The sequence below is a fragment of the Taurulus bubalis genome, assembly GCF_910589615.1.
Source record: "Taurulus bubalis genome assembly, chromosome: 16".
NCBI lineage: Eukaryota > Metazoa > Chordata > Actinopteri > Perciformes > Cottidae > Taurulus > Taurulus bubalis.
In genome coordinates, this window is record NC_136604.1 from 8236029 (window position 1) to 8306537 (window position 70509).

The window sequence follows — 70509 nt, forward strand, 5'->3', positions numbered from 1 at the left end:
ATGTATAGATGATGACTAATCGTCTCGGGCGGTGGTGCAATGGACCAAGGATAAAAGGGGGGAAAAAAAAAAAAACACACAGTTTTTCAAACTCAGATTTTTATTAGTCAGTACAAGTAAAATGAAACTGAAGACGAGTATCTTCATCCCCTCCAAAAATGCACTTCGTCTGCGTCGGTGTGTTGGAGGCAGAAAAAAAATGACTCTTACACCTCTCGTGCCGCTCTCCTTCGAGGAACTTAACGAGACGTAAAAATATCGCCGCAGGGATCTCACGCGCTGGCTGAGAAAGCATCGCTTCACAAATATACAACATTCGGAGTTGGAACAATGTAATATAATTTCCCTGAATATGCTAACGAGTATTGTGGACGAAACATAATTTATATCACATACACTCAGTTTGTCATACCCAAAGTGATTTGATTTAAATTGATGTTTTACCAAAAAGCTACTGGGGAAACTGCTGATATGAAGAGAAGCAGTCAAAACTGCTCACTGAAAAAACTAAATAACAGCGGAAACATTGCACCAACTACATTCTTTTGTTACTCTCTTTCGCAGAAATAACTATCCCGGTTTTCTTCTGCGACTACTTAACTTACACTTGAGCACATGCACACGCTTACCATGCACACGCTCTGACCTTTACCGAACTCACGCTCAAGATGACATAGATAATGCAACGCTTCCTACTGGGGAAAACAACACAAAAAGTGAATTATATGTTTATATATCCACCTCTTATTTGCTTTAATCTTCTCTTCGGTCTTCCCTCTTCAGCTCAGCAGCCTTCTCAGAGCCTCCGATTTCTTTCGCATCTCCTGTTGTCTCTTGATCTCCTCAACATCCTTTATTCTTGGCCATTCACACGTTTCTTCTGGTAGCTGCTGAGTGGATCCTTCAGTATAGCTTTGTCACCAGATGCCCATCTCAGTGTCGACACTTTGATTCCACCCAAACTTTTACAGGTTTCTCATGGCAGCGTGTATACTTCAACACTGAGTGCCTAGCAAGTTACTGAACAGTCTTAAAAAGCCCTGCCCCAGCCCTCATGACATCCACGGTGATTTGAAGAGCTCAAAGCTACATGTCCAGTCAGTACCGTGGGTGTGGAAAGGGTCTTTTCGGGGGGAACATTGGACCAGGGTTTCCACCTCCTCTCGGACCTGGACGTTTGCCTCTCAACCTTGGGTTGGGGCCGTGGAACCGAGGAAATGGTGCGCGTGGGGGTCCTCTGGGGTGTAGGTGGTGCGGCGGGAGGGGAGGCCGATGGGGAGGCCGATGGGGAGGCCGTAGACCAGGGTGACGGATTTCAAAATGAGGGGGTGGCCTCCTTGGAGCGTAGTGTGGATGAGGGGGGCTGTGCCGCTGGTAGTCGGGGGTGTAGTAAGGGTCCTCTGAGGGAGAGTGTGGGGGAGTGAGGCGCCCTCGACCTCGGGGGAAGTGGTGCGGCGGGCTGCCTGGTCCGTAATATGGTTCGTCCGGGTGGTGGTATCCCTCGTCTGGAAAGAAAAGGGCATCGCGGTGACAGAGCTCTTCCTGGTAACGTAGGTCGTCAGGGTGAGGAGGGTAATCCTCAGGGTGAGGAGGGTGAGGCTGCTCACAATCATATAGCGAATCGTCGGGATGAAATATGGATTTGTGTTGATGGTCGTGTACCACTATCCCACTTATGACACCATCACCTCTGGTCCCGCCTCCCTCGCCTCTGCCTGCGCTAGGACCTGGCTGCTGCTGCTGCTGCTGCTGCTGATTAGGCGCCATCATCATACTGTTGGTCGCGGGAGAAGGCGCGTCAAAGACACGAGGAGGCGGAGGGAACTTGGGGACAGGAGGGAGGTTGCTTCTGAAGAAATCAGGGGAAGTATTGGCGCCCTGCTGGGAGGGAAACTCTTGAGGTTCCTGAAAATTCTCCGCTTGGTATGGATAAAGTCCCGGCCGGTTGTTGTCTCCAGCCCCTCCAGGTGCTGTCACATTGTAGCCTCTGGGCTGCTGCGAGTTACCCTCTGGGTTAGAGTCACCATACCAACCCCTTTCACTCACCCTTTGAAAATCTTCCATTGTCTGTGTGGTACTGGCACCGCCTGGGGCTCTTTCTCCAGTCATTGGCCCTCCGGTTTGGGCAGAAAGCTGCTGGTAATGTGCAACAGGGGCGGTAATGCCATGCTCCGAAATATTGTGTTGGCCATATTGGTACGGCTGGTAGACCTGTCCGTTCTGAGCCGCGCCTGGCTGCAAGTGAGCTGGCGGTTGGGGATTGCTGCGACTCTGCTGACTGCTGTTCTGGTATGCGATAGGGGCCGTTTTAAGAGTTTCTCCAACCGATGACTGATTTGTGTTGGAAGGGAATGGGACCAGCACATGCTCGTCCATGATCTCGTCTTGAGTTGGGGTGCCTCCGCCCTCGTCCCGCACTGGAGTCCCACCCTGGGTGTCTGTCGCAGTTGCCGGGCTGAGGTTATCTCCTCCCGCCACTGCACTCGTAGAAAGGCCTATGCCAAATGCATTGAAAGCGGGGTTGCCCTGCAGGAAGCTGTGGATTTTCGACTCTAAACTCTTCGAAGACAGGGACGGTGCTGGCTCCGTTGTCAAATCCATTTCTCTATGGAGAGCCTGGACCAGGGCAGAGGCTGGGTTTGAAGTCTGGGAGGGAGCTTGAGAGCTTGTGCTCTGCCGAGCGGTGGAGCTATGTGAAGAAGGCTCAGGCGCAACAGAGGAGAGAGACAGGCTCTGAGAGGATACTGCTGATGCAGATGTGGATGAGGGAGAAGGAGGAATCTTGCCTGTTCTGGAGGAGTCTGAGGAGACATTTGCTGCGGGGCTTTTCAGAAGAGAAGTGATGCCTAAGTGAAGAAATGGAGAAAACAGAAATGTATTTTAAGCAACTGTGGCACTTTTAATGTACGCGATAAAGTCTTTTGTTTTTCCAATTAACCAAAGGACTCCTTATTCTCACCTTGGACTTTGGAGAGAGCGCCGATGAGGTCTGCCGGACTCACGTCCACCTTTGAGAGGAGGTTAACCAGTGAACTGGCATCCTGAGAGGCCACAGAGACAGCAGGCGTAGTCTTCACCGAGGAACCAGCAGGGGCAGCTGCAGGAGGACTCTCAACTGATGGTCCTGGGAGACAAAGAGGGACACTCGCTTAAAAACAATAAATTTGGAATTCAGACATATTCAGTTTGATGTTGCAGATATTTAAAGGTTCATTTGCAAAGTTCATTGCAGGCTTCAAGAGACACTTCTCAATCACCAGTTCTAAGATTTTATTTTTTGGTGTGGTACATAGCATAATAAATACTGGCTTTTTGCAATTCATTGTCTTTTGAAAGAGTTAGAATAATGTTATTATGATGTTTGATTAACCACCAGCACTCACCCGTGTTCTTCATGACTGAGTTTAAACTGTTGAGGATGGAGCCAATTTTACCCAAGTCGACACTTTCCATGGCCGCTGCAGAAGCCGCTGCAGGAGCCAATGCAGGAGTCGCTACTGGAGCCGCTAGAGGGGCCGCTAGAGGGGCCGCTAGAGGGGCCGTGACCTGTGTGACAGGCCGCTCTATTGCCACTGGTGTCTCTGTTTTTGAAGTGGACACCTTTGGGTCATTGCGGCATTCACTCTGCTCCTCAACTAAGGAGAAAAATACAGCAGTGAGAGAGAGTTTGGATGTTATTAGATAGGCACTCTATGAAACCCAATTCATTTTGTCATTGTTCTACTTCAAGCGCAGATAATTTATGAGAACAGGAAGTCTATGCTAATAAATGAATAGAGCGGAATATGCTGCCAAAAACAATGAAACAGTCCAGCTTTCTGTGAAAAACAGAATAAGGATCATCCATCAAAAAAGATTAGATTAGAAAGAAAAAAGTAGTGACCAAGTTAAAAGACAAAACGTCTTACCATCCTGACATCATAATGAAAAACAATCTTAAACTGGCTGGAAGATATTATGTGTTGTGTTTAAATAATGTACGGCTTCAAAAACTATTTTCATTGTCAATTAATCTGCTGATTCTATACTTAAGTAATCAATTATTCATTTTTCCTCTTTAAAAGATAATAAATACTAAATGTCCAGTTTCAGCACTTTAATTTTAACAGGATGAGTAGAACATTCAAAGATATTTTAAAATGGTAAATCCTTAACAAATACAACATTTAAGTACATGTACATACATACATACATACATACATACATAAGTAAAATGTTACATTCAACCAATCAGAGTTGAGAGCTGTTATTAACAAAGATTATTATAAAAAGTTAAGCAGCAGGTGTTGTAGCCAATGAAAAAATGACCTGGACATAAAATACACTAAAATAGCAGATACATGGCTGTCTGCACCGATAAACATGGATCTGATTTTAATTAGATGCCTCTGCGGGTGGGGAAAAGTGCTCCAGCCAAATTGTCTGGAACACACACTCGTCTTTGTTGACATATGAAGGCTGTGATAGTTATGTGTGGCTTTCTGCATGTCTATTTATAGTTGTGCTTCTCCATTTTATTATTTCAAAAATATTTTCTGCACATAAGAAACACTGCCAGAGACATTTAGCATTTCTAAATATTGTGCTTAAAAAGCCCTCACTGTGCGGTCAGTCATTAAAGGAACAGTTCACACCCCAAAAACAATGTTTTTCTTCTTACCTGTAGTGCTACTTATCCATCTAGATTGTTTTGGTGAGAGTTGCCCAGTGTTATATTAGATACATCCACTGTAGAGATGTCTGCCTTCTCTCGAATATAATGGGACTATGTGGCACTTGGCATGTGGTGCTCAAAAACACATATGAGAACTCAACAGCGATGTCTTGTTCCAGAAACCATGACTTGGTGACTGAAGATAATCCACATACCTTGTTGTGAGCAGTTTTACGTAGGAACTATTTTCTTTCTACCAAACTACATTCACCGAACGTCTCACTCGCAGATGTAAACATTTCTTGCATCCTCTTCAGCTGAGCTGTAGCATTTGCTAGCTCAGATGTGCTCGGTGAGTTAGCAGGATTGGTTAGCTATAAACTATAAAAACAAGCTTGTCGTCCATGAGTAGGTGCAGGCTTCCTTCTGTCCGGTGATATGCTCGGCTTCGGGAGGAAAAGGAAATAGTTCTTGCATGAATCGGCGCAATTGTTATTGAGTTTTCAAAATGTTTTCTTTTTTTTTTTGCCCTTTGAGCGCTACAAGTCATGTGCCATATAGTCCCATTATTTTCAAGACAAGGCAGACATCTCTTCAGCCGATAACAAGGCAACTCACACCAAGACAACCGTTAAAAAAGGAAAACAGATGTTGTGTCCCTTTTAAGTCCCTAATCAGCAGACCTCTCCTCACCTATAATGCCCCCGCCGTCAATTTCTTCCTCAGAGAGCTCCATGTCTTCCACTTCCCGGTTGTCATTCTGGCCGAGAGTCGCCGTGTGTTTGGGGGATCCTCCCGGTGAGGACAGAGGGCTCGGGGCCGGTGGCTCTGCCTCGTCATCCATAGCACAGCCATCAAGGTCTGAATCGGGATCGGCCAATTCCAGACCACGAAAAGGGGACTCCGATCCGGTTGGAGACGGTGCGTCTGCAGAGGGCGAGGGGATGGGTGACTCGTCCAGGTCCGGCAAGTTGGATTTCAGGGCGTCCAGTTTACGCTTCAGATGGGACACCCGGTTGGCAAACGTCTGGTAGGCCTTGAGGAGAGGTCATGGAGTGTCAGTGATGGAAAGTAAAACTAAAACAAAACACGTCTTTACCACCAGCTTTTAAAGCCAGCTTCAAATTCAACTCACAACCCATAAAATGATTAACTAATACTCAATTATTTGCCATGTTGAGTCAGCACATTAGTCTTTTTTTCCCCTGTAATGTCACAGTTAATACGTTTAAACTATTGTACGTATGGTAAGTCTACTGTACCTATTTCATGTAGTACTGCTTTTCCATCTTCCTTGTACACTAAAAGCTTTTACTCAATGAGCATTACGGCTGTACAGTACTTCATAATGAGCATTGGGAGATCTGGAGCACAGACAAATATATTTTGCAAGCACATAAATTACAATTTCAAGAGAAATTATGTGCCACCAAATAATTGAGCAAAAAGAAAATCTATTCTGTGCTTAATAAATTAATTTGCTGGAATGTTTGCTAGAATCCATATTTACTTGCATTCTCGCTGCCCACTATAGCTCACATTCTCTCTCTCGTCATGTTGCAGTTCACATCCATGTTTGCCCAAAATGTCATCACTTCATCACTTTATCCTATTAGACTATCGAGTGAGATCGTCACAATTAGCATATGAATTTCTGAAAATCTGAAGTCTAACTTCATGCTACTGATCACCTGTCATAGAAATGAATGGTGTATTCAGTTTTCTTTACACCTCCACGATTGTATCGCTGTGCCAGGTTGAGTAAAAGAACAACTATTTGACCACAAACACACTCACTCACATTAGCAACAATCTTGACCTCCTTGTACTGCATCTCGTAGAAGATATCTGCGTTGTTGAGGGCCTCCATGACAGGGGGCCCTGTTTCGATTTGTTTGTCAAAGAACTTAACAAACTCCTGTAGTTGCGCACTTCCTTCTTCAAAGTCCTTTGAAAATTTCTTTCCTCCGGCCTTATCTATAAGTATAAAGCATGTAAGGATGACTTGTTTTTAGGCAATGCAAGAAAGAAAAAAGACACTACTGATGTTGAAACCAAGGCTCATCTGTGTGTTGCAGTAGGACAAACGATACAACTGTAGAAATTGACTAAAGCAACAAGCACCTTTGAGTCTCTTCAGGGCATCAGAACTGCAGATGTCGATCCTCATAGCTGCCAGCTGTTTTTCTCTCAGGTCCACCTCCTCCAGAGACTTCTTGTACTTGGACAGTTCCTCGACTAGTGCTTGGGGCTAAAGGAAAGGGAGCAGTCAGCCACAAATTAAGACCAACAAAATATTAGATTAAAAGGAGAGAAAAAAGGGGCAACTACAAGCACAACAACTTTTATTAGCATAATTTGTAAATCAACAATGTTGCAGTTCAGTTCGAGATTAGTTCGCTTAAACTTGAAAGTCTTTCTTACCACAAACTCCGCAACAATCTTGGAGTGTAGATCTGCTTTAGACTCAACTGGAGCTTAAAAAAAAAAGAGAAACAGAAGACAATTAGAGATCACAAACAGCTAACATTAGTTACAATATAATTCAATCAAATGTCAGACATGGTAAGAACAGGGTTACATATGAATACATTCAAGATATTTTTACAACAAAGCTACTCCATATACAATGAAAAACTTGTTTTGTTCAGTCCTTCTTCCACACAGAATTACAATAAACTTAAGGAAAAAAGTAGAGTTAGAATTAAGAATTAAAAAAATGCTAAAACATCGCTATAAATGCTACAGTATAAGAAAATATATAAAGTAAGGCACAAAAATATGAGAACCGTATTGCACAATCAGTTTCACTGAATATATAAAGTGCACTAGGACTACACATGCATGGTAGCTAATAGAATAACAACAACATACTGTGACTAATAAAACCATGTAAAGTCTGCATCTAATGGGTTTCAAAAATAATATTTTAAACTTTGCAAGATTAGTGTTTTAATGAGGTATTAATTCAAATGTAAAATAAAAAAATAAAAGACTACTTACTTTTTTGCTCTACAGGTGTCTCGGGAGGGGACTCCTCTTTGACTAAGCTACTCCTGAGCTCAGTAATAAGTGTCCCTGAATACACACCCCTTTCCTCCCAGATGGTCAGTATCCTCTCCACCGCTTTAATTACTTTAGGGTCACCTTCATTGCTGGAGAAAGGAGAATGAATGACAGAATAAGAATAATGGAGCGCAAGGATTTATATTTTGCTGTTTTATGTGTGAGGCAATTCATTGAATGAATAAAACAAAAAACAAGGACAGAGGAGACAACGAAAGTGAGAAAGACGAGGGAAAAATACACAAACATCATCACTGCACCTGATGTACTGTACATTATTAGCATGTATCAGGACTGCCTCACATCAGGGACTAATATGAACAGAAACTTCTGACGGAGCATAAAACCACATCTCTACAAACTACTTACTTGACCAGCAAGAAGGCTTCGGTGAGCATCTCGGCGAACGCCGTGCGGTAAACAATGGCATTTTTCCTTTTACAGTTCTGAATGACATCGTTGGCGACATAAAAAAGGTTGAGTCTGTGTGAGGTATCAGCTGTCAGAGAAAAGAGAGACAACATAGTTAGTTTGACTGGTGGGGCAGAAGATCTGCTGAGGAAGGAGCTGGTTTTCAAATAACCAGCAGAGGCCGATATCTTTCAACAGTTTTCAAATATTTACAGATATCAGAAGTATTGCAATATATCGACTATTTGTATGATTAACCGACTAATCGCCTACTTAGTACAATGTCAAATTGAGAAGCATCAGTCACTTATAACCAGAACCCAAACTAATTACCGGCAGCCAAACACATTAATTTAGCAAACAAATCTTAGCATTTGTTAAACTGTAAATCTAACCTAAACTTTTTCTTTAATTCACAGAAAGAATCAAACTCAACTGCAAAATGCAATCATCTCATCGAAGAATGTGTAAACAAAACTGACAATCGGACCAAACATTGTGTGGAAACTGTACTTGTCAATTATAGAAAATGTGCTACACACATTATTATTATTATAGAATAATAACCGGCCATAAAAATGCTGAATATAGCTCAATTAATAGATCCAATGAAGGCAATTAGTGCATTGCAATGCAAGACATTGCAAAAAAAGATCGCTCAGAAAGTGAACCATCTTGATTCAAACTAATACATTTTATCATGGTTCAATCTAAGCTGTTTAAACATTAACTGCACCAAAGGTTTAAACATCAGATCTTCAAAAACCTCCATTGAGAAACTCACAGCCAATAAATGTATACAAAAAGGCAAATCCCTGCAAACAAAGTTTCCATTGACTCATTTAAATCCTCCAGGTGGTAAGAAAAGAGTTTCTTACTTAAACCACAAAAAACTTTTTGAATATAAAACAGGGCAAACCAAACATCTACAGGCACTCAGACATTTGTCTGACAGCTACATATATGAATTACATTGATATTAGTATAAAATGTGTGATCTATCCAGCAGAACGACTTGTACAAACTACCTTTAACTAACTGGAACACAATTCAGAACACACTCCTGAAACACACACCACGAATTGAAAGAAAGACAGACAATAAAGAGGCCTGGCCCCCTCTCTCTTTACCAACACACAGGAGTAAAACCAAGGTCAACAGTCGACTTTGGCAAAGAACAGCATAATAAAATGTCTTTTCTCCAGCCATGGTGAAAGTGACAAACACAGATATGGTTATGGAACATCAAAGCAACATCGAACCCGAACCACAACACATCGCAATGCATATTCATGTTGTACATCAATAACATTCATTATAAACCTACTGAGTTTGTCTGTCTGTCTGTTATTTTATTCTGATCAATACATGCAGGGGTTTTGTTTTGTTGTATTGTGACATTCTTGGAGTGGCGTCTGTAAATGGACAAATTGAATAATAAAAACGAAACAAAATAAAATAAACTCACTGTACACACAAAAAATAGTTTCCTGCATAAATCACAATAACTGCAAGTGGGTAAATCACCCATTTACTTAATTATATTTAAAACCAACATCTGTCTCAACAACAAAAAAGGTTGTATACAGCATAATGGCATCCGCAATAAACCGTTCTCAAAAAACACAACTGAATGTAATTGTCTACTACGTGTACTACAGCTTATTCCATGCAGCTATAGATTAAATGAAAGGAAAAAACATAACTATTGCAACCATTAGCTGTTTTTCCCTTTTTAAAATCTCTTATCTGGTGGAAGGAGGGGGACCACAGTCAGACCTTTTACATTTCATTCACCTAAAATGTAATCAATCTCTACTTACTGCAACAACATGTATATTTTACAAATATATCACCATATTTCATGTTTGAGTTCAAGACTTTTAATTATCTCAGAGTTGACTTTGATCACTTAAGATTTTGTAGAATTCTTTAACAACTCTAGAACCAGGCCTCTTACCATTGGTTATGTTTAAACACATACAGAAAAAGGTTTGCAAGTCACATATTGTCAAATCTTGAAGCAAAGGCTTATGCAAAATATACTCAACCCAATACAACTATGTAACCAAGGCCAATAAAAAAAGACTGCAACTGGAAAGTCAGACCTGTTACTTACAATTACTGCAAAAGACCAGTGACCAACTCGTGATCCGTCATTAGGATCGTCTCTTGCCCACAGTAAGAAGCACAGTAAGAAGCATGCACACAAAGCCAAACCAACAAACAGATGCAGAAACAAAGACGATGATGTATTCAAGAAGTCAACTCAACATAGAACGCTCATGAACGCCATACAAACTTTGGGAAAAGCTATATATTTGTATTCTGCTACGCATGTTGAATTTGGTTGTAATATCTTTATATACCTTTGGGTAAATGTTTTCTTTTCTTGCTCTTAAAATATGAATTACAGTACAGGTTTTGTACAAGTTTCTTAATGTATATCTGTAAATATAAAATGTGCAACTTTGTCTCACCAGTATTATAGCAAAATCTTTCCTTTACAATAAAAGACATTATTGTATTGTACATCCCAAAAATACAATATATTTGCATCTGTCATAGAAAAATACCAGTAATCCTAACTTTGTACAGTGCCACATGACTATTGCTTCAGTCTTTGCATTCGGGTGACTTAGTGTATATAAATATATGTAAATAAACAAATCTCTTTGCACATGCAACTTCTATCACTCCCTCTGCTACTATCCTGTAAATCAGGGAAACCATCAAAAGTGGGGTTATTTTCAATATCAACTGTTATATTGGTTATCTTTATTGCCAAAAATAATTGCAGATGCTTTCATAAGTTACCAGATAGCAAATTGAAGAATATTGCACATTTGGGGTCAGCAAATGTTTTGTCTTAGACATACATTTAAAACAGTGAGATCAACCGTTTCATCAGTCAGTACACTATAAAGCAATTTATCAACACAGTCGCCCTCAAGAGTCGGCTCCGAAGAACACCACAACACGACAAGTGCAGCACTGTGGCTGTTCTGGGCTACAGTGCACACACATCACGATAGACAGCAGCGGTCATATATAGTGCATTTTAGTGGTGCAAATAAAGTACACGTTATCGTAATTAAATTGCCAAAAACGCAACTGATACCTGGGACCTTCAGCGCTTGTTTTGACGATGCTTTTCCGGATTGATCCATTAGTGATCAAACATCCCCCCGCAACAAAAACGTTAACAAAAGTATATGTAACGCTTAAGTAACGTTACTAACAAACATCAATTTGTACCGGCTTCAAATGAGGAAAAACAAATAGTTTTTATTTTAGGCGAGCAATAATGATCTGTTCTAAACCAGGAGAACTCTGTCGGCTGGGAAGCCCAACAACAACATATATATATAGCTATATTAAATATACATCATGGTGACATTAGACTGCTACCATCGTTGCCCCCATCAGCAACTGTCACTGACCGGTGACGTGAGTTGGGCTACTCACATTTCCTCAAACACTTCATCCAGTGTCGCACTATCAGGCTGTGGTACTTCTTGTTGTCGATGCACCACGTCGAAAGTCCTTGAATGGAGTCCATCGTGTTGGAAACACCTCGAAACTTCTTCTCCAGAGTTGACTCCAGAGAGCCGCCAGAAGCGGCCCCCGCTCCCGCTGCCATGACCGGAGGAGCTCGCGCTGCGCTCTACCATTCCAAACACCGACTGAAGTTAGCTGTAGCTCGCGCTCGGCTTCGCGTGCTATCTTAACGGAGCGCAGACATTATCGCCTTCGGCAGCCTACCAGCGGCACGTTGGAAACTCGCGAGCTCTTAAATAGTCAGTTTGCTGTTGCCAAGCACTTTCTGCGTCTAAAACGTATTCAGCGCGGGGCTCGGTAGCCGTTTCTGTTAGCTAGCATGTCATGCTAAAACTTAGCGCCTAACGACATCCTGGAAGTCTGTTTACTCGTGCTGGTAAAGTGACGAAGGACACTTCCGCAAACACGATTTGATTATGGCGCCATCTAGCGACGCGGAAGCTGATATCTGCTAGCGCCACCTGCTGCGTGTGATTTAGATTTTGTATTTTATATTTAAACCATTTTGAAACGATCATAGTTAAAAGCATCACAAATATATGAAACCACATGAACCAGACCATTAAATAAATATATAAAATATGTTTATCAATCACTCACCAGTAATGACAATTTCATTTACAAGAAACCAAGAAATAGCCGAAAACAAATGAAAATAAAAACATGAAAAATGTTTTTACTCAACGTTCAATTTCTCTCCTATTGCACAAATTAAAAATGTGTAACATAGCACAGCAAATCCTGCGATGTGGGGTGTCATCTTTTAAATTCCAAAACACAACACTGCATTGTTGTTCACCACCTACAGTTTCCATTTTAAATAACATAACTCAGGGCCAATGCAAATGACAATTACATCTACACAGCAGGACATTTGGTGTGCAATGACATGTGGTCAAATGAAGACTTTGTGATTTTTAAATAAATATGATAGTTTGAATAACAGATGGAGTTTCAGGCAAGTTTATGGTTACCTTTAGGTAAAACAAAAAGTAAAGCTGACTGGTGACAAACGACCAGAGATGAAACTCCATTCAACATGAATGATATCTGATTAAAATTGTGGAGGTGAAAATGGCCAAACAGTCAAAAAAAGAAGGATGTGCTCGAGGATGAACATTTTTTCGTTTATCACATCCCCATGATATTCTATTTTACATAAATAATAGTAGATCACTTAGAGTGATACACATTTTAAACAGCAAGTCAGTGATTTTCCCCTCATAATGTACTGGCAATTTGTGGAGAAATTATAAGATAAATTTAATCTAGATAAGTCTCAAGGACCTGTAAAGCATCCATCTGTCGATGGAATCAACATGTTCAAGTACTTATCCTCTTAAAAAAAATCTTTAATAAGTCATATCAGGTAAAGCCATTCCAATGTACAAGGGATCAAATATATTATGCCTGTTCTCAAATACAAAAATATAGTCGCTTAAAACTCACTTGTGTAATAAAATGTTCAGTTTTCAACGCTTTCCACACAAATCAAGTTCACTCACTGGCAAATTAAGTAACTGACGGATATTAACATCTCGCCATGGATCTCATATTTCCTCAACTGCCAAAATCGTTATTGATCAATCAGGTTGCGGTATTTCCTGTGCAGCTACATCTATTCTTATTTACATAGAAACAAAAATATTTTGTGTAGGGACATTGACATATGATATGATAATGCGTAACGGTTTTGTTTGGCACATTTTGGCAGTCTTTGCTCCCCATGTTACAATCAATCAGCTGGCAAAATGTTATTTTAACTTTCCCTAAATGCTATTTTAATCATCTGTGCTCATTTCTTTTGTAACTGCAGTGGGCTGCAACTAACAATTATTTTCACCACAAATTAAGCCGCCAATTATTTCCTATCTATAATATTTTATGGAAAACTGACTGTTTTCAGCTGAAAACTGAACACTTTAAAAACAATACATTTTTTCTGTTTTTTTTTACTGTCGAGCTATGATATGAAAAAATACAAAACAGAGCACAGACTGCTTTAAAACATATACATGAAAATTATTTCCAACATAGTTTTAACTTTGTAAAAGTCAATGTATACAAAAGTAATACTCTTACAGATAGACAATACACAGTTCGTATTGTAGATCAATAATTCTGGTGTAATCAAAAAAAACACTAGAGAGTTAAGGGTTAACGAGTGTGCCACTGCATGACTCCTCCTTTTACATGCTTTGCAGCCATCAGACTGGCTCTGCGTCAAACTTTATCCTTATGTAATCAAGTCCAACCCTCTGCCTTCACTCATGCAGTGGCACCTCCATGTGGTAGCAAGGGCAGCTAAGTTGAGCAAGTTGTAATCATGATGTCACTAGAGGACACAGAGCTGTCCTGTGTGGCCAGGCTTTCACAAGGGTAGGGCAGAGGAAGCTCAGACGGCTTCCGATTCTCATTTTCTCTCTTGCCACAAGAATATAAAGGCCTGCTTAAAGTAACAGTGCTGTACGTGAACGCATGCTCAGCTGGTTCTACTGCTTCTTCCTCCGGAGCCCTCTGCTTCGTAGGTGATCCTGGTAGACATGTGGAAACTGTGGCAAGTGGAGTCGCAGCCTTGCAGCTCCCATGTTGATAGTGCTTATTCTTTGTTGGGACTTTGCTGGGGTCATTGGGGTCTGAGCAGCTCAGCTTTCTCTTCTGAAAAAAGGAAAACCAAAAACAACAACCATAAGAAACCAAGGCTAATACAGTTTATAACAACTTTAGTTGAGCAAAGTTGATGTACGAAATAAAACCTAAGATTTAATCATAAAACATTATTTTTAACCGGATCTTGACAGCTATCAAAGACACAAACCTGGGGAGTTTAAGCTTGCAGACTCATCATCTGCTGCTGCCTCTTATAACCATGCTTTATATAGTTTCTCCAAATCTTTACAGTAAAATAGTTTTCATGCTCTTTTTTTAAATTTATCTTGTTGTACCTTCTTTTGACTGGCTGTATATGATGATATATTTCACATTGATGCTTTTTTTAATAAAATAAAAACTTTAGTATTGATATCTTAACATGTCAAGAGTCACGAGGCCCATGGTTTTATTAATGCACACTTGTAAAGGTACTGTCATATGGTAATAAAGGGACCATCCAATATGAAGCTCACCTTGACTGGCATGTGGAGCTGATTTTGGCACCAGTGTGGTCGTACTCTGGGAGCGGTGGTCTGGCTCGGTATATCTGTGGACTGAAATGCCACCCGAGGGAACCATATTTTGAGCATCATCTCTATCTGCAGCAGGTTTTGGAGATATTTCTCACTGCAAAAAAAGGTTAAGCGACAAGCATTAACGACAATGCTGGGTATGGATGACATTACAATATCCCCAGATTTGCTACGTCACAATAATAGGCTTGCTATTTTTGTTTGACTTACCCCATTTCAGGCCTCTGTAAAATTCCAAGAATCCTCTGCAATCTGTCTATCGCAACACTCTGCTGGAAACTGGATAGACCTGCAACAATTAAAATGACAAGGTAAATAAACGCATTCATAACACAAAGTAAAAACGTAATGCGATAAATCAGGTTTAATATTGCTCAACCACATACCTTTGTCAAATCGTCCGGTCTTTAGCCCATGTAGAAGTTCCAGCAAAGGACAGATAAACCTCTGCAAATCTGCACACTGAGAAAATAGGAAGGAAAATTGGTTTTACTATGACTGATCTGCTATTTGGCTGACAGAAATACTGAAGAGAAGACCTAGGAATCAGTTTAAGAGTGCTCACTTTCTGCGCGAAGGCCCGATCCCCAGGTGTCACTGTAGATGAGCCTAGCGTGGCGGCTCCATGAGAAGAGGACGGGTCGGCACGCTTAGTATCGGAAGGGCAGCGGCCAGGTCTGTCAATCTTAGACCTTGAGTGCAGCTGATCTGAACGAGTTGGGAAATCCAGACTCTTTCTTATTCCACCGTCCCCTTCTCCCTCTGAGAAGATGTCGGCTTCATCCTCAGTCTGCTCACTCTCACTGAAGAGATGGCTTGAGGTGGAGCTCAGCGAGTCATAAGATGGCCATTTGGAAGAGCTGGCCAATGAATTCATCTGTGGGGAAACAAAGGGAGACGATGATTACCAAACAGAACTTAATGACATTGGAAAAAGTCTAACAGGCAGGGTTGCAGTATGGTATTAATCAGTACACTAAAATAAATTGGTTGATGTCTTCCAGTTGCACAAATTAAAGCATTTATGTAAAATGCCTATCCCCTAGTTAACTACGAAGTTAAACATTTGAACAAATGGGATACTTGCTACATGAAAGGTCAATATTCTTCTGCACAATTTAAATATTACTGATTTTAGAAGGCAGTGACCATAATAACTCAGCAAAATGTATATTCTCAAACAGAATCACAGTATTGACATTTAAGCGACTCCTTATTACACAGTAAATTATGTCTATAAACCTGTTTCACATCTCGATATATCCATCAAAATAAACCAAACACGATCCTTTTGTTAATGTCATGCAACTCAAATAAATAAAAAAGTGCACCTGTTGCCAAGAGCTGTGAGTAATGTATTCACCAAGTACAAAATAATCGAGATTTTTTTTTCTCCTCAGACTATCACATCGGAAGGAAGCACACAAAGGACCTGCTCCTATATGACGAAGCAAATCAACTCGTGCGAGGCCACGATTCTCTGAGACGCGGGCGTGCACGTGTGAGTTTGTTTGTGTGAACGTGTGCACGCGCGCTCGGTGCTCCAGCAGAGAGCTGGTCCTCTGAGGACAGATGTTTAGGTCCACTGTTGACTGTAAGTACATTACCTCACCTAAACTCAACAGCAATAAACACACCTATCACCTACTTTGTGGTTTGGCATTCAAAGTCGTGTGTGTCAGCACGTTTGTCAGGACGCGTTCAAGTCACACGGCCACTGCAGGCGTTACGTTACTGATCAATATAATTAAGAGCAAATCACTCTTGACTTGTTCTCCATTTTAACGTTGTAACATATTAAACAGCAAATAGGAATACAAACATAAAGTACGACGGTTTGATCCTGAACTAGTCAGAAATAGCACATCAATAATATTAGAAGTTATGAACTAAAGTTAAATGTTCTAACATATAATTTTACTCGTCACATTTAACGTGCAACAATGTACAAGTACAGTCTGATAAACAGCCAAATTTCCCTAAAAACAGAAGAGAGAGGTCTTACCTTCTAACTTAGTCGGAGAAGAACTGGATTCACAAAAATTGTTAAAAAGCTAAACGGTAACGCTCGAGGAGGCAGAGAAGCTAACACTTTGGAGTCGTAAAGAAATAACGTGAACAAAGCTCTCTGAGAGTAAAGACGTGTCCACACAGCGGCTCTCCAACCCTGCTCCTTCTATCTCTGCCCGCGCGCTTCGTTTACTTTGTCAGATGCTCAACCTGCTCGACATGTACCCTCCGTGTACAACGACCGCACGTGCTGGCTAGGTGCAGGGCCGTGATTGGCTGAAGGGAGGTTCAATCCTCTCCCCATTGGCTCTGAGACTTAGCCAATCAGCAGCATTCAGAGCGCCAGTTGGCTGGTAAATGCGTAGGTCCCGCCGCACGCCTATCGGCAGCACGTGTTGGTGGTGTGGCTGGTGAACGAGGGGAGAAGCACGCGGCAGCTAGCATGTGCATACAATGTTGGTATGCAAATGAGGTCACAGTTGGCTTTCGTTCATAGATTCAATGCTTTTAGGGGCAATAATGAAGCAGCTACGGGTCAAGATGGTGGAATGTGTTTCCTAGATCCCACTGCTTTTTTGTATGTGTTTGCGCTCGTGGTAAGGTTCTCTAAAAATTCTCTAAAAAAACACATCTACTATAGGAAGACACAGGCTAGATATGTAGGCCATGTTGTGAAAGACAAAGTACAAGTGTATAACAATATGACACATCCTATTTTACAATACTTAAAGATGCCCCACTACGTGGTCATCTATGACCATCCTTCTACTTCACCTTCTTTCAAATGACTAAACAAAGCCCAGCAGGAAAAGGAGCTTAGAAAAAAGTTTTTTAGTATGAATTCATAGCTGCATTTTGAAGGAATAGTGTACACCTTCAGCCAAACGAGCCAAATGGGATTTCATTTTGTTTGTGCAGGAGACGCTGCACGTTCTTCTGGAAGTGAATGCACATGGCAGACAAGATTATGAGCTGTGGCATCATAGGCCTATTAGAGCCAGAGACAGAAAGCTGGCCACACAGTCTTACATTGATAATAAGATTGGTATATGCTGAGGAGTTAATGCAAAAATAGGATGTTGTTACCGGCAGTGGGCAATGTCAAGTGCTTGATTAGATGACAACCAAAAAGGCACATGCTTCTGATATATATATATATATATATATATATATATATATATATATATATATATATATATATATATATATATATATATATATATATATATATAATAGTTTAGGGATCACAACAGCTGGAGGTACAAAAGAAAAAAGGGAGTGCATCAAAGCATGTGAAAAAGTAGATGTTGTCACAATTGTGGGTGTGGAGGAGTCAGTTTCAGTTTGGCTCTCAGCCAGGTGGAAAAACACGTGAAGCCTGGTACATAATTATAGTTCAAACGAAGATGAACTGCCCTTAGCGCAATATTATTTGATTAAAGTTGGACAAAGCTTGCATAAAAGCAGATCAGTGATGTTCCTTTTGTGGTAGATTGTTTGTGTCAATCCTGCCAAGAGCAAATAACATTTGCGATACAATAGCAGGTAATAGAGAAACCACACAATCAGACGTGGTCAGTACAGCTCTCCATGCAGAAGCATGTTGGGAAAAGCTGGCACTACCGTGCAATTACAAAGATGCAGAAGGTCAACCTGCACGTGTCTTCAGCTGTTCAGGCGAGTTTGGTTTATTATATTGCTGCAGATCATATCGATAAGAAAATTAAACGGATCAGCTAATTATATTATAAGTATTGGAGCGGATGGCACATATATTCATTTACTTTTTTTCTTTTTTTACAGTGGTAGAAACATTTCAGGACATTACAAGTTTTGTCAGGCCCAATTCCTGTCATGGCTTTTACTGTTGGTATCATCCAAATTAGCAGCAGCCAATATGTTACACTGGTGCATGAGTTAAAGCTGTCGGATATGTATCGGGACTTTGTCCAGCAAACTGCTGAATATTTAAAGTAGTGACATGTTTGCAGGCTTGCCCAGCCTGTGATAAGGAAGTGCCAGTGTGCATGCTGGGAAGGGGCCAACAAAAACATTTGCGCATTTTACAATCACATGACAGCACACTGACTTAAAACCATTGTGTGCTGATAAAGATAGTTGATGGATCTAAAAGTACACTAATATTAACAGACAGCATGTGACCATACCATTTCCCCATATTTTATTTTATATTTGTCCTTGCCAGCACAATACAGCAAAGCGGAGAGAAAAATCCTCTGTGGAGCTCACGTAATGGGAAAATAACAAATTAAAAGAATCAACAGCAACATCTCCCATTAAGGCTTTTACACAATAAACAACACACAAATGTGATATACTCTTCTGAAAATATTTAGCATCAAAACTAATTATATCAAGAGCAATATCTATTCAATAAAAGGTTTGAATAGATCCATGCAGGTCGAGGACACACTACCTGGTTCCTATCGACCCAGAGCACCGCCTGGTAGTCTGATATGAATTGCTATAGAGCCTAAGCTACTGGAGAATTGTGTTATTGAGTTGTCCTTTAATTGCTGAGTGAATTTGAGTTCCCTCTGGGGAACAGTTATGTAGTGTACATTTCTAGGGCTTTTATTATGAAATGTATGAACAGAAAAAGTGCAACTGCTATGCGCTGCCTTTGACGAGGCTGAAGGACTAAGTTTGCCCTCTTGGTTTTGGACTAGTCTACACACAGCCCCTTCCAGTGTCCACCATGGGACTTTATTTTTGGAGAAAAAAAATATGTACGAAGGTCAACGGCGAGAGACAAATAAGTTATTGATCCCCGTGCCATGAATTACACATATGATGTTTGCAAATTTAAAAAGATAATTTTGCAAGTCAAGAAAGTCACCGCTTGTTTCGCAGTGACATTTAGTAACTAGCTAAGTAACTTAGCCATGTTCACGGGGACCTTTTCTCCATCAAAAAGCAGTGCCTATGAAGACTGCTCACAGTGGATTAGACACATTAACGAGAATGCATATTCTGGAAAGACATGACTGTTTTGAACTACCAGAGATTTTTTGAAAAGTAGATGAACTGACCCTTTAAAAAAAGGAATTAGAGACAGCAGTCGGTTTCTTTCCGTATAACAATATAGGCCATCCATCGCACTGCTCCTTCAGACCTTGCAGTGCCACCCGTTGACTGAAGCCACAGGACAGGATATCAACATGACCTCTGGTAACCTCTAAGACAAGTGAGCCTGGTGCAAATGTTTAACTTTCCCTGTGTGACGGGGAGCAAGTGCAAACAATAAAGACCCCCGTGGTGACGTGTCTGGCGTACGGGAGTTTGTGAGAGGTGGCCGACATTGTCAGTGGACATTAACGCCACACTGTGCAGCAGCGACCTTGAATTAATTAAGAGTGAGATGATGCTGAGCCGAGACCCCATTCCCACAAAAGCATCCCCCGCATTGTTTGAGTTGCCGCCAGCCAATGAGGTCATGTCCAGCTATTTGTATGCCGTATGCTACACTAGATAGCAGTTTGTTGCTTTGAACAGAAGTTTAATTATGATGAATTCATATTTACTTATTTTTTCTGTATATTTCATCGACTCCAAGTGACAAACAACACATTTTTAATTAACTATTGTTTTGGCTGCAATAACAAGTGGAAATTGACTAACTCTTTTAAATTAAATGGTGAGAAAACAGACATTTCATTAGTTGGTCCACGAACAAAAAGAGAGCCAGTTCACCGGTTAAATCAGAAGTCACCAGCCAAGGCATCATCTTCAACCCAGATAAAAGGTAACCAAAGCAGCTTTCTTTCATTGAAGAAATATGGTTTGGGACCGGCCTACATGAATACTTATTTGTCGCTTGATAATTACTGCTGTCACTCTTCCTTTGTTTTCATCTTTTACATGTTTCATTCTTCTAATGCTTAGTTTTATTGTGCAGTATTACTATTTTCATGTTTTAATCGGTTTGTTTTTATTTATTCTCTTGTTTCTTCCGTTTGTTGTAAACAAACGGACAATGTGCAGAGGTGCACGGACAACAAACTACAATGTCTTATTATTAAATACTTAAATAAATAAATAAATTAAATAAATAAATTTAAGATTTTTAGACAATGTAACACATTTATTAGCTTTTTAAAATCAACACCATTGTGTGGGAAGATTCAGAGCACAAAATGTCATCAACCATGGATTCATTAACCTGCACAAGAATGAGTACGAGCACTTTTCATGCCAGATTATGTGGATTAAATTGGAAAAATGTCCAACGTTGACTCAACAATGAATGCACATCTACAAAAGTCTTTGTCCTTCCAAACAATGAAAGCCACTTCTCTCTAAGCATTTCCAAAGTCCATTCAGATGTGACGGTGACATTGTGTTGGTCTTAATGGCCTCTTGCATTTGGCTGGCTCCGTCTCAACAAGTCCAATGATAAGATCCTGTCCCATCACACCACTAGCAGCCGAGCCAGGGATCATCTCTGTTTGTCCTGGAGATGAAGGCAATCTTCCTGGCCATTTCCGTGTGGTAGATCCGCCTGCAGTTCTCGAAGCTCTTCCGCTGTCGCTCTCGGCAGGGCTTCTCGAAGTAGCGCTTGTGTTTCACTGACTCAATAACTCCATCCTGAGTCAGGAGCCTGGAGTATGTAGAGAAAATGTGTGAGTAGCTGATACTTGGGGTTGCATTCAACGCAATCAACTCAACAGGTAAATAGAAAGAATAACAATAATTCAAGGGACACTGACAGACTGCTTGCAAGTGAAAATAAGAAGTATCATAAGGTCTTCAGATAATGCATGCCTTTCCTAAAGGAGCTCAATACGGATTTAAGAGCATGTCTATTGCCTCCACGTGCCTCTCTACAAGGAGACAGCTGAGCCTGCTGCTGGAAAACAACAAACAGTGCCTCGAACCCTTTGAACTATTAACCCTTAAAGACAACCAATACTGCATTGATGTTATTGTACACTTCAAAAATAAGGAGTTAGACTCCTGACGTATGTTTTAGTATTGTTGTTAGTTTCTCTGTTTGGCCCATGCCGTGATGAGTGCTCCCCTTGATTTCTGTCTTAATACTTTGTCTTTTTGATTATGCAACCGTGATCGGTCTTCTTTGAAGCTCTGTTAATGATAAAACACATTTAAATGTCCGGAACTGTCGAATTTAGCAGTAGTACATTCGATCAAATGTTGCTGCAGACTTTAAACCCTTTAATGTGGTGCTGGCGTTATTTTTTATCTACCTCTGTATCTGTCAAACGAACCAACAAAGAATTAAAGTGAGCGTTTAGCTCCTGGCTCTATAAGCCGTGACACCACTGCGCAAGCGCAGCTCGGTGACATTGAGCGGAAGGCTAACGTTAACCTAGCCAACATTAGTAATCTCCCTGATCATCAGCAACGTTTATAATATATGTACTTATTAAACACAATAAATTGACCTGTTTAAAGTCTTGTACGCCGCATCAACGTTGCCGTCCTGGACCATAATTGTCCGCGCGATGAAGCGAAGGTGCTTCGACATGATGTGACCGGTGCGTCCTTTAGTGCCGACCGGCTGGAAACACGTAACTACAGCGAGTTCCGGATTCAAGCGCAAACCCATAATTCAACGCTAGGTGACGCTTTTCTCCATTGTCGTGAATTACTTGTCATTTGTATTCTGGTATTAGCAACAGAGCTCTGTTCCAAAGAGATATTTCGAGCCCACATGTCCATATGTTTTGATATTGGAATCAATTTGTGGATGATATGGTATGGAAGAAGCTTTTGCTTAGGACATTTCTTTGAAACTCATACATAAATGCTATCAATTGACATTGTGGGTTGCAGATATAAGGTGGTAAACACTGCAGCAAGCCCTGTGGTAAAGGTTGGCCTTCAGCGCTGACCATCCATCCAGGCCTGGCAAGGTCAGTACCAGCTGATGCAGACAGAGAGGATTGTTTAGTTGAGTGACACCAATATCAGGTACTATGCATGTTGAACAAAAATAACTGAGTGAATTCTCTAATAATCAAACAAAATCACTTTTAAGTCAATTTATAAAAGTACTCCATAAGAGGTCATTACTACAAGACTTGCATTTTTTATTTTTTTATTTAAACCTTTATTTAACCAGGAAGTCCCATTGAGGTTAAACATCTCTTTTTCGAGACAGGCAGCAGCATAAAAAACACATAGTTACAGACAGAAAACACAGAACAAGACAAGTTAAAAGAAACTAAAAGCTAAGAGACAGTGACGTAGAGTTAATTTAAGAAACATTTACATTTTTGGGAACCTGCCTCTATTTCTTTCATTCTAGATTTAAAAAATAGTGCTGCTACCCGATTCCTCACTTACGCAGTGGTAGATGAGGTCTGGCAGGTTAGTTCAGGAGAGGTGCTGCAGTTGCAAACCCCTAATAAGCATAAACAATGTTATCCAAAAAAAGAGAAGATATAGAAGTACACAAGAAAACTACCTTTCAGCAAGTTCCGATTTACTAACGGAAATGGGTCTTGCCTTAGATAAGACGCTGAAACAACTTTGGAAGAACAGTACAATGCTCTTGGAAAACACACACACACACACACACACACACACACACACACACACACACACACTTTTAGATTGTCACAGTCACCCTTCCCTTTGAGAAAATATCTGATTAATCATCTTAACAACCCACTTAGCAAATCACATTTCTTCTGCACTCGGTGTTCCTTCTGAACAAACACAGGTGCATGGCCTATATGGAGCACAAAGAGAACACATACTGATGTTGAACTCTGTGACATTGGATTTGATTGGATTGATGAACTGAACTCACCCGATGACTAACCATAATCATACCTTCAAACTCATCACCCTAGAATCATAATTAGTCGGCACTTTTGTTGTTGTTACCGCCTCTTAAAGTAATGGTGCTGTTGTTCAAAATCTGGAAAAGGTTTTCTCTGGGGTGTCTCTGGACTACCGACCAGATACTTGTAATAAAGGTTCCTGGGTAATGTTTGATGTAACTATCATTGCTTATTTAATTATTTAAATACACTTCACACATGTGTTGTTTGTTGCATGCCAAACAAAGTAGTTTGGGTGGAGATGAATAGGCTACTTGATTGCAGTACGACTAAGTCAATATTTGGCATATTTCATGTAATACAGCATTGGCTATAAATCATAAACAGATACCCGACATCTTTCAAAGCGGTTTGTTTTCCCAATTTTTCCAACGCTTGATAGATAACTATTAGTTGAGATTGAGTAGTTTGTTCAGCACAATATTAGGACAATGGATAAGTAACTATTCCTGAGGGGAAAGTGGGCTGCTACTGGATGAGGGAACGTACTTTGACTTAACACCTGTAACAGCAGAGTAGACTGCCAGAATCAGACAGAATTTACAGACATGTAAATAGTGTTGCTGAGCTACCTTCCTGATGTGTAATGGTAGCTATGATATCTCTATGGCATTTTTACAAATCAGTTACCAGTGGTGGGAAGTAACTATTGGCTACATGTATTGGTAGGTTAATCAAGTCGGCTATTTTAAGCCTAATTATACAAATTTGAGGTATAGGCTTGTTTGCACTTACTGGAAAAAAAGAAGTTTAGTTACTTTGCAGATTCACATTACTTACGCAAAATATAATTTAAAAAAATAGCATATGATGTTAGTATACCAATGAGGCTCTATTGGTCCCCAGGCAAAATTCACAAGCTACCCAGAAGTATAAAGTAATATATAAATAATTTAAAACTAGCTCCACATTTACCTGCTGCAACATCAAAGCGATGAACCCAGTAATACATGAATAATTAAAGTTTAATGATTTAATACATATATATTATTATGCAGCAAAAACATATTTTATTCATCGAAACTAGATGTTGTTTTCTCTTTATCTCTCTTTATTCGAATCTCAAAAAGGCTTCATATTAAAATCACTTCCATTTTCTTCCAGGGGGAAGAGGCCCCCAGATCCCTCTCCCGGATTTTAGTTTTGTATCCTGTCACCTTTTGCACTACGTCAAAGTTTGCAGCTCTGACCCTATTCAATATTTAATAAAGGTCTGCGTAACAGTACATTTTATGACAGAAAGCGTAGCCCTATGGTCAAAAAAATAAAAAAATTGATTCACCTTAAGGAATAGATGTATGAAATAATAATAAGTGAATAAACCGAGAAAAAAAAACACATTTGCAGATCTCTGCAGTTATCAAAGTTTATAGGGATATTGCTTTCATGTGAATCACAGATTAATGAAACTACATACGTTGTCATAGCAACATGGACAGCAGTGTCCAGTGTTATCCTTTCATCAGGGCCATTCTCCTCTTCTTCCTCTCTTCCCTGAGCTGCTGTTATCCTCTGTGTGTTCTCAGTCTGAGGTCAGCCAGCGGTGAATGCTGGCCTGGATGGTATATATGTCTCATTTGCATTCAAAAGTGCTTTTATATTTGCTTTCTCTGTCTGTAAAATACCCGATGAGGTAAATTCCCTTGCTGTAACTCTAGAGGTACAGTAGCTTCATGGTGCCACAGGGAGGAATGCTTGAGACGCGTTGATAACATCATGACTCCTTTTGTTGGGTGAATGCAATGCATCATGTTTCCTGAGGCATCCCTTCTGATCCAGACCTGGTGAAATATTCTTGGCAGTGTGTGAGCGCATGTGAGGGAGAAGGACAGAACAGAACGAGAGTCTATGACCGAAAGAAAATTAAGTTTGCACTGAGAGAGTCAGCCAATACGTTGGATTCCACCAATGGGTCCAAGTGGAATTACATTTATTGGGAGTTTAATATATAAAATACATTTCCCTGACAGTACTTGAGGGGATTTTGTTTTACTTACTATACTTGAATCTATTTATTTAGTTGTGTTGTTTGGTCTACTACTCTCTGCTACAAAAAAGTTCCAAAGTTCAAGTTTAACATGTATAAACCTGTTTCTAGTTTGTTTGTTTTCTTACTAGATTTTAGATTGATAGCGTGTTGCACGCTGATACTTCATTTCCTTCTGGCATGAGGGACAATAGCCTTACTGATTTGACAAAAAAATAGTTATTTTATGGATCTTATTTATTTCTTTGTAACTTACATTGTTGAGTCTGTTATGTTTTTATCAAATACTGATTTACAGTTTTTCTCAATTGCTAAAACACTAAAACCCATTGGCTGAACAAAGTTCTCAGTTGCCTGAACTCATTTAGCTAATTGTGCAGTCTGTTGTCAATACCTTAAACTACTATTTCACATGGTAAAACCCAATTTGCAGATCTCACTTAGACTTTTCAGCAAAACTTTAAACACATTCTCAGTCTGATCAGTCTTGATTCTTGTCCCTTTTACTGTAGTATTGTATACTGTAGTATGCCTACAATGCATTGTAGGCTGTATAATGTACAATAAACAAATAATATGGCCTTGAACATCGTGGTTTCTTTTTGTTACAGTACTGACTGCTCAATAGATTTTGACTGGTTGCAGGTTCATATCAACAAAGAACAAGAATTGCAGTATCACAGAGACAAAGGACACATTTGTGAGATGCAGGGTACAGTTCTGTAAAAATAGGGGTACAAGGTGGAGGAAGAACAAAAGAAATTTCGAAGAGCAAAGCACAGTAGTAATTTCTGCTACTGTAATAGAACATGTTTTCGTTCATATGAAATATTTTTTTGGTTTAAAAATCTACTTCTCCCTGAGAACTATATGTTTTGAACAATGTGTGTTTCTATTTATTGGTGTATTGTTTACTGACTGCTTGATAGTGTATATTATTTGGATCACTTTGTTTGATTTTGAGCACAGGTAAATCTGTTTTGAGGCGAAAGTTTCATTTTGCAAGAGGATTCAGAGGTTTTGTAAATAGTGCTTGAAGATGAGGTTTTGTGTTTACAGTTTTCAGAAAATGGGTGACCGTTTCAAGAAATGTGTCTTAGCAATCGAGGAAAAACTAACAGTTTCACATTTGCTTCAACCTTTATTATTATTATCTCTGAGTGAGTGAATGGGCACCTCTGTGTTATCCACGGCTAATCTCGCATTGCTGCAGCGGACTGCAGACTATTTTGGCTGCCTGTTCACTCCTCCCTCACCATTCTTAGGTAGTGAAAACCTTGGACTATTAAACATGGACATAGTCTCTGAGACGTCACCCATATGTTTCTGAGGAGCCGAAATGAAGCTCAAAGAACAATGATGCTCGTGATTCACCATAAAGCTCACACCTCCTCCTTTTTCTTGTCAGAGTTCTCTGTTCTGTCAGATTGATAAAAATAAAAAAAGTTGCGGTTGACTGGTTCTTGCTATCCCTTTGAAAAACTCATGCATGGAGGTCCTCCAGCTGCAAACCATCCAACCCCTGTACAATTAAACACAAAGCAAGCCTTATTATACGGCCGATATTTACTTGACAAATTCTCCAAAAGACAAGAGCAGCAGCACCACGACCAAGAGGTTAAGTTCAGTGACTTAAATTAGTTGAGGTGACATCTAGCAGACTGCTAGCGTCTGTGACGGCCCTTAGTTATGCTTAACTTAAAGCCCAAATATAATTTGTACAGGTTAGTTGTAGCGGGGATAGTAGCTATAGAGACCATATATATTGTTGTACCAGGTTGGAAACATGTTTATTTCTACTGTAAATTCTGCTGTGATGTGGATCTGAGGGGATTGACTCGCTCAAGTTCTCATTTCATGAACTGCAGTTCTTGGCTTTGTTTTTTGGCCTCTCAGGTTGTCAAACTGAGTGCATCTCAGCCTCCCAGCATCCTCTCTGCTTTGCCACCATTGTGCCAGGAAATACCAATTTTGACTTAAAAGCAAACTTCAATATGAATATATATTATTGTTCTTTTACAGTGAAACACTACCAAACAAAAGGCTGGTCATTCCTTAAGCTCTTGTCCATCTTTAATTTGCAATAGCGTTATTAGTGTTACATATAATGAATGCATCATAAAAATAAACAAAACCACCAAAATATAAATTAGTCATACATGTCATGCAGAATGGAAGTATTTGAGGCATTAGCAGGATGTATGCTTGTATAGCCTCCACTGACACTGTTGACCTCACAGAGGAGGCTTTGTGTACAAAAAGAAGCGCCCTAAAGACATGTAACCTGCCCCTGTTCCGTTCAGATAGAGACAGAACGAGCTGTGTTGGGTAAATAAAACTTTATTTTGTAGCTAATGAAGAATAAAAACTCTCTTAAATTGTAATTGGCCCCCAAACACAAACACACACTCTCTCTCTCTGTCTCTCTTTCTCTCTCTCTCTCTCTCTCTCTCTCTCTCTCTCTCTCTCTCTCTCTCTCTGGAGCTGAACACATTAACCCTGATATCTGATTTCACGTTCCAGATCTTGGGAACCTTAACACATGTGTAGTCTAAATTTAGTTTGTTTTTTAATAAAAAGGTTTTATCCGCTTTTTTGTTGTTGTTTTTTTTACATTTAATTGCTCACTGATTCAGTCTCTCACTTATGTTCTGGACTTCTTTACCCCAACTTGAAAATACAATTAACACTTAATATCCGAGCTGCTCGTCAACATCAAAGGACTTACTGGAAGTGCATGTTCCAGCTCGTGTCCCAATCTTTCCCCGTACTGACAGAGGTGCGCAGTCAGTCAGAAGGAGAAAGCCCCTCCCTGCCAGCGGCCTCTGCATTGGCTGGACCCGCATCAGATGCAGGCGAGCCGTCGGCCAATCAACGGAGGCGCAGATGCAGGCAGCGGAGACAATTTAGAGAGCCGGTTAACGGCGGGGGACAGAGGGACCACGGTCGCGAGTCTGCAGTCCGACTCCGCTTCTAATCTGCGAAAGAGATCATGGACACCGAGAAGAAAACCATAGATTTCTCAGGGAAATGGAAAATGAAGTCTTCGGAAAATTTCGAGGAACTTTTGAAAATGCTGGGTGAGTCCTGCATTTGAGGCATTTTATAAATAGACATGTTCCTTATTTGATTTGTTTAATAATGCCCAATAAAGTTGTTTATCTGTCTTGAAAAAAATGTCAGGATTGCATTTTGTCCCCCTCCACAATTTTTATTAAAATGCTTTACATGCAAAAAGTCAAACTTTGATGCCGGTTTAGGGTCGAGCTGCATATTGTTATCTGGTTTATCATCAACCATTCAGCTCCATTGTGAAAATGCAAAAGAGGATTAGAAAAGGAAAGAGAAGCATCTTCTGCACAAAGACCTGTCAATCAGGTTGACAGTGGCATTATCCACATGGAAATCCACTTGGCTTAGAGGTCAGCTGGAGAACCAAAGGGGTCTGAAGTGGCTCTCTGTGGTTACATTGGTCTGCTCCAGCCCAGCTAACCTACGTTGTTTGGAATATTGGTCTTGCTTATATGAAACTGTATGGACTCCCGTTATAAGCGAGAACAGGAGAGGTCAGGCGAGGGCCAGCCAGTGGCATCCATTAAAAATCTGAAGACAAATAGCCTGTGGAGGAATGTTAGAATCATCTGAAGCAGGGTCCTCCTCATGCGGTTGTAATTAGAGCCAGTGTAAACGGAACTAAGCCTTGACATGGGCCCCAGCAGCCAGCCGGATGGGAACTGACTTTCCTTCACTGCCCCGGGCCTCCCTGACCCAATCTATGCCTGTGTGTGTGTGTGTGTGTGTGTGTGTGCGTGCGTGTGTGTGTGTGTGTATGTGTGTGTGTGTGTGTGCGTGTGTGTGTGTGTGTGCGTGTGTGTGTGTGTGCGTGTGTGCGTGTGTGCGTGTGTGTGTGTGTGTGTGTGTGTGTGTGCTGCACCTCTCTATGAGCAAGCATGGTCCGACCTGGAACTGATTTGTGGGATAGTCTGGATGTAGAACTACAAATTTGTATCTCGTTTCACTCAGGTTCATCTGCGTTTTTAAAGTTGGGTGCATAACGGCTTAACATAAATTTAACTATGTCACAGTACAAACCATACCAGTGGTTTTGCATGATGAACGCATTAAGTACAAAAATGCTGTATGCTCTGTTTTACTAGCAACCATTTTCTGAAGCATACCATAAATTCGTAGATTCATTTCCTCGGTTGAAGTTTATTCAGTAGAGGACAAAAAAGGTCAGCGTATAATGAGGCTTGCAAATAAGAAATAAATCACAATGAACATTTAACAACCATATTTTTCTTTTCATCATTGTTATGTTATTACTGTGCAGCACTACAGACTGTTTTGAAAATATTCAGACTGCCAAAAAGCATTCCACTGTTGGAAATCAAACTGAAAAGACAAATAATCAGCAGAGACGGACATTTTTTGAGTTGTTTCTTGTGCAACTTTCGATTAGCAGATGACATAGTTTCAATGACCGCCAAGCCAGGGAAAAATGTCCACACATTCCCTTTTTGCAGCTGCATTACCGCACAGCGACACTGTAACATTGTCAAAGAAACTAAAGTTGCTGAAAGATTGATTTTTATGCTGTACTAAATTACCTTAAACCGGCTGCATGGATGGTAAGGTAAACCCGAGTAAGAACGTATAACATGCTCTGGATAAAGTTTTGTTGTTTGATATCAGTCCTGCTTGTGTGTGAGCAGGTGTGAATGTGTTCCTGAGGAAGATTGCAGCGAGAGCGGCCTCCAGCCCGGCGGTGGAAATCACCCAGCAGGACGAGAGTCTGTCCATCAAGACATCCACCAGCGTCCGTACCACCCATGTCTCCTTCACCGTGGGTCAGTCCTTCAATGAGGCCACGGTGGATGGACGTCCCTGCACGGTACACATCCCCGTATAACATTCTTGTATAATGTCAATGCACGCATACCAGGTCTTGGCCAAGGAAAGCCTAACTAGCCAGAGTTATGCACGGGAAGCACCGTATGGAAATCATTTCAGCCCAACTCTGCAGAGTTAGTGCCGGTGACAATACACTGATCTGTTCTTCATCCCTTCATGCTGAGTCAGTGGTGAAGGACATACAAAAAAATGTCAGATTTACAGCAATCGGCTCATCCAGTTGTGTCAAAACCACAACTCTGCCATGACTTTATAGATTTAAACGATGCATATGTTTCTCCATATGAACCCCTGCAGAGTTTTCCTAAGTGGGAAACAGACAGCAAGATCAGCTGTGAACAGACGGTACAGAAAGGCGACGGGCCCAAAACAGCGTGGACCCGAGAGCTGACCAACGATGGAGAACTGATACTGGTGATTATTTTGTGGACAGCACAAAATCATGACTTTATATCTGCTTTATTTGTTTTCATTAGTTGCAATACATAACCCCTTTATAATGTGTGTCATATTCAAAAGCGCTACCAAAAGCTAATACTACTGTTGCGGTTTTCTTTCAGACAATGATTGCAGGAGATGTCGTCTGCACCAGGGTGTATGAGAGGGAATGAGGAAACATGACATACAATACTCCTGTTTTGTGCCTCATGCATGGTTTACATTTACTCGCCTTGCTTACTTCCTCGTCCTCCTCTCAGCCAGTCAGATGTTGGTCAGATCTCAAACTCTGCTCTATGTCGAAAAAGGCCTTAGTTGATATGAATTTATGTTGGCGCAGTAGTTGCTTTAAGAGCACCAAAGATGCCTGAACTTGCTCCTTTATGTACCATATAGAAATGTCACACATTCCTTTTCTAAAAGCTGTGTATAAATCCCCCTTTTTCAACTTGTTAATAAATTGTTTTATATGACTTCACTGTTTCATGATTCCTGTTTCATGATTCCTCAAGCACTCTTTATGTTGCCTCCTCGCGGCACCTCCCATTCCCTTGTCGTCCGTCTGCGTATCACTTTACATCACTGTCTGCATTCATATTCTCCAGATTTTCCCACCCCCTGTATTTTTCCACTTGCAATCGACATTGTCCTCTGTTTGCTCTTGTGTCATCCTAGCTCGCTACAGTATGTGTTCAATTAGTTTAAAAACTCCCGAAGACAAATCGTATTTTATAAACTTCCCTTTGAGGGACATTTGGCAAAGACAAGAGGGAAACAGGGAGTGGAAAGGAAAAGAAGTGAGGGCCAGAGAGAGGGTGATCATGAGAAAGTTATTTCATAGAAGAGGTTATGCTTTGTATGTTCCCCTCTCCAGCTGTACCTACTTACAGAGTGAGCTCAATAAAAAAATCCCCCCACCCCTTTTGCTTTGGCTTTGCACCCATGTACAACGTGTAAAGTGGCTTCTCCTTCAGTGTGCATGGAGATTTCCAGCCGCTCCCTCTAAAAAGCCCACTTTTCTACATAATGGATGCACACAAAACATGCATAGACAGATATATTTAAGTCCCTATAATCGTTCTTTTACTCAACTAAAATTCAACTGCTGGTTCGTGTGAGGCAGACTTCACCATGCTGTGAAAAATGGACCTTCGGGGTCTCTCAGGCACTTCCTGAGGAGTGAACTGCTACGGTTCACAGGCAGTGACGATATTCCCAGGTTTTCAAACAGTGGGCAGACAAGCGCCCCTCTGAAGTGCTTCCCAGTTTATACACAGTGCTGAGCAAGCAGTGGGAGGACTGGGCCTCCACTGGGATGAACGTTCTCAATAACCTGTGTGTGTGTGTGTGTGTGTGTGTGTGTGTGTGTGTGTGTGTGTGTGTGTGTGTGTGTGTGTGTGTGTGTGTGTGTGTGTATGTGTGTGTGTGTGTCTGGAAGAACTCCTTTACTCAAGTAAAAGTCGACACCACGTGTAAAAATACTCCATTATCAATAAATGTCAGGCATTCAACATTTTTCTTAAAAGCACTACATATTTAATTATCAGATTGTTGACACTGATGCACGATGCGTCATTGCATCCGGTTGTGGTGTAGCTACATGCAACTACTTTACATACATCAGGGGTCGAGCCTCCTCAAGGGATCACAAGGTAAATGTGAAGGGTCGTGAGATGATTAGTGGGGCATGAAAGAAGGAAGAAAAGTTCTGCAACACAGAATTGTTTGATGATTTAAAACGTCTCTCTAATCTAATTATGTGCATTATTGCGCAATTTAAATGGTTTTAAACGGTTGTTTGAATGCAACCATGTGAGAAGTTGAAATTGTCTCTTTGGTGAAACAATGAGACTTGATTTTTTTGGTACGGGCTCACAGGTCAAAATGGTTGGGATGCTTGTAAACAAGGTGTTGAATTTTATACAATAAGCATGTGTTTTAATAGTACAATCTTAACCCGTAGGTAACGACAGTTGTCAAATACATGTAACGCAGTAAAAAGCAGCAGGAAATGTAAATGTAAGTGTAAAGCACATGCACTGTAGCTCAAAACAGTATTTGAGTGAATGGAGGCTCCTTGCCAACCCCTGCTCTGCATTCAGTTTGTACTGTATCGGCGTAACAGAAAGTATGCATGGCTTGCACAACTTCACTCATCATGTGCTTTGATTTCTCCGAGGCAGAGAGTGGGTTTTCAATGGCCCCAGTGAAAACCCATGTTATTGTGTAAGCACTCAACAAAACCGCAGTGCACTCTGGAAGGGATGGAAAGTTCCCTGCTATTCGCTCTAAAAGAAAATTGGCCTTGCACGTACACATGCACACACACACACACACACACACACACACACACACACACACACACACACACACATGCACACACACACACGCACACACACACACACACACACACACACACACACACACACACACACACACACACACACACACACACACACCAAATACACGAGAGGGACGATTCTGTCTAAATGACCCTTTTGACTGATGGTTGAAGTGGCCTCAGTCTAAACCACCCAGACCCTCCTTGTTAGCCGGGTCACTTAGTTTCCACACACAACTCTTCACTCTGGTCCAGTCCTCAGGCAGTGATGTCATGGAGCCCTGCATTGCTGGAATGCTGTGGTTTTAGGACAGGGAGGCACCCGAGTTCAGCCTTTGAATTGGAGCCATCTGGACCAATCATGACATGGCAATTAGAGGAAATGATTAGTCACAGGAATCAGCGGGCAAACACAGACGACAAACGATGCAAGCACGGATACATGCTCACTCAGTTCAACTAAAGAAGCTTTCGCACAGATATCCTATTTTACAAATATTACTGGGTATATTCCATAGCTCAAAAACACAAATATTGACAATTTGTATAATTTATTAATATTATTATACATTTTTTTGGTGGCTGAAGGTGGGTGGGGCCAGACCCCGTGGCCCTCTATTGGCCGGCCGCCACTGTTTGTTAGTGTAGGTCTGCATAAATCGATATGTGTGAAGATTTGTTCAGAAACACGGCATGTACAGTACGAACAGGAGTGTGTGGGTACTGTATGTGAGCATGTGACCTATGTGTACGTGATGAATCATATGACTGCCCTCGCACACGTGACTCCATGTGACTTGTTGGAGGAGAAAATGAAAAGAGACAAGGCTGGATTGTTGGAGGGCATGAGGCCATGAAGTGTGTATAAACTAAAGGTGTAAGCTTGTCTGATGCTGCTCAACATGTGACTGCAAGGGTCATATATGAGAGACAAACCTATGAAAAGGTCCTTTGAGCATGCACAGGTCATACACTTCATACAAGCCAAGACAAAAAAAACTTGAGGAAATTTATATCTAACAAATTCCAGGAAGATATCATTATTCCAAGCAAAAAAAGGATTGAAGATTAATTTTGATTGTGTCCAATGTATAAATAAAGAAAACATGCTGAAAATAATTGGATCTTTTGCTGCACCTGAACATTTTCTGAGATCCTGAGGCCATAGAAGTGTGTATATTATTCTGTCAAGACACAAGAGTGACATCTAGTGGAGGAGGAGGGAAATGTCTTTTTAAAACAGCAAAACAGGAATATTAACAGTTATAACCACAAGGCAAAAAACATTGGCTAAGATCAGACAGACATGCCTGCATGTCTTTGTCTACAGCTAAATACTAAGCGTGGAGTTAGGTGCCAATATTAGGCTATACATATTGAGTATTTGTCAAACTTATTAGGATTTTAATTCACAGATCAAAAGTTCAGTTGCCTTTGTCTCCATTTCCCCAAGAGTCAATGACAAATGTTATTTTCTATTATAAAGCAGTGCTATATAAATACTATGAAAGTCTTGAAACATCCATGAGTAAATACATACAATAAATATTCAGAAACTGGGCCTTTATTAAATGAGCCTTCTGTACAGATGTGATGACACAAATATACAATATATAGACCATTTTATACTATTAAACAGAAACATTCTCGATGTTGAGAAATGACAACAAAGCCCAGAATCAGAAGAATAACACAATATTTTCAGATTGTTTCACAGTGGTTAGATTCTAAAACACAAATAAACACGTCCACACAAACCTGTGGGAAGGTTTCATATTTTGAATGAATGTAGCCAAAGGCATGCTTCATCATGCTGGGGGCCGTCTGCTCTCTCTGAGCGGGCTCAAGCTTGGAGGTCTGTGATCCTCGACACACCGAGGGGCCAAAACAAAGCAGCGGTGTTTGACCTAGGAATGAGAATGGGGTTACACCACGTGGAATCCAAATGCGTTTTGCATATGACCAGAAACGTCCCAAACACATCAAAATATTAAGAGAAAATACAGGCAGAGACAAAAAACATTTGTCCAGGGGGTATGTGAGATTTCTTTTTTTATATATTTCAAATGAGCATCCATTAAAAAAATCCTTTAAAAATTGTTATTTGATAAATATTCAAGAAAATATAAGTGTAAGTTCATGAAATTAATTGTATGTATTCTATATTAAATCAGACACTGATAGCACAGCGCTGTGTATTACATCTTTTTTTCAACAAAAAATGCTTTGCACTGGTTAGAGGGTATTTGGCTGAAAGATATATTTTACAAGGGGTACATCCAGATAAAAGGTTGAGAACCACTGGTAGGGTTTCTCAAACGTTTGGGGTCCAGAGAGTTCATACTTGTAACACAGAAGTAAGTGTATACGCTTACTACTAATTGTACACTTTCATGCAATTGGAACTATTTCAATTTTGCAGTTTTCCTCCTAAACACTTCTGCCCTGTTTCATAGTGATAAACAGAAAAAAACATTTTAAATTAAATGAAGTTAATGCCACTTTGTTTTGACCCTTAAATTCCAGGTGCTTTGTAATCAGATGTAGCTTCATGCGTCCTTCAGAAATACTGCATGTCAAGTTAAGTAGCAGCATACATTTTTTGTCGCTCCTTGAGTTAGCTGACTGAGATTGACATGACGTTTGGCATTTCAAACGTGGGTGGGAATAATGGAATAATGAGAATGAGAATCAATGGGCGATAAACTGTTTCGTTTTTTAGGAAGTTCTAGCATAGTATACCTTTAATAAAGATATTTGCAATAATTGCAGAATTGTAATTCTCGCCCATAAAGTAGACCACTGTCACACCCTCCCTGTGGACACCACAGTGACCATCCTTATGTTCTATATCCAGCCAGTGAGCCTTTGGCCAAGTACAGACCCGGCCAGGATTTGTAGCCCAATGATATCCCAGACATGACGTGTGACTCATTTATCTCCTCTTTTAATTCTCCCTGTTGTAGTTCATGTGAATCACATCACCTAACAGAAAAGCATGTTTAGGTTCTTTGATAGGAAGTAATGGGCCCAAGCCAGTGCCAAGCTACATAATTCTGTTGAAACACGCTTACCCAAAATACAAGTATGAACCGAGGATCCTATAAAAGAAGCAAGGGTCATAGCGTCATCGTGACGCAGTATTTTATAGGTTTGCATTGGTGCCAGATTTTGATGCCAGTTCTTCTCAGGTTAATGGAGCGGGCAAGCCAAGTCATATAGCTGACTTGCATATAGCTTAATTTAAGATTGTTTCAAAGATGAAACATCACAGATATGATGGGTTTCAGGTGGACTTGCCATGCTGGAGAGGCGGTACAACATTCACCAACACCACATCTCCCTGCCTGCTTCTTTTACACCTTCCCAAGGATTATTTCTCACCAACCTTAATGGGTTTATCTCCAAATGAATGTAGGACTTCTCTCCAGAGATATTGTTGGCTAAACAAAGTGCAAATGCTAATTTTGTTAATTGACAAACAAAGCAACAAGTAGAGATCTGAAGGCTATAACAAACCAGATTTAAAGAGGCACATACAATATGTATAATAATATTGTGGATTCTTTACTGTATTTATATCTATATTACTTGTTTTTCATTTTATTTTACTATGTGTATCTTGTGTGCACCATACCTGTCTGCTGCTGTAATCCTGCGGGACTAATAAACGATTATCTTATTTTATCTTATTAGTGACACCTCCTGCCAATAACAGGAACAGTTTGATAGTAGGTTAGTAAATTAATGTAGAATACTACCAGCTTGGCACCAGTGTGAGTTTAGGGATGTAATGATTATCCATCTGTTATAGGTTCCTTGGATGTATGTCTGCTTTCAGGTCATTTATATTGTATAAGATAACCTTTTATTCTATAACCTCTGGCATATTTATATTGTTATAGTTTGGGCTTTGTGTGTTTAAAAAAACTAAAATAAAAACTATTGTCATACATTCTTATGAAAGCCCATTACCATCACAAAAAAGATAAAAGGTCATAATTCTGAGATAATAAAGTCGAAATTCTGAGATAATAAAGTCATAAACATGAGATAAAAGTCATAAATATGAGATAAAAGTCATAATCATGAGATAAAAGTCATAATTATGAGATAATAAAGTCATAAATATGAGATAAGTCATAATTATGAGATAAAAGTGTTTGCATCTCTTCACGCACAGCCAGGCCACGCCCCCTCATGGTCCCACGTGCTTCTCTGCCGCAGCAGCGGTCACATGACCGAATCTTTGGCCGTCTACTTCCTGTAACACGGCTGTTTTTGTCTGCGGGAGAAGACATAACGGAACTGTTGTGCTTTCCCTGTGACTCGGCGCAGCTGTGACCCAGAGCCTGACAGTCAGGACTGAACGAGGGGGGTAAAAAAAAAAAAAAAAAAAAAAAAACCGGGGGAAGACAACCGACAACCGGTCCGTACATCGTGTGTTCACCTGCTATCTAACGTCAAACTGCGGGGAGATGACCACCGGAGGGGCGGGTAGCTAGTTGACAGGATAACCCGACCACACCGCCCGCCCTTTCGATTCACAGATAAGAGGCAGCAGCGTTTCATCTGCTCTCCGTGACCGAAACGCTCACGTCAGCAGCGAGCGGCGGCGAAGTGACCGTTAAGCGCTCTTTCCCCAAAACAAGCCGCCATCGACATGTCAAAATACACGAGCTTCCCAGAGCCGATGGAAGACCACAACCCTTTCCAAGTGGGTGAAATGAAATATTAATGTAACACGAGCCGGTGTGTTTGACGGATGGGAGTCGCTGTGCGTAATAGCGGGCGTGTTGTTGCTCATGTGACGCGCGTGGCTTTTCTTCTTCTTCTTCTGGGCCTTCCTGCTCTCCTTATAGTCTGTGCCCACTTGTGGCTCTTCTTGAACAATGAATACACCAGTAGAAGCCTCTCGGGTTTGTTTCACGTGGATCAACGTCTCAGCAGACTGAGTCTAAATGTATTGGGCTTGTTCTAACTACAGTTATCTGCCTTTGTTTTGTCTGCTAGGACCCTGCAGTGACTCAACACAGCAGCAACACAGGATACGCCACCCTGGACCTGTACAACCCTTTTGACAATACTACTGGGGTGAGTCATATCAGAGATGGTATTTGTTATTAGGGGACGTATAGATGTATTATGAAATAATAGGGGAGGTGTATAGTTGACATTCCGCATCAAACATGTTTCCATATAATTTGTTTAACACAGTAATAGTTATCTGCAATGGGCCATTTACGATTTGTCACAAGTGCACATATATAAGTATGAATTTAGCTTAATGTTTAATCCAACAGTTTGTAGCTTTTCTACTCGTCAGATGTCTATTATGTTTACAGTTTTTGTCGGCCTGCTCCCAGAGATGCAATCTGAGGGAGGTTACCTTTTGTAAAAAACTAATAAATAAACTTTAAAATCAATTGTGGTCTTTTTGGTCAGCCAGTGCAGAGCTTCAGTAGCCTGATGATCACACGCTCTTTAGTTTCACTTCCTTCATTCATTTTATTTGAATCGATGATCAAATCACATATAATTCAGTGATCAGTTGACACACATGTACTTTGTTATGATCGTCTTTGTGTCTTAAAGGAACCAAGACCAAAATATACACATTGCCATGTGACATACATGGCACACCTCGGTCGCAAGTTAAAGAGTTTAGTGTTCTTGTTGCTATGAAACGCCTGGGTCATTGGTACTTCCTGTCAGCTGATGCTATTGGCAAATACTGCAGGAACTAAACTCGGGCATGGACACAGAAGTAGTCAAGTTCTAGTTGTATATCTCTTTAATCTGACTTTTTTATGAGAATGTATTGATATTCAATGGATTACAAAAAAGCCCGTTTCAATGTGGAAAGTGGTGCATGTATCTTTTTTGTTGGGATTTTCTTACAGGATGAAGTCAAACTGATACGATGTCTGTTTATTGTTTTACCAGCCTCCTCCTCCGTATGAAGCCACCTCTCCGACTGCTCCATCTGTGCCTGCACAGACCCCACCCAGTAGGACAACACCCACTGAGCCTCGCAACTATGGCTCCTATACCTCGCAGGTATACATGCTGCATTGTAGAGACACTTGTCACATGTTGACCTTGTCACTTTAGACTAATGTTCACCATCTGATCTTGACCTCAGCACATTCCGTGGCAAAAATGGGATTGTACTCACACATTATTGTTAGAAATGTGCAGTAGATGCCAATACTGATGTATAACTTCACATATGTACCTTGAAAGCACGTCCTCTGTGTATCTCTTGATAACAAGTCTTTTACATAATCCTTTTAATTATTTATGACTCATACACAACCCTCTCTCTTTGAAACTTGACGTGCATTTCTGATGCATCATTTCCCTTTTGTGTCTTGCTGCGTTAGACTGCGGTGAATGCTACCACAGCAGAGCTCTTGAGGAAGCAGGAGGAGCTGGAGAAGAAAGCCCGGGAGCTGGAGAGGAGAGAGAGGGAGCTTGAGTCACACAGCTTGGGTCCTGGAGCCTGTAGGAAATGGGGGGATAGGAGGGGAAATAAATACTACAGATACCTGAATGTTTTATAGCTTTAATGATTTCACAAGACGCCACCGTTAGTGACGTTTTGTCCCCACTCTTCTCTTTATCAGCCCGTCAGAATAACTGGCCCCCGTTACCTTCATTCTGCCCGGTGGGCCCCTGCTTCTACCAGGACATTGATGTGGAGATCACTCAGCGCTTCCAGCGCACCGTCACCTTCATGTACTACTTCTGGATGTGTGAGTTCCTGTAACTCTTACTACACGCTGCTGTGTGAATCCCCATTATTGCTGTGGCAACATAGTGTTATCAGGTTGTTGGTGTGGGGGCTTAAGAAAAGAAGAAGAAACTTTTTATTTGTGATATTACATACTTTTTACATACACACATGAGATTTGGTCTCTGCATTTAACCCATCCATAGCAATTTAGAAACAATGGGCATGCAAACTAAACTATGGGGGGGACCAGGGATCGAACCCGCTACCTTGCGGTTACAGTCCTGTTACAGGACGACGGTTGTGTTACTGTAACTGAGCAAATGACCTAAAGGAGCAGGTCCTCTAAATTGAATCCGCCATGTTGCACTGCCATGTTTCTACAGTAGCCCAGAACAGACAAACACTGGCTCTAGAGTTGACTCTTTGCTTTTTTTATATGCTATCTGAAGGCCACCGTAGTTCTTCGACACACTTGATTTTGGGGAGGAGAGAGCAGAGGATTATTCAGTTGGCCGCAATCTGCAACCTCACCACCAGATGCCACTACCTCCTACTCATGACGTGTCTGTGTGATTCCTACTGTACTGTCTGGAGTATGAGCTTGAATGTTTGCACAAAGATTCTGACACTTTACTGCCAGATTGAGGACTTTGGCAGGAACCAACTGAAATCGTGGTCTATCAGGGTGTAAGGGGAAGATGGCTCTGAGGTCCTCACCTGGGACATCTACTGCACGATCCAAAGCTTCAGGCAGGGGGGAAAGGGTTACAGGGGTCTAAAATGAGTCTGTCACATGCATGTTCACAAGGTTTAAGTCCGGGTTATGGCACTATTTTAAAATTAACCTTTATTCTGATTTTGAAAATGACAGAAAGAAGGCGAGAAAGGGAGGCAGAAAGCTACCACATTAGAGAAGGGAGTGGGCGAGCATAAACAATTAATTGAAAGAGAAAAAAACCTTGAGTCCTGAAGTCTGGGCCGAGGGACAACCAAGGGAGCCAACTCCAAACCTAGCAGCAGGAAAAGGGAGGTAATAAATAGCGCCATATTGCATCAGCCAAAGCCCTGACAAGTTGGCTCCTACTTTGGAGTGGGGAGGGGCGCGTTGGATTTGTGTTCTAGTCCACTGCGCTGTAATGAAGCAACAAAGAGTTGATCCCTCCACTCAGATTGCACTGCTGTTCATTCTTGTCCAACCGCTCCCATTCATCCTTTTATCTCCTTTTTTTTAATCCTATTTCGTCAATGTCCAGTGTGCACTTGTGCACTGCTCTTCAACCTGATCTCCTCCCTGGCTATGTTCTGCGTGGACCCCTCGGGCGGTGTTGGCCTGGGCCTAGCCATCCTGTGGGCCCTCCTCTTCGCCCCCTGCTCCTTCATCTGCTGGTACCGTCCTGTGTACAAAGCCTTCAGGTGGGTTACACCATTTAAATGAAAAAAAGCTCATCTACCGTAAATGCACTTTCCTGAGCTAGCTAGCTGCACAAAGCATAAATGGCTTTGAGCGGTTGCTTCATTCTGCTCACTAACACTATTTTTCTCTCCCTTGCAGGAGTGACAGCTCCTTCAATTTCTTTGTCTTCTTCTTTGTTTTCTTTGCCCAAGTGGTCGTCTCCGTCATCATGACTATTGGTATCCCTGGATGGGGTTTCAGGTATGACTAATGAACAAAACCATCTCTGTCAGAACAGATGCATGGCTCCTTCCAGTTTATTTCCCTGTCTCACCTGTCTCTTCCCCTCAGCGGGTGGATCGTGAGCCTGGCTGCTCTGAAGACCAGTGTCCCCGTTGGTGCAATCATGATGATGAATGCCGTCCTCTTCACTGCCCAAGCCGCCATGGGGGTTGTCATGCTGAAGAAGGTGAAAACCACATAAATGTGTTTTTACGTGCCGGGAAAAATCCTTGTAGCGACTGGGATTAAGGTTGTATTTCTGATATGGTGTCAGTCACACTTTCCCTTGTATCTAACTCAGGATGTGGCATTTTCATGCAACATGAATGCATGTCCCCATACGCACGATCAAAACAATATCCAGGTCTCTATCATCTGGTGGCAGATGTGTCTGAAATCCTGAATATGAGTTTAGCTCCTTCAATATGATTCACCATCATATAGTTGGGATTTAACCAACTGAAAATGAAATGAAAAGAAACCTTGACAAGGTGTTTACATGCTAAAGCATCTTGGATTCTGTCAGAGTACTCCAGCTAGCACATTATTATTATAGCCAGAACAGCATGCTGGCTTGGAGAAAAATGTGATTCTTCTTGGTACACTCTTAGTATTCTTGGCGGACTGCATTTGACAAACTGTGTATTGGGACATACCATATTATTATTACTATTATTATTGCTGCATAATAAATAGTATCGTAGTATGGGCTTTTGGGGCCAGGCTAGTTTGGCGAGACAGATTTAAATGGTAATTTAGATCCATCTTATATAAAACTAACTGTATCATACAGAATATCCTGAAAGCAACAACCTGTACACTTGAAATATCAGATTATAGAGATACTATTGCACATACATTGGATATATTAAATAGTACAATTTTAAATGCAGGCAATCACACGCAAAAGACATAAATATAAATATAATTGTTAGTCCATATAAAGTACTCATTTAAATCCAGTTAATAAGTTAAAGGACAAGCAGGTCTCAGTCAACTTGAATATGAATGAACTCTAATGAATGGTGGACTATTAGGAGATACTGTGACATGAGGTAATGGCTCATATTTCTTGAAAGAAGTCAAGGGAAGCCATTTAAATCAAAATTGTCCTGCTGTATTTGTACTTTCCACCTGCTCTGTGGAAATACTCGCACCCGCTGTGCCCAGGTGGTCCAACTACCATGAAGCAGTCGGTAGATAACAAACAGTCCGAAGAATAGCCCCGCTATCGGGTTCTGCGTATCGTGTTCACCCTCACAATGTGCATGGTATGAGGATGAATTGCCGCATGTATCGGGTGTCAGCGGGCTCTGCTCTTCCCCTCTCTAGGTCCACGGCCTGTACAGGCAGACCGATGCCAGCTTTCTAAAGGCCCAGGCCGAGTTCGCCACCGGAGTCATGTCCAATCAGGCCGTACGCACTGCCGCCACCAGCGCAGCCACCAGCGCTGCCCAGGGGGCCTTCACCGCTCCTCGATAGAGAGGCACGAGAGGGGTTGGGAGGGTGAGGAATGAAGGAGGTCCCATTCCGCTTGATAGAGGATCTGTTTGGTATTTATTTCCCCACAGGTGATTAGAATGTGATTGGGGGTGGGGGGGATTTGTCTGTCTAGTAACCCCTGAGCAACTGAACATCAGGGCATGTGCATGAGACGGCGGTGGGGTTTTGTAATTTCTAAAGGTGTACAGGACAAGTTAGCTACATTGCCAAACCGGGAGTCAACCAAGCATAAGTGTTGATTCAGGAAACAGAAAGTTGGTGTGAAATGTGAAAACGATAACATGCAGAAGCTCTATAAACTTTAACGCAGTCGTACTCAGTATCAGTGAATGCAGGGGAAATTCTACTTTTTTTTTTAATGACAAGACGAGCTGTGTGCCAAGTAAGAAAGTTCTGGTCTGGATAGTTCCCGTTTCTTTTTAATGACTGGATGTGTTTACAATGAGACAATGTTTGAGTCGGAGCTGAACACTGAACTGTTGCCATTCTAACATTTGATTCATAACTGAGTGGCTCAACGCTAATTTCTTTTGTTGCTTTACTGCAAACTAACACGTTTTGTTATTATCATTCCAAATGAGAACGCCTCTTTACCTATTTGCCAAAACCTCTCATACTGTAAAGATTATGTGTTCCGGTTACAATATATCTGTCACTGTTCTGTTGGTGCTGCTTGTGGTTCCTATGATTATTACAAGTCACTGTCTTGGTTTTAATAAAACATATATTGTCATGCTTACACAGGTATTATTGCCGTATCTTTTTGGCAAGTTGAGTAGCAGGATACCATATTTTGATGTTGTATTTATGTTTAATTGAGTCAAACTGTAGCAAGTTCAGTATTCTGTGATGTCATTTACTTACGTTTTATCACTGGCATTTTGCTGCTGGAAAACAGCTTGGGTTGAGTGGTGTAAATTAGTAAACTAATAAGTTACAATCGAGACAGAGAATTCAAACAACACTTGAATGGAGTTTGTGTTTTGAGAAGAAAGACAAAAAGAGACAGGATCCCGCTTTTATTCTCTGGCGACACCCACCATGCTTGAAGGAAACTGCATCCGTGATCCAACTTGTTGCTCTTTGAGCTCTTGGCTTCTTTTTGCAACTTGATCTTTGAAGCAGTGCCTGACGCTGCGGGTTAATGTGTTTTTTGTTTTTTTAAATCCTGTATAACCGTTATTTATTAAAAAGGACAATGTGAGGAGTGATAGTGTTGCCTGCTTTTTAATGGTATTAGTGTGCCGTCTGCCGCCGGGTTTCTGACACATATCACGGGCACCGAGCCGCCGCTCTGACCCGGTGGAGACCTTTATGGGCTGCCTCGCCGACGTCAGGCTCTGGGCGTCACCGTGAAGATGGCGGAGGCTGCGGACACACCACAACACCGGTTTTTCTGTCACTGCTGTAAAAGTGAAACAAACCCCAAACTCCCGGTGAGTGACGTTGGAGAGTGTTTTTTGTATTCAACTCGGGGTGCTGGAAATCATTCATGCGGACATTGAGGGACGTTTTCAGATGTTTAGAGCCTTTCTTTTTTTACTTGCAAAGTGAAGTGATACATTTGTTCTCAAACTTAAACGAGTGGGACCACAACACCACACAGACAGCCTGTTTGTGGTTGTTTATTTGCGTAAAGCATGCGCAAAGAACTTACGAGAGACAGAGCGAGAAAGAGAGAGAGTAAAATCTGGTGATTCACGTTGCCATATTTAGAAGCACCACTGTTGGCGACAATCTGTGTCCAGTTGTCTTCTGTCAACTGCGCGTGTGAGACGGAGGAGGGGCTGGTTGGGTGACGCCACGTGCACCAGCAGAGGGCTTCCTAAAGGTATATCCTAAAGCCTTTAACCCCCTGCAGCCCGATGTGTTAGGTCCCCTTGCTGTATCAGCGAAGCCCAACTGAAAAAAAGTATAAATCATTAACTTGCTGGAGATTAAATTCTCCTGGATGCTCTCTTCGGAACGCGGTGTGTGTGTGGACACTCATATACAGATACATTTGTATTATATTTGTTAAAGCCTATTTGTTGGCCTTGGATAAAATGGATCACATGTAACAGGTCCCTAGCTGGAATCAAACCGGGGCATTGTAATAACTTTGAGGCTCAACTCTAACCCACAGAGATGCCTCCTTTATGTGTACTTTTATGTACATCCTGGTGGCCCAGTGGTTAAGACACAATTTAAATGCAAACCTATTTTGATTCTGTTTGCAACCTTGTTGCAGAAATTGACTGGAGCTTGTGGGCCTTGTTAATATCAATGGCGACCTCACTAATGATCTTGTGGTAGAATGAAAGCAAACGTCTGCAGACAACACTCTAAACTATTTCACCATAAAATAAAATACTGGCAGCAGAGACGTCAGCAATTTACAGTTTTCTATTATGCAGCTACTCTACACAAGACGAGCTGAAACACAATAATTCATATGCAATTATATATATATTATATATATTATATATAATTATATATATTTCTGAAGTGTATTACTTGTCCACAATCAAATAGCTGACTTTGTGACACAAACAATACTGTATTATGCTGATATTTGCCGCTATGGTTAAACGGCAGCATGTTCATTAACATGGGAGGGATGAATATTTAACTCTGTTACAGTTTTTAGGAAATACTGTTGTATAACCATACATGTACAGCAATTCATTACAGTCGCAGGCCGCACAATCTCGTCTAAAGCTTTACTAGAAGAATGGAGGCGGTTATAGCATCAGCTTACTCCTCATAGTTATGAATTGAACTCAGAAGTCTGAGTGTCTGCATTCTTTTGGTCTTGTAGTGCATATTTTCTGTTCTTCCCTCTAGGATTTCGTCTGCCCCAGATGTGACTCTGACTTCATTGAGGAGGTGACAGAAGACTCCAGGTACAGCTCCGCTTAGGTGTTGATGATATTTACTGTTCTTTAAGTATAAGGTTTATAACATGTTTTAAAGCATGCTCCTGCGTATTAAAATGCACAATGGTCTTTGCAGCGGCAGTGTCAGGCTCTTAAGAGTTATGTTTTTCATTTCCCACTACTGATATTAAAACCAATCTTTATTTTGCTGCCTAGTCTCCTGCCTAACAGCACATCAGTGGCCAGCGAGGACTCCGACTCGTTGTTCTCAGAGGTACGTCCTTGCACATGGCATTTAAAACCGTACACTCCTCTTCTTCTTAAGCTCATGTTTGACACATTACTTGGTCTCTCTCCAAGTTATGGCAGCTGCTGTTTATGGAGCGCTCTGCTCTGCTGTCGCATCCGCCCTCTTCAGAGTCCGAGCCAGATGACAGCGAGCAGGTATCTGCAGGTCAGAGCCGCCCTTCCTCAGTGTCGCCGGGCTCCGCTGAGGCCGGGGAACCAGAGTCTCCTTCCCAGCCTGAACAAGAGAGGCCGTCCAGGCCTGAACAAAGGCCCGCAGTGGAAGGGTGTGTGGACATGGTACACAGAAACATCACTAGTGTGTACTGAACTCTGACCGGGAAAAATTCTTCTTTCTATTCATGTCGTGTCATTTGCAGTGCAAGGAAATCAAGCAGACCACCAACATACAACTGAAACGCATACAACAGCTGTGCTTTTTGCACAGATATTCCTTTATATGTTTGTTATGGACAGAAACAAATGTCATAGTAGCTCAATGTTTAACAGTTTCAACACGTTTAAACCTCTTTTTAAAAAATAATGTAAGCACTTCCTTTTGTGGGATTTATTTGCTTCAAAAGGTGATTGTATAAAGCTTCAGTAAGCTTCCATACTTACTGATGGATATCTATGTAAATTCATTATTCTGTATTTGGTGCAGTGTGTATATATATATATATATATATATATATATATATATATATATATATATATATATAAAAAAAATCACGGAGGACTGGCATGAATTTGAACTGCTGTAATTACAGTAAAGTGTGAGCACAATAACATAGACATCTTTGTTATCTGTTTTTGCCCTTTCAAGGATTGTGCACCAGTTCTTGGCCGGCCTGTTTGCCAACAACGGAAACCCCAGTGCTGCACCAGCTGCACTGTAAGCGCGTTTTAATTTTCGATTTGCATCATTTACTTTTGATTTTATCTAGTGCGTTGTGTGATAACCTCCTCCTCCTCTCTTTCTGTTTGTCTCAGGTCCAGCATGCTACAGTTGCATTCAAACCCTGGCGATTATGCTTGGGGTCAGGGAGGTCTGGATGCTGTCATCACAGAGGTCAGTGCTATCAGAGGTGGTGATTTCTAAACTTTGTGTTTAGTTTCAGAGTGGTTTTATCCTCCTCCTTCTTCTTTCCTCTCGATCCACCTTTTATAATGAAACACAAAACCTCTGTTACCATTGAGTTACAAACTGTTAATTTCTTATTCTTTTGTCTCATGCCTTCGTTTCCCCTCTCTGCCCTTCATGTCTCCTCTCTATCCCTAATTTCTTCTCTCACTCACCTAGTTGTTAGGACAGTTGGAGTGCACAGGTCCACCCCCTGCTGAAAAGGAGATGATCTCATCCCTGCCAACAGTTTGTATCTCTCAAGAACAGACAGGTAGCGATTCCAGCACAGCATACGCACGTCTTTCCCTCCTCTTATTTTCCTTCCCTTCTCATTTCCTCCTTCCTTCTAGCTCTCCTTTTTACTATCTCTCTTTTCCTCCTCCCCTGCTATCTTTCCTATCTCTCTTTCCACCCTTGTATCTGTTCTTTCCTCGTCTTGTCTCTGCTTTCTGTCTTTAAGCTCTCTATTTCCTCTCCTGCTTCTCCTTTTCTCTTCTCGTCTTGTCTTCCCGTTCCTCCTATTCTTCCTTGCTTCCTCGTATCTTTCATTTCCCTATCTCTTCCTCTTCCTATATTTTGTGTCCTCTGTCCATTTTTATTGCCCTCTTCACTACTTTCATTCCCTCCTCCTATAATACCTTCATCCTCTCTTTTCTAGCTATGAGACTTAGTAAGTAATTCATAAATGTTTTTTGGCCTGGATTCAGACTAAATCTTAACTCCCACATAATTTAACTGGGTTAGCTAAATAACAAGACAGAGGACTACATTACAAAAGTACTGTTACACTGTGAAGGTATATAGAGCTATTTTGCACAAACAATCTAAAATGTTATGATGGGTTTTCTGTATCCACTTCTCTCTGTATGTTTCTCTTGCACACATTCTCATACTTTCTGTTTTTCTTGTTTGTCTCTCTCAGACTGCAGACTGGAGTGTCCAGTTTGTAGGGAGGAGTATTCATCAGGTGAATCTGTCAGGAAGCTACCTTGCCTCCATTACTTCCACAGTGAATGTATAGTACCTTGGCTGGAGCTGGTAAGGATGAGGGGTGGATGTGGTCAAGGTTTTAAGAGTCTTTTAGATTTGTCATGAAGGTTTGAAGTAGCACACATCCTGAATTGAGGGTTGTGATGAAAACACAGATGGCCGGAGGGTTTGTGTTGAGTTTTCGGGTTGGCCAGTCGGGCCCTCCGGTCCATTCTTGTGAACGCAATATCTCAGGAAAGCCGGGAACGATTTAATTCAAATTTGACTCAAGAATTAATTGAATTATAATAATGCATTAATAAATAATTCAAGAGTTCATATGCTAATTCTGACAATTTCACACAGATGTCTAATGGGATAAATTGATGAAGTGAAGACATTTTGGACAGATATGGATGTAGACTGCAACATAGTTAGCGGAGGCATACAACTGCAAGGTGCAATTCTAGCCTCAGGTTGTACTGTATGCTGTTATACCACTGACTCGGCACACACTTTGTCTGTAGATTAATATGTTCTTCTTTCTCCCCCACAGCATGATACCTGCCCAGTGTGCCGAAAAAGCCTCAACGGTGTTGACAACAGCCTCCCGCCCTCATCAGAACCCCCAGAAGCTCGCTCCATCAGGACGGAGCAACAGGAGAAGCAGGCGATCTGAGAAACGAGCCAAGCAACTCTACCTCCTTTACTGTTTTCAAGAGACGCTTCTCACGACAGACCTTTCCCTCGGCACCGACTGCTTTTAAATAAAATACATTACATGCGTCACCGTCATAACTTGCAGCTTCAACTCTTACTTCATTCATACCTGCTAAGGACGTTCATTTTCTCTTTCCCAACATCTTCACCTCGCGCTCTTCCTTCTTCCCTCTTCCTTCTTCCATCTCGCGCTCGTGCTTTTTTAAGCACGAGCGCCGTGCAGTTTGCAAGTCAGACGTGGAGGTGATGTGTCCTTCTCGCTACACGGCCCTTTTTAGTGGTTTTCTGAATGACTGACTTTGATGTCATGAACCGCTGAGCTGCCTGAGATAAGTCAGTTAATTGAATGACAGAGAATTGATCATCACCAATTTTGACAATTGATTCTGTCACTTACTAAGCAAAAACACCAAACATTTGTGGGTTCCAGCTTCTCAAACGTAAGGATTCTCAGCGTTTCTCTAAATGATATCACTGTGAATTTATGATTTAAATTGTTGGACTAATTGTTAATCAGACAACACAAGCATTTAAAAACTTATCCCTTTGGGTGACTTGTGATTGCCTTATATTTTTTGGACTTGTCAATTGGTTTGAGAAAGTCATGAACAGATTCATCAATAATGACAATGTTGCAGCCTGAATATAATATAATAGGTGACTAATAAAGCACAACATACAGTAACAAAAGCTAAACGAGACAAGAATAGAATAAACCACTGCAATAATAATAATTAGTAGTTTATTTATCAATTAATTATACAAAAATAAATAGTGACAAATGTCCATCACTTTAACACAAGTTGACATACTCATTTAACATTTTCTTTGTGACTCATTGTTAAAAACCCCAAAACATTTTACCATGGTTAAAAAAAAACAATGAGAAACGCAAGTCCTCACATTTGAGCAGCTAAAACCAGAAACGATGTTTATTTCATTTTTTACTGAATAAATCACAGATTAATCGATTGTAACTATATATATATATATATATATATATATATATATATATATATATATATGTGTGTATATATGTATGTATGTATGTATGTATATATATATATGTGTATATATGTATGTATGTATGTATGTATGTATATATATATATATATATATATATATATGTATATGTATATGTGTATGTGTATATGTATGTATGTATGTATATATATATATAAATCACAGATTAATCGATTGTAACTATATATATATATATATATATGATTAATTTAACATCAATGAGCAGATCGATTCGTGGACTAATTGCTTCAACCGAAAAGAAGAATTGCCATCCTTCTGGAGAAGAATGATTTATTTATAGGCTGAAGTGCTCCCGTCTGTGATGTGTGTGTTGTAACGTGATGTTGACGCGCGGTGGACCAGCTGGCACCGCCGGGTGACAGGTGACTGTTGCAGAGCCGCAAGCACGCCGTTAACCGGCCGACAACACCCCAAGTCACCGAAAATAGAGAAATAATGAAATACAATCATATTGTTTTGTCAATGACCGGGGACCGCTAGAACCGACCGACATTTGCTCTCCTCTCCTTCCCTCTCTCCCCCCCGCCCTCCCCGGTCCTCCTCCTCCTCCTCCCTCCCTCCTCCTCCCTCCCTCCTCTCCGGACCGAGAATGCCCGTGTTGTACGGACACAGTAGCGATACGGGCTGAGGAGACATGGAGGCCCAATTAACGAGAGAGGCCCGCGCTGACACATCCAGGCCTAGCTAACGGCGTGTCGGACTGGGTTTTGGAGCATCTCGGGAGATATCGCGGATACCAGTTGCTGTAAGGAAAAGGGATTTTAACACCAAGGAAGGAGAAATAGAAGGATATCCATTTCGGGTCTCTGTTGATTCAACGCAGCCGCCATTTTGTTGACAGTTAGTGTTTTTTTAATAACCTACACGGCGCTGCATCAGTTATTTTATAACGGCTGAAATTGAATTCGCCACGTTTCGTCCGCGTGTGTTTCTGTCGACTCAATTGTGCGTTTGTCTTTAAACCCACGTCGGAGGGTTTTTGTGGCTTCGCTGACATGCTAGTGCATCGCTAGCCGCCGTAGCCGAGATGTAGTAACACGAGTGCCTCCGAGAATGTGACGGAGATGTAAGATTATGTGCATCAATTGTCCGCTGTCGTGTCACATTCGCTCGGTTTACGGGACCGGTGTGAAAGCTGGAGGTGTTTGCCACTCATGTGTAAGGTAAAGCTGTGCCGGGCGACATTTGCCTGAATCGCCCTCAGACAGGCTGCTGATAGATGGCTAGTTAGCTGCTGCCAGGTGCCATTGATGCAACCCGGATCACGGGCTGTCTGTTGTTGGACGTGATGGCAGCTACTATAGCTTGTTACTAAATACACGAAAAGCTTTCATAATGCACGGGTTAAATGAGGCGCCATGCCTATTTACTGCTTATTGTCCGAAACATTTTGGAAACACACATTTTTTGGGGGGGTGTGGGGGGTGCTACATTGTGACACTCAGTTTACACTATCGCAACTTTTGTGTTTTGGAGGTGACAAGGTTAATAACCCATTTTTGTACGCGGTCAAGAGCTGTGAGCATTGATTTCTGATTGTGTTTTGTGGCCGCGTGCAATACTGCTACTTTGTTATAACCGATTTGGCAAATCTGAAAATAGCAGCAGTATTTATTATGCAATTGTAGCTTTCATAGTGTTGCTTTAGCTCAGGGCGCGCGCCTTTTGAGTTGTGTCATTAAAGACAACATTGAAATAGCCCACATCTGACATTTTTCATGTGTTGGCTTTTGGCAATTCAGGACTTGAAAGATACAATATGTGGCCACCACGTTGATACACCCGAAGGGAGGACACAGAGCCAAATAATGTGAACGCCGTTTCTGGACACTTACAGAGGTGAGTCAATACATGGATATGATGGGTTTTTGTTGTATTTGCTGATGTATTGTTGCTGTTGATAGGAAGCAGATTGCTCACTATCACTGTTGTCGTTCCCTTCAGACGATTTTAATCTCATGTTTACGTGTCAGAAGCTAAATTACTCCTTGACTGCATGCATTACGGTGTCACCTGCATCTACAAGATCAAGTCTCTAAGGCCGGATTTCCTTTTGATTGAGACTAATTATGAGAGTGACTAAACGGGGATGCATTCGCTGAGTGAATACGAGTAAATAAAAGGTGATGGGTCCTTGAGGGGCAGTTTTGACTGTACAAGAAACCAAAAGCAATCACGTTTTTATTTCGGTTTGTTCAGCCCTCCGCCGACCAGTCACGCTTTTTTCTGTGTGCATAATATGAGGGGAAAGTAATTTAAATGTAATACACACATTTTATGCAGCGTATTTATTTGAAAGCAGTTCAAAACACTAGAGGAGCTTCCCCGGGCTGCTACAGACGTGTGGCATGTGTTCAGGGTGCTGCTCTGACTGACACCTGTCATCCCGGACCCGTTTATTGTAGGTTTAAACATTATAGCCGCCTCTTTAGTTGAAGGCCATGGTGTGTTATTGAATCGTGTTCGAGCACGTCCGCTGTTAGATGAAACAAATTAATGGTAGTAGTAAAGGAATTTGGCTGCCCTCCCCAAAGCACAGCAGCCGACTAATGCCGATGGAGTAAAAGCCCTGGGAATGACACGGGGCTCTGAGGGCGGACGCCAGCCCTCATGTGAATGATGTGGGGGTGGGTTGGTTGGATACTATTGCTATGGCCAAAGGGGAAATCGGCAGTTATGAACAACGTGTGCAAAAGTGTGGAGGGAGGGAGAAAGGGGAGGAAAGAAATGGGAGGGGGCGCGGGAAGTTGTTTACTACGTCTCCGCCTGCTCTGCCATGTCTTAGGTCGGTGGCCTGATATTGATTAGTGATTCTACTGTTCTGTATTTCAATGTCTGATACTTGTTCGTGTTTTATGTGTCCATATGCCTTCTTTAGCTCCTGGTTATTTCTCTGAAAGTTAACGAGGCATGACTGATATCTGTCTTTAAAAAAACAGTTGTGCTGTCATTCTCGTGGTTTGCAGTATGACTGTGAAAAACTAAATGACTGCAGTGGCGTTAACCGCTTTGTAAATGCAAAAGTACCTTCATGCTAAACATGAAAATGATGTGCTTTAGTGTTTCGAGTCACAAATTAGAAAGCGATTCGGCCCAGTGTTGGATCATTTACAGGAGAACAAGGGCCAGTAAAGGACCTGGCGTAGCTTGTTCGAGGGGAGGGGAATGTTTTGACTCTCCGGGCGGCTTTTTTCAAGACTTCTATCAGTAGCCTTTCAAAGAGTTCGGTACTAGAGTGGCTTATTTTTGGCATAGCTGCTGTCAGGGTAGAAGCAGTTAGTACAACTGTGAGCGCTTAGTATAAAAGAATGAGGAGAACATTTGTCACTCTGTGAGAGAACACGGGGAGGAGGGGAGTTGGTGGGAGGAGGGGGGCTGAAATGTGTTTTTTATTAAAGTAGGAACACAGTGACTCTAGTTTTTGTGCTCTTATTACTGCTTTTCTAAGTTTGCGAAATAGAGTAGAAAGAGGATGGAAAAGCTTAAGGAAGATAGTAAAAGAACACGGAAGATTGATGGAGTATTAAAGAAAAGAGGGAGGTGTGATTTGAGTGTGGTATGTGTAGCGAGGAGGAGTCTGCAGTTTTGAGGCGCAATAGAGTGAGTAATTGACGTAAACACAGAAAGGAGGGCGTGGGGCAACTGCAGGCCAAACTCCCCAAATCGGTCTGCGATAACTGTGTGGTTCAACAAAAATAAAAAATCACTACTACTGTTTTCCACAGTCGTAATCCAAAACAAACATAGTCTAAAACTCTGTGTAGGGCAGTTTTATTTTTTCTCTTGCAGTGACACTTTAGTGATGTGTCGACTTGTATGACTTTCCTTAGGCTCCATTAAGTGGCTCCTTTAGTGCTTTCCACTAATGTAGGGCGCAGAGAAACCGCCGGCACGTTGACGCTCTATCACTCACTCTCAGTTGCTGCTGGCGAAGGCTGGAAAAGGCGGTCGGATCCTCTGTCTAGTCCCAGAGGGCCCAATGTGCTGAGGTCACAGTTCTGAATTGCCTCCAAATGACTTCAGCCAGAGAAAGCACCTGCTTGGGGGTGAATCCGCATTAAATCACTCAGTGACCATAGGGAGCGGTCGACAACTTCATTGAATTGGGCTGTCCTCTAAGGAGCACAATTAAGAAATGCTGCTCGATGCTGCTGTGCTAACGTAGGGTATGAGCATTTTGCCACCATCACAGGCCTCATGTGCTTTTTAGTTCTAATCTAAGGTAAACAATTTTGATTCCTTGAACCTAAGTTTACATTTCTCAGGTAGAAGAGACGTAGCTGTATAAATAGGTCACAGACTGTGCACGGAGGACGAACACACCATTTAAAGTGTCACCCAGACGGGATGAAGGACGGCCTAAAACCAAATGGATGATAAAAAGTGTTGCTCTCGGGCTGCTTAAAACTGTCACTGTTTGTTTGGTGTTCTGTGTTGCAGTGACTAATGTGGAATTTGTTTTTCCTGCCTCCGTCCTTTCTTTCCTTCTCTCTCCCTGCTATACCTGTCTTTACTCCAACAGTTGAAGGACGGAGAAAGAGGGCTGGACTGCCAAGGAAGGGATAGAAGCCACCACAAAACCAGGAGAGCTTCACCCTCACCGTTATCCCCCTCCCCCTCCCCCCCCTTAACCCCTCTCCCATCCCCCAACAAACACTTTACCTGGTATCCACCACATCTCTTCCCTAGTAAACCTGCACATCCCTTAAAGTTCTTATGGATCCAAAAAATCAGGTGGGGACTGCAACTCCACCCCCTCCTCTCTCAGGTGTCCCTTCAGGGGAACGAGAAAAGGAGGTAGGGGGTGGAAAGAAAGAAGAAGAAGAGGATGAGGAGAAGAAGAGAGACAGAGAGGAGGAAGCAGCTGCCACTGTATCTGCTGGTGCAGGAGGGGCAGGAGCAAGTGGGCCAGGAGGTGACCAGTCCCATTTCTCCATCAAAGAGAGCAGCCTTTCCGAGGGCAATGTCAAACTTAAGATTGGCCTTCAAGCAAAACGCATGAAGAAGCCCCCTAAGATCTTGGAGAATTACGTGTGCCGACCAGCCTTCAGGGCCACTGTGAGGCATACGGGGCGAGGAGGAGGTGGTGCTCGTGGAAACCGTGCGGGGGCTACAGGTGATGGGGCAGGTATTCAGAGCCAGAGTCCACATGGCAGGGAAAAAGATAAGAAAGAGAAATCCAGTGTCAACAGGCCAGCCTCATCATCTTCATCAACCCCCTCTGCTAAAGCTCCTACGCCTCCTCCTCCTGCTCCTCCTCCTCCCACCAGCACTAACACCCTGTCACCCACCCAAGTGAATGGGAGCACTCCAGCAAAAAGGGTAAGAAGGGAGAACAGTCAATTTATGTATTTTGATTCAACAATAGATTAACTCTCTGCCAAAAGTAAATATTCAGTATTGACAGCCAGCATGTTCACTGCATTATATTTATTCTATGTACATACTTGTTTACATTTACCGTACTTTCTTAAATGCTATTAGTCAGTCGTCAGTAAGGCAGTGTTCCGCAAAAAGGTTACTGCTGTAATGACCACTTTATTGCACAGATAAAAAGTGGAGCATAAATTGTTCTTTAGTTCTCTTTGTTTCCACTGTTGGCCTGTCCCTATTCTTCATGCACCGCCCCCTCCAATCTCCCTTCGTCTGTGTCATCTATCTTCTGTCTCTGTACGGCCACGTCCTCTCCACCCCCTCCACCGCATGACCCTGTCTCTAGCTCTCCCTTTCTGTCCCCAATCTGACCCTGATAAGTGTTATTGAGCTGAGTCTAACTTTACCCTCGGGCATGCCCGTCAAGGAGCAGACAGAAAATCTTATCAATGAATTGCATTTTGTAAAGGAGTACAGCAACCTATTTCTGATTGATAGTTTGTATTTCTAGCTGGGGCCGTCTCTGGTGAAATGTGTTAGATTCAGTAGCACCATAGCTGCTCTAAATTTTGCCACATTTCTTTCAAATTTGTCATAAGATACCATTGTATGACTTTAGTTCAAACTTGTTCAAGCATGGATAGAAAAAACTTGGAGCATACATATATTCATACATACATTTAATATAGACATTTGACAGTCTTTTAATGTAATAAATAAAGTATTACTCATAACTAGGGCTGCAACAACAAATCGATAAAATCGATAAAAATCGATTATCAAAAGTGTTGGCAACGAATTTCATTATCGATTCGTTGTGTCGCGCGATTATTACGTCGGGCAATAAGTCGCGGAGAAGAAAAAAAAGAGCGGAGCAGAGCAACTGGCCGGCCAGCGTTTCTGAGATTGGAGTGAGACACGAAAAAAGCTGAGGTTGTGATGTTCTCAAAAATAGAAGATCTTTGACAAGTCGAGTCTTGGCCAATCAGCGTCTTCATGTTCCTCAAACTTGTTTTTAATGTAAGCTAATCAGTTTGCTATCGCGTTAGCTAACGTGTTTGGTTGTGTATTGTCGTTAAAGTTATGTTATGTTCCGTTACAGTTCAGTCTTGCTTGTAAAAAAACGTAACGTGATGAAACATGCCGTCACTCCCCGGTCTGGTTCAGTTCACGCTGTCACTCGTTAACGTTAAACCGGCACACCGGCGGATCTGGCTGCAGGTTTTTTTTTTTTTTTTACTCAAAGTAGAATGAAGCAAATCACGTCGTTGGGCTTAGCCAACAACGTGACGTCGCGGTCATAAGAGACCCAGAATGAAAGAGTTTAAGGAAGAGGACGCTCTATATGGAGCAGTACAGCTTCTCTCTGTCCCAGTATTTCATACATATTGATAAAGCAGGGTATGTAAATGCAGCCTCTGGAGGGATCAATTACAGTAAAAAGGGCTCACATTTGGCAGATGTAAAGTATAGATGTGTATGTTTTTAGTGTTAGTCCATTTTATTGTTTTAATTAACAGCTCAGGGATGTTCAAGGAGCAACCTGTTGGTGCACTTTCTGAAGATGTTTTGCACTGTCACTTCTGTTTTTGAATAAAGGGTTGGAAATGAACGTTTTTTTGCTAAAAAATTTTTTTTATCCGATTAATTGAAAAAATAATCAATCGATTATTAAAATAATCGTTAGTTGCAGCCCTAATCATAAACCGTCATAATTTACTTGCCATCCCGTTCTTTGTTTTCCAGGGTTCACCAAAGATGGATTGCAAGTCTGATACAAAGCCAGACACGAAAGCAGCCACCACCACATCTGAGAGACCCCTCAACCTTCACCGCCCTCCACCAGACAGCAAAACGCATCCATCTGGGAAGAAAACACCAACTCTACAACCCAACCCCAGGACATCTTCACTTTCACCACCACTACCTGCATCAAAGGAACCCAGCTTTGAAGTTGTTAAACCTCCTCAATACACCTACAGCACTGATAGTCAGAGAGACAAGGACAAAAATGTTCAAAATTGGGTAGCACCCAAAATCACTGAGAAATTAGCTCAACTCATTGCGACTTGCCCACCATCAAAGACCCCTAAACCAGCCAAACATGCAAAGATTGACCCTGCTCCTCTCCCAAATTCAGGCTTTATGGCCCCCACAGCCAAGCAACGAGACAGAGCTATGGCCAATAGGAACACATATTCAAGAATGGTTCACCTTTCTCCACCACCTCCTGTATCACGACCGCCTGGTCGGCCCTATGGTTCTAGGAACAAAGACAGTGTTATAGAAAATTCACCTTCCCTGACACCACTGGGGCAGGAGGACATGGAAGGGGATGAGAAAGCTAGTAGCGGCAGCGATAACGGCATCGGCAACAGCAATAACTGCCTGTCAGCCATGTCAAAGGACTGCAGCAACGAAAACGGTAGCATGTCTAAGCCTCAGTCACGCCCAGGTCACTGTCTACCACACCACACATCTTTGCCATCTTGTCCCATTTCATCCTCTTCCACCAACTCAGCTGAGCAGAGGACAATGAGTGCAGTGACTCACCTGGGCTCGCCTGCTTCCTCACAAGGACACCATGCACGAGAGAGTCCGGTCTTGGCAGAGGAAAGCATTGCAAATAAGAGGGAGCAAGATATTGACAACCCTAGAGACTTAACCAAGTGCCCTCCTCAGACAGGAACAGGAAAACTAGAAGGGAAAGACAAGGGGGCTAATAATCAGTCACTGCGAGTTGAGAGGGTGAAGAGCTCTAGTCCAAATAAGCGCAGTCCCAATTGGGATAGTAGCCGATCCGGTCGGACTAGCAGTCCCGCTGAGCCTGTAAGACAAAGGGCCTCTCCTTCACCGGAGCCAGATGATGACGAAGGTCCACTAACACCTCTGAGGGATGATTCTCCTGATTCATCCATAGACTCTCCAGCAGAGCAGGACAGCAAACCTCTTAAAAAACGCAGGGGAAGGAAACCCCGCTGGGGCCGTGTTATGAACAAGGCGCAGGGTCAAAGAGTAGGCCTGGACAGTCCCTTCGACCAGAGCAAAACCACCTTGCCTTTATCGTCAAGCTTGGAAACCCTGTCGCCACCAGTTAAGAGACCTGTGGGCAGGCCTCCAAACCCAAATAAGGTCAAACCAAATCGTGTGTCACAAAGTCCAGTGTCACAGCTCTTCCCACACCAGCCTAAGAAAAGGGGAAGGCCGAAGTCTATAATGCCAAGGCTTGACGCTCCGGCCCGTGGTTGCCTTCCTAACAAGCTGGCTCCCTCTAAGGTCTTTTCATCTTTATTGAAGTCTAAAGAAGAGCAGGACCCCCCTGTTCTTCACCCTGAGGTGGACCTGAATCCCCCTAAACCTATGCCTAGAAAACGTGGACGCCCCAAGCGCCTTCCTCCTACCTTACCCCAAGAGGGTCAGCCTCCCACGTTGGATCCAGAGGCAGGGGACATGGGAGACAAACGATTTCGCAGCAAAGGAAATGGGCAGCTCATCATGAAAACTATTATAGGCAAGATCAATAAGATGAAAAGTATGAAACGGAAGCGTATTCTCAGTCAAATCTTGTTGGGCCCAAGACCAGAAGACACCCCTAAATGCACCACCAGTGGGGTGGTTGGCAATGTGGAAGTTGCAACCCAATCATTGTCGTCCCTGGCTGCTTCTTTTGGGGGGAAACTAGGGCCACAAATTAATGTCAGTAAAAAAGGCACAATATACATGGGTAAGAGACGAGGGCGCAAACCAAAATCAGCATCTAATTCAACGGCTACAACCCCACCACCAGAACCTTTCCTATCTCCAAACACCACTTCCCCTCACCATCACCACCAATCACAGTCTCACCAACAGCACCAGCTCTCCTCGTCAGAGGTCTTTCCCTCCCCCTCCCTCTCACAGTCTAGCGGAGGCCACAGCCCCATCAGTGATGCCAGCTTTGTGGAGCCAGGCTCAGTGCACTTTGCAGGTCACTCTCACTATTCTAACTCCCATCATAGCCACAACACGTTCTCTTTCCCTCCCCCAACCTTTTCCGCCCCTAATCCTCGCAACCCTGGGTCATCATCTATGGCCACAGCAACTTCCCAGAAAAAGTCATCTTACCGTGGATACCAACACCATCACCATTACAGGCAGCACTACCATTATCACAAGCTTTCACCTTCTAGGCCGCTTCATCCCACCTCCCCTGCCCCCCTCAGTGAGCTAAAAGAAGCCACTCCGTCACCCGTCAGTGAGTCACACAGTGAGGAGACCGTGCCCAGTGACAGTGGTATAGGAACAGACAATAACAGTACCTCTGACCGTGGTGAGAAAGCTGGGGGTGGCTTGGGTGGAATTGGGATGCCAACTGGGATAAGCAGTGGATTATTAATGCCTGGGGTCATTGGTTCAGCTATGGGTCCAGGGGTGGGCCTTAATTCCAGAGGCAGGCGGCGTCACTCCGCTGTGCTTATGGAACACCCTTCACCCTCCCCATCACCCCAAGGGGCGAGGTCGTCACCAGATCCCAGGAGACCTCACCCAGCAGCTCCAGCCTCCTCCTTAATAGGACATAAGGACAAACATAAGCACAAGTGCAAACGCCGCACTCATGGGTGCCCTGGCTATGACAAGCTAAAGAGACAGAAAAGAAAACGCAAGAAGAAGTACTTGCAGCTGCGCTCCCGGCGGCATGACCCAGACTTTCTTGCTGAGCTAGAAGAGATTGTTGTGGGACTCAGTGAAATACGGATAGCACACCGTACCACTGGGCATCGGCTCGGCAGTGGAGTAGGCATCGCAGCAGGAACAAGTAGAGCACCAGGAGTGGGGAGCAGAGCCAGTGGTGGCATAGGAAGCACAGGTGGCCCTCCTCCACATCATTATGTTCACAGGGATCTCCTGCCTACAATCTTCAGGGTAAACTTCGGCAGCTTCTACTCCCATCCTGCATATTCCTGTGACCCATTGCACTATGTTCGTAAACCAGACATGAAGAAGAAACGGGGACGGCCTCCCAAACTGAGGGAGTCCATGTCTGAGGTTCCTTTTCTACCTGGGCTTGGATTTCCACTCTCCAGTGGAGGCTTCTACCACCCCTCCTACAGCGTTCCTTACTCTGGGCCCTTGGGTTTGGGCTATTACAGAGGCTATCCCCCAGCTAGCGCTCTGTATCCGCACCCACACCACCAGTCACCCCTCACAGCCCCATCCCACCACTCTCACCACTCACCGTCTTTCCCCCCTCCTCCCCCCTCATCTTACATGCATCATCACCACCCTTCACATCTCTTGCTGAACCCCTCTAAATTTCACAAGAAAAAACATAAGCTTCTCAGGCCGGATTACCTTGGAGGAGGAAGGTCCCCTGTCCTGTATCCCCCCATGTCCTCTGAGCTCTCCTTCAACTGGCACCACAAACACAAACACAGACACAAACACCGAGAGCGCTGTGCTGAGGAGGAAAGAGAGGAAGCGGCAAGAGGAGGTTCAGCGAGCAGGACCAGTGCAGGGGTTTCTGAGAGTGGAACATCAGGGAAAGGGGAGCGAGTTGGCAGTTTAGGAATGGCAGAGTCTTTACAACGAAGCCGCTTTGGACGAGATACTGCCAGCACCAGTGCCAGCAAGCAAATTGCTTCTGCCAACTCTCCTTCTTCTTCCTCATCCTCATCTGCAGAAAGGTACAAGCGCAAAGAGAGCTCCATGTCCTGTCTAGGCCCCTCACGGCTTGCACTGGGCAGCAGCTCGAAAGGCCACCACCCAGTTGAGTCTTGGTTCAGAATGGGCAACTCAAAGGCAAGCTACTCTAAGCTTTCACGGAGTCATGTGGCACCTGGGCAGGGTCCCTTCACAGACGGACGGGCTGAAGACCCAGCAGGCTGCTCAGACAGCGAGGATGAGGAGCCTCTCAGTCCCACGGAGGATGTGGAGCTTGGAATCCATGATTCTCCAAACCTTACAAATCTGTTTGCCTCTGCTCTCACCCGCACTACGCTGAAAGGGGGCAGGAACAGAAAGACTGAGGTAGTCACAGAGACCTCCACCTTCTCCCGCATTGACCGGCCAATGAGGAAGGACCGCTCGACATCAGCAGAAAGAAGAGAGTTAGGTAAGTCTCATTTTATTGAGTTCATTTTTAAAGGCATTTGTATGAATGGGCTGATATTGAAACTGATATTGGGGACAAAAGCAAATCCATAGTTCATTTTTAATAAATAAAAGACTGTATCGTGACCAGTAAAAAATAGCAGCAGGGAGCTATTTGCATTCAGTAGGTCTTATACATTCAAGTCACTGCATTCAATCCCATCATTGTTATAGCCCTACACGCCTTTGAGTTTGACGAGCTATTCAGCACAGAAAATCTTTTGACCCAAATAAAATGTGACATTGTTAAAGGTTATTGGAGTCAATTGTGCACCAAATTCATTTTCCAAAAATAGTTCTGTGAATGCAGTTGTATCAAGAATACACAGCTATAGTGAAACTAGCACAGCGTGCAATCCATTAGATCCAGCACTGGTTCCACAACTTTGTATTTGGTCAATCACCATTTCAGACATTGCCATATGGCACAGCAAGTATGCTCTCAAAGCTTGCTTCAGCTCTGCTCAGTGAAGCCTGTGTATTTCCTGAAAATGACTTGTAGTGCTAAGAAGTTGTTTGGTGCTTACAACTGAAACCATCCTTACCTCAGTCATGGTTAGACCAAACACAAGAAAATGATCTGTTCTGTCTCCATATCTCTCACAGCTGTCTCCCTTCTGTACAAAGAAAACACTAAGTGGAAATTGGCCACTTATATTTTAGTGGAAAAAACAACAACCTTGAAAGACACTGACTTTGCCTGTGCTTACACTGTCTGACATTTGGTAGCTCTTACTCGTGGTTATGGACTCAACAAAAAAAAAGCATGCATTGTGGACTTAAACGGGCTACTCTGAGTGTGGATAGCTGCAGTTGACCACAGTTGATATAGCATTCTTGCAAGAGCAAAAGGGGTGGAGTGTTTTGTTAACATGCTATATTTAGTAGACATTTCCCTCAAAAGCCCACAATGTGAGGCCTAGTCCTATATCCTTCAGTGCACCCAGTACCTGAGCTGAGCTAATGTTGCTGATGTAAGACACAGAGCCGCAGCAAATGGCCTTCATCAGTGTGACTCTGAATGTCCCCTGACAAAGACTGGTGTGTTTATGTGGGTTTATGTGTGAGCACCAGTCTAGTGGGTGTTTGTGTTTATGTGCATGTTAACTAGTGAGATGTGAAGCTGTAAAGTCCCAGTTGAGGCAGACTGGTGCAGTTCAAACCACAGCAGGGTAATCCTGGATTAGAGCTCAGGACTCGGGGTCACCCAGCGGTCGCAGACTCTTGAGGTAGAGGAGGGTGGGGAACAGGCTGGCACACAAGAAAAGTGGAGAATGATGGTCGTAGATATGCATAGTGATTGAAGGTTTGAGAATGAAGCTGTAAAAAAAATATAGATTTGTTTCTGTCAACCAGTGTTAACTGAGCCATATCCACCATGCATAATAACCCATCATGATGACATGCCAAGCTGTTCACACAACGCAGGAGAATGGGGCAGTGGTCATGCAATGTTTAAAACTGTTGTCCTCTCTGATAAGCTTTTTAATCAGTCATCCAACTTTTACCCTATCTTACCCGGGGACTTGGGTCCTGATCTCACTGTCTAGTCTTTGAGGGTCACTGGACATTAAACAAACCTCTTTCACTGATCCTGAACTCATGAGTATAGATGTATTAATCAAAATATATATTATTTGTAAGGATTCAGTCTGTTACAGTTGCTTTTTTTAAACTTTTCCACCATAGACTTGTTTGTAATATTTAATTACTTGAATTTGTGGCATTTCCGTTGAATCTTATTCCATTAAAAATGAAACATTTACATGGAAATTTTTTTTAATGAACGCCAAAAACGGGTGAATTGATGAAGACTGGAGTCGAAAAATAACACTTCTTTCTTTGCCAACTGACAGAGGGGCAATGGGATAATGATGTAGAAAGTGAGGTCATACATTTTGGAGTAGAGGTGCACCTGCTGATTCCGATTTTTGTTGACTAGGAATCTTTTGTTCCTTAAAACTATAATTGACAGCAAGGCTAGCTTTTTTTCATCACTGTTGCGAACCAGTCTGAAAAAAATCCCGAATTCAGTGTAAACCATCTGGTTTCAATCGGCCGTTGATTGATGTGTTCATCTTTATTTTGCAGTTGTGTTTAAGAGTGATATAAATGAGGAAACAGGAAAGATTTGAAGAATGTGAGAATGGAAAGGGATGTAAAGCAGCAAGAGGAGAGAGAAAATCGAGAGCTGCCATGAAATAGTGAATAGATGAAGAAAACTACCATTGAATTTGTGTTCCAAAAATCTGCTTGGTAGTGTTAAAATGATCTTTGATGGCGTGTTAGCCAATTACTTGTATTTAAAGGTGTGAAACCCTTTCAAACAATCTCACCTCGGCTCCAAAATGTTGTAAAAGTTGTAATTAATAAACATCCGCGATAGACTACTTCATTGTCATTCAGTTTAGGAACAGCCTTAGGACAGTATAACAGCGTTTGTTGACTGTCTCACCTTTCCTAATGCAACTTACAAATGCTAAGAATTTCTAGGAATATGTGCTTTGATACTTAGTACTACATATGCAGTATTAATTTTCTCTTGTTCTTTGACTAGGGTCTTCATCAGGTATCCAGACGAGAGGCGTTGCTCTCTCGCCCCCTGAAGGGCCCGAAGGATCCATGCAGCACCACCGGCAGCAGCATCATCACCAACCCTCACTGTTTCACTCCCACAGCTCCGCTTCCTCCTCCTGCCTCTCCCCCTCCCAGGACTGTTGCCTAGATGATTCCCTGCCCCACCACTCCCATCGGGCACAGCCATCCAAACACAGCCTGCACCACGTCAACAAAATCCTGCGTGCCAAGAAGCTTCAGAGACAGGCGCGTACAGGAAACAACGTAGTGAAGAAGAGGGGCCCCGGCCGTCCCAGGAAACACCCGTTACCCTCACCACCCCCATCTCCACCACCAGTGGTTGAGTTTAATCCGACCTGGCACAGGGACAGGGGGACAGAACGGCCAGCAGGAGGCCGGGGTTGGGAGGCGGACACTGTTACAGATGCTATTGAGGCAGTAGTCCAGGGCCAGCGTCGAAAAATTCAGAAGAAAAAGCGCTGGGAGGGGGATGAGGAGGAGGAGGAGGAGGAGGATGAGGAGGAGGAGGAGGAAGAAGAAGAGGAAGAAGAAGAGGAGGACGGGGAGGTAGAAATAACTGAGGAGCGATTGCCAGACAGTGAGGAGAACCTGGCCAACCTGGTACCAAGGTCCAAAGCTGGGACAGGAAGAAGCTGGCTTACTCAGGACGAGCTTCAGCACTTTCGTGGGTAAGCAACATTTCATCACACTGTTGCACATTAACCGTTAAACTTCCTTTATACAGCCTCAGCTGTGGGTGATTGACACAGATTTATCCTGAGTATTCATGTTAGGATTCAAAGCTGGTATTTAAAGAAACTTTATTTAATCCAGTCCTCACTAGAAACAAAGTCATGGTTCTATTTTTAGCTCAATGGAAAGCAAGCCAGATGGCCACTGCTCCCCGGACCGCCCAGCCACCGTCTCCCAGGAACAAGCTCCGCCCATACCCATAACTACCCAACGTGAGAAGAGAGCGGCCAGGCCTCCAAAGAAGAAGTTTCAGAAGGCGGGACTTTACTCAGATGTGTATAAGACCGAAGAGTGAGTTGCAAATAAATGTCAAACTACATCTCCTGATATTGAAGCTTATTTGAGATCAATGCGCCATATCCACGTTTTCTGAAGTGTTTGTAAACTGCCATTACATTTCCCCGTTTCTGTACTACACCCTGTAGCCCCCGGAGTCAGCTTCTGCAGCTAAAGAAAGAGAAGCTTGAATACACACCTGGGGAACATGAGTTTGGATTGTTTCCAGCTCCCATACATGTTGGTGAGTCTCAAATGGAATCACTTTCTTCTTTTTTTTTAATGCACCCCTATTTTAAAAAAAAACAAAAAAAACATTTTATGTAATTGCAACCAAATTTACTGACCACTCATTTAAAACAAATCTAAGTTATTCATGTTTGCTATTAAAGGTTTGATCACATCAGTCGTAGCTTCTATATGCTGAGGTAATACATTGGCCTTTCTAAATTCAGTCTACTATTACAGTCCATGTTCTTCATTTGAAGGGTCTCAGGGGTTACTCATCTCCAGATAACTTGGTAAACCGGTTCTAGTAGTAGGACCCTTCCCCTTTCAGAAACCACAGGCTTGTATATCCATCTATGGTAGATGACAAACACAATGTGTTTCATCAAGAGGTCAAACTTGTAATTTCCATGGTATGTGAATATACATGTGTTTTATGGTCAAATATGGCTTCCCTCTTCTCATATGTTTCAGTTTCTCCTTCTAAATTTCCCCTGCTTTGTTTTTTCAGGGAAGTACCTGAGACAGAAGCGCATTGATTTCCAGTTGCCTTACGACATATTATGGCTGTGGAAACATGATCAGGTGATTAATCGTGTTGAGCACTAAGTGGTTTTTAGGGTTTTCCCATGCTCACAGGGAATTATTATTGACAGGTAGTTCTGTTTTTGTGTTTCAGCTTTACAAGAGGCCGGATGTCCCACTTTATAAAAAGATCAGATCAAGTGAGTATCCGGCTTTGTTCCAGTGATTCAGCCAGAGTGCAATTGGCATTTCTGTGATTTACTACATTGGTCGTGGTTGGAATTGAATTAAAAATGCTTGATGTTCCCACTGCTAGTCACACTTCATGAGTGTCAATAAATGTAAAACTGTAATCCCCGGTTGTGTTACAGATGTCTACGTGGATGTGAAGCCTCTCTCTGGTTATGAAACAACTACATGCAGCTGTAAACCGCACGATGACTCGACTGAAAAAGCCTGCCTGGATGAATGTCTGAACAGGTAAAGATAAATCTCAGCATGCGATTGTGACTTTTGGAAGGTTTCCCATTGGAAATCTGGTTATATTACAAAAATCAGCAGTTGGTCTTGTTTGTTTACGACCGTTGTTGTAAAGAAGTTTGCCAAGTAATGAAACAACAGCCAATAGAGGGTAAACATGGGCTAAAGAGTCATTCACACATGTTTTACATTGCCTACAGGATGAGTTTTGCAGAGTGCTCTCAGAGTACCTGTCCAGCAGGCGATCAGTGTGACAACCAGCACATCCAGAGACACGACTGGGTTCAGTGTCTGGAGCGATTCCGCGCTGAGGGGAAGGGCTGGGGCATCCGCACCAAGGAGACACTTAGCTCTGGGCAGTTTATCATCGAGTACCTGGGAGAGGTGGTTAGCGAACAGGAGTTCAGGTGAGACAGTCAGATCACTTATTAAGCAAGAAATTCTTGTGGTGTGTGGATTTCAGAAGATCTTTAATATTCTGCGCCTGCAGTTCTGATTGTTACGCTTCCTCAGTTCAGCACATAATTTATCTTGACACGGAAATTAATGAAAAGCTCTCTTTTAATCTTCCACTCCCTCTCTTCTACCATACTTCAGGAGCCGTATGATGGAGCAGTACTTCGCCCACAGTGGCCAATACTGTCTGAACCTGGATAGCGGCATGGTGATCGACAGCTACAGAATGGGCAATGAGGCACGCTTCATTAACCACAGCTGTGAACCCAACTGTGAAATGCAGAAGTGGTGAGTGTCATGACAGCTTTAAACCAGTTCCCTCCTGATGTTCTTGTGGTGATTTTGGGTTCCCACCAAAGCACAGATTTGGCTAAGCGCTTTCAAGCACAAGCATGAACATTTGCAACAAGTTGGTAAAGACAGATAATTGAACCAGACCTGTCATTAACTTTATTTAACATTAGTTTAACTGATGACAAAGAAGACGTTCTGCATGAAACCCAAACATATGGCTTATTCTAAATATACTTATATCTAAAATGCTACAGGGAGCCTTTAAGGACTGTCCGGTACATCAACAGGCTGGATTGTTGCGAGAGGAGACGGGGAGAAGCTGATTGCAAAATGTTCCAGCTTGATAATTCAGTATTTTGTTTTCTCAATGCTTTCGTCACTTACGGTTAACAAACTGGAAAATACCAGCCTATTACCTTAATAGTTTCAGTTAATTGCTTTCGGTTTGTGTTCCTGGTGATTTGAATGAGCTGTGTAATTTCTTTCTCACCCTGTGAGAGGCACACTGAGTATAGTGAACGTAACCGAAGGGAGAGAAAGATATTCATTTGTATTGAAATAATCATTTTGGTAAGATTCGATCTTTCCAAACAGACGAGGCCAGTCTGGTCACTAAAAGTCCAGCTCATTCTTGATTTCTCACTCATGTTTTCAGATAATAGGGGTTTCATTATGAGTAACCACGCATTCTAATTAATCTTGTCGCTATTAAATGCTGTTTGGGCACTTTAGTGCATGTATATGTGTGTTTTTGTGGTCTTAGATTCCCTCAATGTGGCAGAAATTCTTTGTTATATTTTAAAGTTTTTTTGACGGTTCATGGATTTATTACAGTTAAACCACTTCAGTGTAGCCACAGTGTACGTTTGGCAATATTGGACAGCCCTTGTTTGGGTGTCTTGTCTTACACAAGCTCTAAAAGGAACACGTGTAGCAGGTGCACTGCATTGTAAATGAGAAAGCTCTGCCTTGCAACCCTAACCTTATTCATGTGGCGGTAATCTGATGAGATCATCTCAGTCAGTCTCTGCCAGTGTTCAAAGACCTAAATGGCTTAATGTTCTTGCACCACGCCAAAACAATTCACTGGTTTCCTGAGGGATTGCTCTCACAGCATGGCTCAATCCACTGCTACTGGAGACCTGGCTAAGCAGGCCTCTGAGTGCAGGACTTCTGTGTGTGTGAGACCTACCTGGATTTTTCTTTAAAATGTGTTTTGCATGTGTCGGTACAGTTTAGAAGGTTTGATTGTGGACATTTAATGACCTCCAGAGGGTCCACCATCAAACTCTACCCTTTGCCCTCCGGCATAGACACGCTCATAATCTAGGACACTGGTCGGTTTATGTGTGACTGCTTGTGTGTATAATTTAGAGTGGCTGGGCTGAAATAAAAGACTCCACAAGGATGGAGGATTTTCAGCACAAAGCCTGACGAGTCATCCATCTTGTCACAGAAGAGAGATTACATGGAGCCGGGCCTTAGATACAGCTGTACTGCCTGAAGACAATGCGCTGAACCAGCTTTTTACCCCTATAGAAGGAATACATTATCAAGCGGTTGGCAAAGAATAGTGTGTTTTATTCTTAGAAGAATGGTGAAAAGCTGGAGCACAGCTTTGGTTTGGAGAAGAGGAAACTAGGGAGAACAAACGTGTTGAGTGGTTGCCTAATCGAGCAAATGAAAACCGGACCAGTCCTCTTCTCTTTTTTTCATGGATTTTAAAATGCCTTCATTCAACTGTCATTCTAACAGGGCTAGTTTTAAGATAGTTTTAAGTCGATATAGAAACATAACTTAAAACTTCACCAAAGGGGTAAAGGTAAAGGCTTGACCTAAAAACAATATGATCTCCCATTACATTGGTTCGGAGGTGAATTTATAATGTTCTTTAATGTAATACCATTAAAATGACCATTTGTCTATCAATTACTTACCCCGTGCTACCTTTTTATTTATGAAGAAAACAGTTTTTCTATGATCTTGAACATTTATGAGTAAAATACTACTCTAAACAAACGCCGTAAGATCCAGCAACTTCCTGATCGGTCCAAACACTCCCACGCCTTGTGCACGAAATGATCTTTTCCTAATATCCTTTAACTTCCCCATCCTTTAAACTTCCATTTGGCATATTTACAGTTGTTAATTTGAATCCTGTTTAGTTTCTCTCATGCTTTATAATTAACGATAAAAAGTCATCACGTGAATGCTGCACCCACTCACTTAAGCGCTCTGTGACTTCTCTCTCTTAGGTCGGTGAATGGGGTGTACAGAATAGGTCTCTTTGCTCTCAAGGACATCACCAGCGGCATTGAACTCACTTATGACTACAACTTCCATTCCTTCAATACAGAAGAACAGGTGAATCACCAGTGACCATATTTTTACCTCCTCGCGGAACAACACTTTGTATATTTCATGCTTAGAGTTATCATCGCGGCTTCTTTTATGTAGCTCAGCCCTTTTCTCACCTATTACAAATTAATGCTTTCTTTTCTTTTACTTTACAGCAAGCGTGTATGTGTGGCTCAGAGAGCTGCCGGGGCATCATCGGAGGGAAGAGCCAGCGTATTAACGGCCTGCCTCCGAAGACCGGAGGGACTCGGCGGATGGGTCGACTCAAGGAGAAGAGGAAGTCCAAACACCAGCTCAAGAAACGAGTGAGTGATCAATGTACTTAAATAAATTGTCTGTTCACCCTTACTTAAGATCTATAATACTAGAGCAAACAACCCTTGACATTTTCATTTCTTAAGAATTATAATTAGTCCTTAATGGTTTCTTTCTTACCTTCCCGAATAGATACGATCATAAGGGTTTGCTTAAGACTTTCTTTGATTGCAAACTACTTTATGTTGTTATAAAACTATAGCTATTGCCTTGCTGTAAATAGTTTGGCAGTATTTTATTAAATATCAGGTGCAGTGTCTATATAGGTCATGTGTCTCAGAGGTACTCTTGAGTGGGCCACAAAGTGTCTAAGAAAATAACTCGGTAGTCTTTTGAATTAGGCTGACTCGTATGGCCCCACATTTACAGTATACCATGGTATACTTCCAACATGCTTTCTGCAGTATACATCATGGTTTTAAGTAT

The 70509-nt window shown here is 42.2% G+C and overlaps 7 protein-coding genes across 7 annotated transcripts in view; 4 read left to right on the forward strand and 3 right to left on the reverse strand.

Moving 5' to 3' along the window:
• Positions 1 to 1098: 1098 nt before the first annotated feature.
• Positions 1099 to 11774, reverse strand: rprd2a (regulation of nuclear pre-mRNA domain containing 2a; the record flags this gene model as incomplete). Its single annotated transcript, XM_079231478.1, has 10 exons — positions 1099 to 2846; positions 2960 to 3124; positions 3384 to 3635; positions 5348 to 5690; positions 6456 to 6631; positions 6779 to 6905; positions 7079 to 7131; positions 7658 to 7809; positions 8090 to 8219; positions 11600 to 11774. The coding sequence occupies 10 exons, from the start codon at positions 11772 to 11774 to the stop codon at positions 1099 to 1101; spliced, it is 3321 nt and encodes a 1106-aa protein (XP_079087604.1).
• Positions 11775 to 13029: 1255 nt separating this feature from the next.
• ciarta (circadian associated repressor of transcription a) lies at positions 13030 to 15754 on the reverse strand (the record flags this gene model as incomplete). The annotated part of the gene is made up of 5 exons (XM_079231479.1): positions 13030 to 14350; positions 14818 to 14971; positions 15088 to 15166; positions 15264 to 15339; positions 15443 to 15754. The coding sequence occupies 5 exons, from the start codon at positions 15752 to 15754 to the stop codon at positions 13997 to 13999; spliced, it is 975 nt and encodes a 324-aa protein (XP_079087605.1). The 3' UTR covers positions 13030 to 13996.
• Positions 15755 to 20977: 5223 nt separating this feature from the next.
• On the reverse strand, positions 20978 to 22416 carry mrps21 (mitochondrial ribosomal protein S21). The gene is made up of 2 exons (XM_079232216.1): positions 22314 to 22416; positions 20978 to 21508 (listed from the first exon to the last, which is right to left on the reverse strand). Exons 1-2 carry the CDS (start codon positions 22394 to 22396, stop codon positions 21328 to 21330), a joined length of 264 nt encoding a protein of 87 aa, XP_079088342.1. The 5' UTR covers positions 22397 to 22416; the 3' UTR covers positions 20978 to 21327.
• Positions 22417 to 28642: 6226 nt separating this feature from the next.
• Positions 28643 to 31493, forward strand: crabp2b (cellular retinoic acid binding protein 2, b). The gene is made up of 4 exons (XM_079232482.1): positions 28643 to 28787; positions 30423 to 30601; positions 30919 to 31035; positions 31182 to 31493. Exons 1-4 carry the CDS (start codon positions 28700 to 28702, stop codon positions 31230 to 31232), a joined length of 435 nt encoding a protein of 144 aa, XP_079088608.1. The 5' UTR covers positions 28643 to 28699; the 3' UTR covers positions 31233 to 31493.
• A 6192-nt stretch (positions 31494 to 37685) lies between these two features.
• scamp3 (secretory carrier membrane protein 3) lies at positions 37686 to 44524 on the forward strand. Its single transcript, XM_079231629.1, has 9 exons — positions 37686 to 38117; positions 38414 to 38494; positions 39347 to 39460; positions 39787 to 39907; positions 40030 to 40158; positions 41393 to 41552; positions 41692 to 41793; positions 41884 to 42001; positions 43147 to 44524. The coding sequence occupies exons 1-9, from the start codon at positions 38064 to 38066 to the stop codon at positions 43294 to 43296; spliced, it is 1029 nt and encodes a 342-aa protein (XP_079087755.1). The 5' UTR covers positions 37686 to 38063; the 3' UTR covers positions 43297 to 44524.
• A 148-nt stretch (positions 44525 to 44672) lies between these two features.
• rnf115b (ring finger protein 115b) lies at positions 44673 to 49341 on the forward strand. Its single transcript, XM_079232094.1, has 9 exons — positions 44673 to 44753; positions 46144 to 46202; positions 46392 to 46449; positions 46536 to 46747; positions 47287 to 47355; positions 47454 to 47532; positions 47764 to 47857; positions 48509 to 48624; positions 49112 to 49341. The coding sequence occupies exons 1-9, from the start codon at positions 44676 to 44678 to the stop codon at positions 49232 to 49234; spliced, it is 888 nt and encodes a 295-aa protein (XP_079088220.1). The 5' UTR covers positions 44673 to 44675; the 3' UTR covers positions 49235 to 49341.
• Positions 49342 to 55035: 5694 nt separating this feature from the next.
• Positions 55036 to 70509, forward strand: part of ash1l (ash1 (absent, small, or homeotic)-like) — a gene marked incomplete at its 5' end in the record, with an annotated part of 25360 nt that continues 9886 nt past the window's right edge. Inside the window, 12 exons of the mRNA XM_079232132.1 lie at positions 55036 to 55641; positions 57439 to 61783; positions 64379 to 65087; positions 65269 to 65442; positions 65577 to 65671; positions 66167 to 66240; positions 66335 to 66380; positions 66552 to 66660; positions 66861 to 67067; positions 67258 to 67404; positions 69666 to 69774; positions 69924 to 70073. Of these exons, the coding sequence (XP_079088258.1) occupies positions 55036 to 55641; positions 57439 to 61783; positions 64379 to 65087; positions 65269 to 65442; positions 65577 to 65671; positions 66167 to 66240; positions 66335 to 66380; positions 66552 to 66660; positions 66861 to 67067; positions 67258 to 67404; positions 69666 to 69774; positions 69924 to 70073 (6771 nt within the window). The remainder of the gene's footprint in view (positions 55642 to 57438; positions 61784 to 64378; positions 65088 to 65268; positions 65443 to 65576; positions 65672 to 66166; positions 66241 to 66334; positions 66381 to 66551; positions 66661 to 66860; positions 67068 to 67257; positions 67405 to 69665; positions 69775 to 69923; positions 70074 to 70509) is intronic.

Bases quoted from the DNA above. Each gene is read 5' to 3' on its own strand.
- rnf115b (XM_079232094.1), top strand. From the start codon at position 44,676: ATGGCGGAGGCTGCGGACACACCACAACACCGGTTTTTCTGTCACTGC. The intron at 46,203-46,391 runs GTACAGCTCCGC...TTTGCTGCCTAG, and splicing joins GAGGTGACAGAAGACTCCAG to TCTCCTGCCTAACAGCACAT. The intron at 48,625-49,111 runs GTAAGGATGAGG...TCTCCCCCACAG, and splicing joins TAGTACCTTGGCTGGAGCTG to CATGATACCTGCCCAGTGTG.
- mrps21 (XM_079232216.1), bottom strand. From the start codon at position 22,396: ATGTCGAAGCACCTTCGCTTCATCGCGCGGACAATTATGGTCCAGGAC. The intron at 21,509-22,313 runs GTCAATTTATTG...TACATACTCCAG, and splicing joins GCGTACAAGACTTTAAACAG to GCTCCTGACTCAGGATGGAG.
- scamp3 (XM_079231629.1), top strand. From the start codon at position 38,064: ATGTCAAAATACACGAGCTTCCCAGAGCCGATGGAAGACCACAACCCT. The intron at 40,159-41,392 runs GTGAGTTCCTGT...GTCAATGTCCAG, and splicing joins CATGTACTACTTCTGGATGT to TGTGCACTTGTGCACTGCTC. The intron at 42,002-43,146 runs GTGAAAACCACA...TCCCCTCTCTAG, and splicing joins GGGTTGTCATGCTGAAGAAG to GTCCACGGCCTGTACAGGCA.
- crabp2b (XM_079232482.1), top strand. From the start codon at position 28,700: ATGGACACCGAGAAGAAAACCATAGATTTCTCAGGGAAATGGAAAATG. The intron at 30,602-30,918 runs GTACACATCCCC...GAACCCCTGCAG, and splicing joins TGGATGGACGTCCCTGCACG to AGTTTTCCTAAGTGGGAAAC. The intron at 31,036-31,181 runs GTGATTATTTTG...GTTTTCTTTCAG, and splicing joins ACGATGGAGAACTGATACTG to ACAATGATTGCAGGAGATGT.